The 72,089-nt window shown below is 40.1% G+C and overlaps 1 protein-coding gene across 2 annotated transcripts; it reads right to left on the reverse strand.

The window, feature by feature from the left end:
* Window positions 1–1,268: 1,268 nt before the first annotated feature.
* Window positions 1,269–34,664, reverse strand: MYB (MYB proto-oncogene, transcription factor). Of its 2 annotated transcripts, none has more exons than XM_060114716.1 (15): window positions 34,509–34,664; window positions 29,955–30,072; window positions 28,069–28,140; window positions 26,473–26,565; window positions 26,006–26,226; window positions 24,052–24,286; window positions 22,634–22,714; window positions 22,089–22,193; window positions 20,543–20,797; window positions 17,624–17,766; window positions 16,529–16,643; window positions 16,311–16,436; window positions 15,092–15,202; window positions 12,602–12,709; window positions 1,269–1,595 (listed from the first exon to the last, which is right to left on the reverse strand). In XM_060114716.1, exons 1-15 carry the CDS (start codon window positions 34,529–34,531, stop codon window positions 1,479–1,481), a joined length of 1,923 nt encoding a protein of 640 aa, XP_059970699.1. In that variant the 5' UTR covers window positions 34,532–34,664; the 3' UTR covers window positions 1,269–1,478. The 2 variants fall into 2 exon arrangements, with proteins under 2 accessions (XP_059970699.1, XP_059970698.1); XM_060114715.1 differs by lacking the exon at window positions 34,509–34,664 and adding an exon at window positions 33,373–33,461.
* Between the last annotated feature and the right edge of the window lie 37,425 nt (window positions 34,665–72,089).

Consider the following 72,089-nt stretch of genomic DNA (forward strand, 5'->3'; position numbering starts at 1 on the left):
CTACCCCCTGCCCACATCCGTGGTATCAGTACCCTTGTAAATGACCTCTCCTTGCATTATCCCAATTCAAATGCTGCTGGAATCCTGAATGATAGATTCTGGAAGATTCTTCCCAGCTGTCATTCTGCACATGATTATTTTGTGAACTATTGAACTTGGTTTGCTTGTCCTTCTTTCTCCAAAGTTATAATTCTTGGCTTCTTCAAGTGAAGTTCAGATGGTGTGCAAATTATGAACAGAGGAAAGTGCTCGGCTTTCACTCCATTTTCTTAAAATTGTAACTGTTGTCCACAGTCGAAAGTAAGAAAGAAGTCAAAAGTAAGTAAAATAAGGGCACAGCTTTATTTCACTACAAGGCAGTAAGTACACTGTCATATCAAAAGTTCAGTGCTGGCCATCTTGCAATAAATGTTCTTAAGGCAGGAACTGGCTATCAACCCCAACTGCAAACACAGGTTCTGTGTGGAAGTTCTGAGACTATACACTTAGAAACCATGGGGACTGCTGATTAAACACATAACCCCTGAATTAAACAACAGTCAGGCTGGACTCAAAACAAAACATAGGACATCAACAACACAGATCTCCCAAAAAAGAAGTGCAATGCATGCTCTTATAAACCGACAATAACAAAAGACAAAAAACAACCACAAATGCAAAATCTCCCAAACAAGTTTTCCAATGTATTACAAAAGGAAAAAAAGTATATATATATATAAAATAAAAAAGTTTGAAATACTAGTGCATAGTCAATTACCTAACACCAAGTTTCTTTTCTCTCCGTCCCAAGCTCTACTGCCCCTCTGATACTAGCAGCATGTCTACAGGCTAAGACCATAGCAGCAAAACACATTTTTTTTCATTTGGCATGTACAAAATTAAATTACTGAATAAAAATATAATTTTTTATAAAACTATTTCATACAGTAATAATTTTTAAAGCAAGCTAACAAAAAACCCTCATAAAATGGTTTAGTACAGTAAATGTACCTCCAATGTTATTAACCATAAATGAGCATTTACAATATTGATTACTTATTCCATGGTGTTAAGCCAACACTTATAGTAATGCATTGTGTTTAGTGATTGAGAAAAGTGAAATATTGGAGTACCTTTTTGTGTAAAATTTCAAAAACCCCATCACAGAAAAAATACTGGTCCTCTTAAAATACAGATAAATCATTTTATGTTTTTTTAAAAAAAAATATCTGCAGTAAGATACTAACAACTGACTACAATTCATGACCTAATAATTTAGGTAAGACTGTTATTTATTAATTTTTTAAAAAAAATTCGTTTAGTTGGGTGAAATCTGATACGATTTCATCCACCTAAATGCACTTGGTGCTGCTCTCAACTGTTGTACCACAACAAAAATAGGCTCTTCTCCCATTCATGAAAAGTTTCATGTAGAGGAATGCTATATCCCAAATGAAATTGAAGTGTTCTGAAAACCATAATGCTTGTCTGCAAACGTCTCACATGACCAGAGTCCGGGTTGAGAAGGCATTCACGTATTTACGAGCCTGACCGGAAGCCGTCATCTGATCGTCTGTCTTCCCACAGGATGTAGTTTCCCAGGCACCGCTACAAGGCTAACGGGGAGAGAGAAGGCAACAGCAAGGTCAGACCGGGAAGCACACACTTTAGCCCACAAATGGATTCCCAGTCCCAGCAGGGCCAGCAGAAAAAAATGTTGACCTCCAGACAGCAAGTAGCAGACACCAGGGAGCCTTTGTCAGATAAAATCTTCCCTCTGACAACCAGGAATCCAGCATTCTTAAGTGATATTAATTATCAGAAATTGTTTATCGCGAGGAGAGAAAACCCACTCCAAGCAGTATGATAAGATACAGCTGTTTCTTCACACTTGAGTGTCTTTTGTCTATTAGGAGATTTTACAGAGTTGGAGACAGGAATGAGTCTAATCCCACAGATACCTAAGGTGAGCTGTGGGCATTTACTCATTAAGCAAACTGGTGAGTACTTGATCCACCCAGCAAAGAAGCTCCTGTAGGTGCTGGAATGGATCAACACCTACTAAACATAGTATATCTTTTTAAACAATTAAATTGATTAAGATGAGTTATGAAAATTTAAATTTATCAATTAAAATGGATATTTATCAATTAAATAACAACTAATTAAGAAATATCGGTTTACTTGGATGGCTTACTTTTTAAAGATACATTGGAAGATACAGGATGGAACTAATATCTCATGGGCAGCATCTGGATCCTTCACACACATGATCTCATTTACACAGCACAACTACCCTGAGTGGGAGGTTCATTCTCTCTTAAACTGGGCAGGAAATGGAGACTCAAAAAGTAAGTATAACTTGCCCAAGGCCACTCTATGGGTAACTAGTGTAATGGTTTTGAACCTGTGTCTGTCTTCTGCAAGCCCTGGCTCCTGCCTTCCCTCCATGTTGCTTCAAACCAAAATATGTACTATTTGTGCCCCACTTAGTTCCCAAAAGGATTTAAGATGCTTACAAAATAAATATAAGCAAAGAGAGTTTAAAAAGTGGACAAGGCAGGGTCACAGAGAAATGTGGAAAAAATAAATAATATGAAGATGAGGTGAGATTTGTATTCAAAACACTTGCCATGAACTATAATGTACAGCAAGATGTAAACTCCAAACATGGCTCTGAGCTCTCTAGCAGTCAATGCAAAGAAGGAAACTGAAACACAGGCAGATATAAGATTTGCTGTCTGTAAGCGCAAAACTAAATCAGTGGTTTTAAAAAGCACAACTATTCCTAGTACTGATATCTAAGAGGGATGTTTTTCATGGACAAAAGAAGAATAAGAAATAAAAGGCCTCTGCTGTCCTTTAAGAGAAAAAATGAACACATGTGAAACCGGTGGAGTGATGACAGGCAGATGAAAGGTTTGTGGTCCCACGGCCAGATGAGGAGGAGACGGGACACCAACGAGCAGCCAGGGCAATGCTCTAGGCAAAGGGCATGAATAGGCAGGGTTTAGATAGACAAGTGGTAAAGAGGGTAACCCAGGTGGGAAAGTAACATGAAAGAGTCAGGAAGCTGCAGTTTGTACATTGCTTGTGGGAGGGACTGGGAGACAGAGAGGAAGGGACACAGTGGATTAAATGACAACATTTAACAAGTGCTTACTACGCACCACTCATGCTTCTAAGTATTTTACATGTATCATCTCATTTAATTCTCACACAAAACACCAGTGGCATAAGTATGGCTCATTACACCTGTTTTACAGAGCAGGCAATTTTAAAGGAAGAGAGAGCTGAGGCAACATCCTTGAAGTCACCCAGCTAAGAAGTGATGAAGTAGAAATGTGAATCCAGGCTCTAACTCGCTGCTTCCATTAGAGTTCTTATCAGTGGGAAATTGTAGGGACTGGTCAGCAGGGCCTTGGAATGCAGGAAGAAGTGCTTAGATGAGGTGTCAAAGTCATCAGACTTAGCAAATAGGTAAGATAATTCCGAATGAACGTGGTATTTGTATGGTGTTGGGGCTTCCTTGCCTAGGGTCTGGAATAAATTTTCAGTGACATAAGGTTTACAGTGCCATGTTTCTAACTTGTAAACTTTCACAGGACACTAAGTAGATTACCCAGTTTCTGCCCAATCTGTCATGCCATCTCACTGCCAATGTAAAGGCACCATCCAAGTTTACACATATTTACTCTCAAGGCTCAGAGGCTCAATACATAACTTGAAATACTACATAGGCAAGATTGATTATCATAATATTTTCCCGGAACTGTGAATCACAAAAGCAACAGGACAAAGATGACAAGGCGTTCTGGGCTGACTTCTGCCATTGAGTCACATTTAATGTTTTCCTAAGTAAAATCACCAGAGTAGTTTAAGCATTCTTTGATACAGTTCTGAATAAATGATGTTTCTCTAGTTTGAAGGAAGTGGATTACATATACATATTTCTTTGGTGTGTTATCTGCCCATCCAAATCTCATATTTTAGTTTAGTTGACTGCTTACATGTTGTTGCTAACATTTTTCAGTGCAGCACTGAAACACCTAACTGACACAAGGAATCCAATTAACAAAATAAAATTTAATGTTATCATTGTAATTTTGAGCTTGTATTTGTAGTGACACTCATAGAACATATATGACAATGTGACATATAATAACACTGTGACATCCTAACATATGACAATGTGACATACAATAACAATATGACATATACTAACTACCATTTGAGAGTGAAAAGTTAAAGATGATGGCTGTCCATCATGAGTACTATGCAGGGTTTAGAATCAGTGATGTACACAGAACAAAGTATATGGATCTTAAAAGCAAGTGACTAAAGAAGATGCAGAGGGCTTCCCTGGTGGCGCAGTGGTTGAGGGTCTGCCTGCCGATGCAGGGGACACGGGTTCGTGCCCCGGTCCGGGAAGATCCCACATGCCGCAGAGTGGCTGGGTCTGTGAGCCATGGCAGCTGAGCCTGCGCGTCCGGAGCCTGTGCTCCGCAACGGGAGAGGCTGCAGCAGTGAGACGCCCGCATACCGCAAAAAAAAAAAAAAAAAAAAAAAAAAAAAAAGAAGATACAGAATAAAAAATCTTAATATGCTAATATCTTATATGTAAGCAAAAAATAACATAAAGATACACACAAAACCCAAAAATACATATTTCGAAAGAATACATGCAAACAAATGAAGGGGAAGGGAGAATGTAGGTGAAAACGGAGATAAAAGTGAGGAGCAAGGAAGAGAGGAAGGGACACAGTGGATTAAATGACAACATTTAACAAGTGCTTACTACGCACCACTCACGCTTGGTAAAATTCAAGTCCTGATCCTTGACAACATAGTACTTAATTTAGGATTCCCAGTGTCTGTTCAAGAGAATCTAACACAGTTATCGGCTTAGTATATTTTCAGCTTGGACTTTGACTGTGTTCTTGTTGGATCTCCCAGATGGCTCATCACTTTATTCATGTTTGGCTCTTCCTCCAGGACCAGATATTTAAAACAAGATCAATATAAAGAAGGTACCATATATTTTTAGTTAGTACTTTGAAAACACCTTTCAAACAGTCAGCTTCCCCCAAGTCAAGATGAAATTTATGAAGAAAGAAATCAAATTGACTGAACTATCCGAATTTCAGAAAGCAGAGCATTTCAGGGGCACCTAAGCCCTGAAGCTCAGAGTTGAGGGAGGGCAAGACGACTTGGAGCACCTGAACCTCCCAGTGTAGACAGACACCAAGACACAGTAGCCACTGTGTGCAAGAACCACTGAGCGCAGAAAAAAAGGCGAACGTGAGTGGGCAGCTCCTTTTCCACACCGTGAGAGTACAAAGCAAGCACTTCTTACAACCATGAATGGAAATACTGGTCAGAGCAGACACATACCTACTTTGTGAAGGTAAGGGAAGAGCAGAAGGTCGAATACTTGGGTAAGAAAGGAAATGCTGAAGTCCACCAGCCAAAAGGGCAGCCGCCTCCTCCTGCTATTTCTTTCTCCCTCCTTACCTTGAAGCCCTGGGGCCCTGGGGCAACTTTTCAAGCTGATGGAATAGTTCTGACAAAGGAGGATTCAATGTCTTCATGCTAGAAGGATGTTTTTTAATACTGTCATATAGATCCTTGTGCAACCTCCTCATTCCCTCTCCTTAAATGTTAGTTTCATTTACACTAAAGAATTAGTAAGAATTACAGATTTCTGCACATGAACTCTTGTTAACTGACTAACCCATGGTGCTGTTGCAGACATGTCACTCTACCCTAATTCATTACAACATTAATAATCCTACTGCACATCCTCCTCCTCTTGCCCGCGAGTTATCTTACTTATCCCATAATTTACCTTTAATTGCCCCTGGGCAGAAGTGAACTGAAAACGGACTGTCAGAGGTCTAACTGGGATATCCTGCTGAAGCACTTTAAATAAATACTCAGATCCTTTATATAAAACAGAAGAAAAAAAATGAGACACGACCATGTCCACAGGTGGTTTTCTGTCAGAATTAAATTATCTCCACATTTTCACTTAGAATATGAATGGTTTTTTCATCATGCTGAACAAGAACTGCCATTGTTGCTATATTCATAGAGCAGCTTCATACAGTAGCTGCTACTGTCAATAGCCTTGGCAGGGTATGTGCTTTACAGTTCACAGACCTCATAAGAAACTTGCGTTAAGTCATAAAAAAAGATTTTGCAAAACCAAAACAACTTATAAGATGGTATTACGTTTTTCTGTTTCATTTTTAAAAATAATAGGCAGATATAAATGGTGTCCAAAATCCTAAGAATTATTTGATAATTCCATTTAACCTATCTGAAGAAAAGAATTACTCTGGACTAAAATTCTAAAAGTCAGAATTCCTTCCCAGTGGGGCATCTTTTAAAATGTATTAGTTATCGGGCCTCCCTGGTGGCGCAGTGGTTAAGAGTCCGCCTGCCGATGCAGGGGATACGGGTTCGTGCCCCGGTCCGGGAGGATCCCACATGCCGCGGAGCGGCTGGGCCCGTGAGCCATGGCCGCTGGGCCTGCACATCCGGAGCCTGTGCTCCGCAACGGGAGAGGCCACAACAGTGAGAGGCTCGCATACCGCAAAAAAAAGAAAAAAAAAAAAAAAGTATTAGTTATCTAAGAGATAATGTTGAAATCTTTAGCTGTATCTTGAAAGTCAAGAATAAACCTGAGATGAAGTGTGGCTAAGGTAAGGTTAATGGTTATCAAACTTTTCCCACGCATAAATGCTTCCTTATGTCTGCACAAAACAATTAAATGCTCCCAACTTCAGAGCTGCTAACTTTTCATAGAAAAGAGACCTAAAAGTTCGCGAGTCAAAGGTCCAGATGGTGATGGAGGGTGTGCCATCCACCAGTGCCTCCACATCCCACCCACGTCTAAGTTAACAATCGCTAATAGGGATGGACTTTTCCCAAATCTGGAGTTTGTCCCCAGTGTCTCTAGGGTTCTTTTCATCTTACATGTGGATAGACTTCCCAACAGTTGTAATCCCATAGCCTCAGATGTCACAACTTTTTGGAAGAATAGCTCTTTCCTTAGTCACATATTGGTTTTCAACGACTGAGATTAAGATAAGTGCCAAATTGCTCTAAAGCAATTCTATCTTTGTTGGCCCAGGGAAGATTCAATATCACAGTGTTTACCAAACCCAACCAAACAAACAAAAAATCCAGGTCATGCACTCTCTGGGGTAGAGGACTCTGAATTTGAGCCCAACTTGCCTTCCTCACTCATTTAGCCTTTCTCAGTTCACCCCAAAAACAGTACATGGTAAACTTGCTTATTATATAAGATATATTGAAAGCAGGTCACTGAAATATTACTGACAGCTATGTGAAATCTTGCCAGGGCAAGTGGAAAAAAGTGACCCAAGGGAGAACCAAATGGATACAGAGGTATCCAGGGGAGTAGGTCAACAACAGCACACTAACACTAAGAAATGCCTGGAAAGATCTATGTCACACAGAGACGGACTGTTTCTATGTCAGTTGACATGCCAACACAAGCAGCAGAAAAATAAAGAAGACCAGTAAATCAGTTGTTTCATCTCCATAACACCAAAGAGATCTGACTACCTTTATTTCAGGAATCAGTTGAATCAGCAATCTCTTTTGGTGACCCACTGACACAGTTCTGCCAGAGTGGAACAGGAATGAGAAAGAACATGTGAGAGGAAATAATACACCAGAGTGCAAATGGACCTGCCTGTTGGTGAGGCCTCCTTGCCTATGTTTCTAAGGACAGGGACAGTGCATACCCTTTGCCCGAAAATAGGTACCACCAATGTACATTGGCAAGTGTGCTGCCATTTTTTTTTTTTTTTTTTTTTTTTTTTTTGCGATACGCGGGCCTCTCACTGCTGTGGCCTCTCCCGTTGCAGAGCACAGGCTCCGGACGCGCAGGCTCAGCGGCCACGGCTCACGGGCCCAGCCGCTCCGCGGCATGTGGGATCTTCCCGGACCGTGGCACGAACCCGTGTCCCCTGCATCGGCAGGCGGACTCTCAACCACTGCGCCACCAGGGAAGCCCTGTGCTGCTATTTTGAAAGTAATATTATATCCATTTGATCTTCATAGAAACCTTGCATGATAAGTGGAGGAAATACTATAGTCCCCAATTAAAAATGAAAGCATTTTCATCTGAAGAAGTTAATGGATTAAAAACATGCAGTTAGAAACTGGTGATGTCTACACTAGAACCCAGGTGCCTGTTGCCTGCATGCTAGCTTATTACACTCCTTAGCAATGCCGATCATGCAAAAAGCAATCCAAAGCACATGGAACTGAAGAAGTGAGCTTCAACTGCTTTGCAATAATATCGTGAGATTCTTTGATGCTGTGCAAATGTGTTTAAGTATTAATGGCTTGAGAAATTTACTTAAATTAAACTCACTGTTTTTAAAAAGTAAGGCTAGGACAAGCCAAGTCAGGAAATTAAAATTTAAGGCTGTCATTCTGTGGTTACAAAAAAGAGGAAAGTGAGTGAGTAAAAAGCATATGAACACATCTTTTACATTTGGGTTTTAAACAGGAATAAAAGGAAATTATAATTTAAGAGAAAAATACAGAAGTTCAGAGGCTTATAACTTAAGTACAGTTTCAGATCCACCAATGAAAATGTCTACCTTAGGAAATGTTTATTGGCATAATGTATTTATTTCAAAATGTAAAGCAAATTGAAAGCACATTGAGAAAAACAGGCAGTTCTTTTCTCCTTGCTGAGGAAGCTGTGTGTGTGTGTATGTGTGTGTGTCTGCCTTGGGCTATTTCAGGGTAACTTTCGAACAGCAGAATCCAGTAGTGTTCCACAGTGAATCTGCCTTTCCTGCCCCAAACTGCAAGCTTTCTAGGCTGAATGTCTATTTCCTCATTTGTGTATAAGCTTCTAGACTCCATTCTCTACTACCATACAGCATGAGGAAAACAGCACAATGGTCCGAAAATCTCACATATTCTGAGCTATATGAAAGACACAAATATCAAAAATGTCTCAGAACATTTTTATTATAAGAGATCCTGTTTGTTTTTACAATTAAAGTTAAGGCGACTAAAAAAAAGAAGAAGAAATCCAACTATTATACTATTATGCAGTTGCTGCAAATTCCTTTTAAAAAAAGATCAAGTATAAATAATTTCAAAACCAAATATAACATTGTGCATAATGGTTTATAATAGCCTCTTAACATTATAGCTTATGGACTAGGGGTTATATGGAAAGCTCTGAGTTATTAAAATTCTTTGCTTCTCAATGACAACCCGCATAAAAAATGGGCATACTTAGCACCCTGAGTTTGGTCTCCACATACCATTTCCCACTAAAAGGATCACAGCACCTTAGGGAAATGGCTGGTTCCAAGAAGAGAGGAAGGAAATGTAACTATTACACGTATTCGTGTATAAGCACATGCATTTATATGTGCATTAGAAGCTGAACTATAAAGCTGCAATATTTGGGGCCTCAAAACAATAACTACTCTGTCTAAAGTGTTACAGCTATAATTAAGCCAAGGATCATTACCACTGAAATGACAGAACACAGAATTGCACAGTTAGTGTAGTCTTCAGTAAACTTTTCTTGTACCTAAGTAAATTTATTTAGTCAACTAGATGGATAGACAATCAACTACACTATACAAATGACATTTTACATTTTAGAAGTATTGGAAATTTAAAATATTTTAGGAGTCATATTTAGTTGTTTTAATTAAATGCACTCTAACAAAAATGTCTAGATTGTTTGGTTAAAATCCCATTTAACATTTCATTTATTATAAGTACAAATGACAAAATTTCTAGGTTATATAAAGTACTCAAGTTGAATAGCCAGATCATTTAACAAATGCACAATATGTTCAACAATACTGTTCATGAGAAATCTGCCTAATTAGGTCAAATTGAATTATCAATGGAAATATGATAAAGCATAATGGTTTTAATAAAAAATTACCAAATTGCTTAAAAACCTACATAACTATTGTTGAGTCAGGGTTATATGAAATATAGGCAACCTATGCTTAAATATTTAGAATCACCTGATGCATTTTCTGATATTTATCACAAAAGTTTGAAACATTTTAGGAATCACATATTTCTATGGTACGAGAAGCTAGGTTTCCATGACACAAAATGAAGGAGATACATGGTGCATGCCATTCACTCATTCATTCTTAAAATGAATTAGTTATCTATTATAGCAGGTTATTAAAATATATTTGAGTGGTGTAAATCACTAAAACCATATAATGTAGATAGAAGCATTGACTCCACAATCAACTTATAGGTCTCAATTATTTAGTTTAGTGGAGCCGACAAATGTTACCTTCACCATGTGATGTACGTAGGTGGCTTAATCTCAACATACAATACCAGAATCTGTAGAGTGCCACATACGACTCACCGATATACTAGAAAATACTGATTAATAAAAACAGAGCTAGACTTCCCTGGTGGTGCAGTGGTTAAGAATCTGCCTGCCAATGCAGGGGACACGGGTTCAAGCCCTGGTCTGGGAAGATCCCACATGCTGCGGAGCAACTAGGCTCTTGTGCCACAACTACTGAGCCTGTGCTCTAGAGCCCGCGAGCCACAACAAGTGAGCTCGCATGGCACAACTACTGAAGCCCGTGGGCCTAGAGCCCACGCTCCACAACAAGAGAAGCCACCACAATGAGAAGCCCGCGCACCGCAACAAAGAGTAGCCCCCGTTCACCGCAACTAGAGAAAGCCTGCGCGCAGCAACGAAGACCCAGTGCAGCCAAAAATAAATAAATTTTAAAAAATAGAGCTACTCCTTAATACTGAGTTTCAAAGATAAGTAATATCTCCATCAAATAAAATATAAATATGCTGATAATAAAGTTCCATACTGATTATTTTTTAATTAGTATTAAAATCTTCAAGGTAAAAATTAGACAACCTATTTTTTAGAAATCTGACACTCTTGCCAAATTTTATGTAATATATATATTTTATATCTGTACCATGTTTAGCTGGATATATTTTATTTATATCTGCATAAAGGTTTAGACTTAGGTTTTGCTAAACACTATTTGGTTTGGCCAAAATCTTTAGGATTTAGTTTTAGGGAAAGAACCAGGGGTTTTCAACCTACATAATGATAACTGTCCCTAAATATATATATATGTTGCACTTTGCCACTTAGAATGCACTTTTTTTATACTATTATAAATATCGGTCAGATCCTAGCCTAGGTTACAAAATATACATAAAACTCAACCTAGTTTAATTAATGCACTGATAGCACTAGTCAAATTCTATGCTCTGGAAACCTAGGGCCAAATAATTCAAGGAGGAAGAAGGAAAGAAAAACCAAAAAAAAAACATTTTCATTCTGGATCTAGGATCAGCTCTAGGTAAAATTTTGAAGTGGCTGACCTTTGCCCTAACATCCTTCTAACCCCCTTTCTTTGTCCCCCGTATGTCCCCCTTCTGTTCTTTTCCTCATCTTCCAGTTCTTTGTCATATTCTGAGTCTTCTTCACATGGCTACCCAAGCCTGATTGACTCAGGAAGTACTCCAGATTCCCCGCAAGGACAGAATTTCCCTAGCCCACACTCCAGTCAACAGTCACCTTTCATCAAAGCAGTTGGATCAGATAGAAGCCACAAGGAGAGCAATCTGATGGAATTAAGACACAAAGTGTGCCTACAGCCCTTCCAGCTGTATTTGTATTTCTTAAAAATAATGCTAAATATCACAAATGCTTTAAAGAGGGTAGTCTTAAGAGTCTCACAATTTGGAGAGAGAAGGCCTACTGCAGTGACGGGAAAGGCCTTCCAGGAACAGGACAGTCTTTCAAATCACAGTGCCTTTCCCTCACAGGACAACTGTGACTTTCCACTTCCTAATCCAGGTTCTCTGCATGCTGCAGGGGCTATGGCTTTTCCCTCGGTGTAGCACAGAAGGATGGAGGGGAGGGCTCAGCAGGTGGCTGGGTATTGGGCTATTGAATGTTGGGAACTGCTTTAAATAATTTAAGGGAACAAATTTGCATCCTTATTTACATTTGGCTCGGGATTAATTTGGAATTTGTTGTATTTCATCATCCTTCAAAAAAGGGAAATTTCTTTTGATATTAAAACCCGGGAGCAGATGTTCAACTACAGATTAGCCACATAACACTGACAGTTGAGTTTGTCATTCTGATAGTCAAATATGTTGTAATTCTTTTCTAGCTATCTAATTTCAAACTTCATTGAAAATCTAAACAGGGTCTGAGTTTTGATGGCTTAGTGAGGGAGCAGAAAACATAAAAAATTTTGAAACTAAAATTAAACTATACCAATTTTTTATAAAACCTTTAAAAGTAGAAGAAGGAGGTATTGACACATGTGTAATTAACAATCTTAGTCTCAGTCACAGTAAGAAATGTTTCACTTCATCAGGCTTTGGGAGCCTGTTCTAATAAAAAATTTCCAGTGAGTCTCATATGAGCGGCAACAAGGAATTTTAGGAGTTTTTTAGACATTGGGAGTTGTTTAAAAGCATCACTCCTCTATGTCTAAAATGTTTTTCTTTTTTTTAAAAAAAAAAGTTTTTTAGTGAATGACTTTTTAGATACCAATGTTGGAATAATAATTACCTGCAAGGGACTCGCCAGGGACCTGTTTTTAGGTACTGTAAATGCTTTGAGAACATTGTCTTCATCTTCCGATACTGGTGTCATTAAAATGGAACTTGTAAGAATATTCTAAAGGGAAAGAGAATAATTTGAAATTTAAATGAGGTTGGATAATAGGAGAGCCGACACAATTCTAACACTTTAGAGAGTAGATTGCTATGAGTTGACACACACTGGCAGGAAAAAAATGCAGGTATCTGCCAGAAATTCTCTTCCCAATGAGCTAAACTGAGAACTCAGCTATGTACTAACCCTAATCCCACTGCGGCAAACATCACTAAAGCAAAAATCTTCAGGGTCCCACACAGTTCTAGGCATGAGGCAGGCACTCAAAATACATCTGCTAAATGGATTAATAAATTTGTGCTTTTAAAAATTTACTAAACTCTGGTGAGAGAACTGTTTATTTCATATATTGGTAAAGAAATATTTTTGACTTACAGATTAATGGCAGTATAGTATAATGGTGAAAATTATGGAATTTAGAACTAAACTAAAATTCTAACCCAGAACTGCCACTTAGAAGCTATACAATCTTGAGTAAGTGACTAAGCTTCCCTGTGCCTCAGTTTCCCCCCTGGTGTAATGGAAATGATAATGTTGCCAACCTTGTGAGGATTAGGCGAGTTAATGTATCTAAAGCTCTTAGACTATTACTCACCACTTAGTACACACTGAATAAATATTAGCAATTGCTATTAGCTTTGATTCTTCATAAGAGGAAAGGGCAATCATTCACAAGTTACAAACTTTAAGATGATGGTTAACCAAGGGCAAAACAAAACAAAACAAAACTACCAAGCCACGAAAAGACACAGAAGAAATTTAAGAGCATGTTACTAAGTGAAAGAAGCTAGCTGGAAAAAGCTACACACTGTATGATTCCAACTATATAATATTCCGGAAGAGGCAAAACTAGAGACAGTGAAAAGATCAGTGGTTGCCAGAAGTTGGAGGGATGGATAGTAGCAAAACACAGAGGACTTTTAGGGCACTGAAACTACTCTGCACGATACTATAATGGTGGATAAATGTCAGTACAAATTTGTCCAAATCCATGGAAGGAATAACACCAAGAGTGAGCCCTAACATAAACTCTGGGCTTAGGGTGATGATGTATCAATGTAGGCTCACTAGTTGTAACAAATATACCCCTCTGGTGGGGTATGTTGATGATCGGGAGGCTGTGCGTATGTGAGGCCAGGGGATATATGGGAAATCTCTGCACCTTTTGCTCAACTTTGCTGTTAACCTAAGACTGCTCTGAAAAATAGTCTATTAAAAAAATGGTGGTAACCAAAGCAATGCAATATCGGGTACAATAAAGGGAATTTACTATAGACACTATGACTCACACTATGCTAGATGCTACATAAAACCAAACAGGAGACAACTTAGCAAGGAGGAAATACAGGCTTCCCCTGCTATTCAACAGTTCACTTCACACCACTTTGCTTTTACGAAAGTCCTACGTTAGTACCTAATATTTTTGCTAACTGCTAACCAAAAGAAATCTGAAGAGAATTTTTGCTTTTCTTTTGCAGCCAACTGTTACAGAGGCAGCACACACCCTGAGCAGTCAGAGTGGCACCACCAAGCTCCTTCCCCAGGCACTACACTCAGCATCTCAGCATCAAGCCCCATAGTTTTGAATTGTGTGAGTATCTGTGCTTTATCTCAATTTCATTATTTTTATTCACTTTTTATTGAAGTATAGTTGACTTAAAATATTATATTAGTTTCAGATGTACACCATGGTGAGTTGATATTTTTATAGATTACACATCATACACAGTTATTAAAAAATACTATCTTATCTGTGCTATACATTACACCCCTGTGACATTTACTTTATAACTGGAGTCCGTACCTCTTAATCCGGTTCACCTATTTCGTCCCTCTCCCCACCCCTCTCCCCTCTGGCAGCAACTAGTTTGTTCTCTGTATCTGTGAGTCTGCTTCTATGTTATATTTGTTTCTTTTTTTAAATTTTATTTATTTATTGCACCTGTTAGCAAGATATGTCCGAAGGTAAACGGCTTCTTTGCTTTATGTCATTTTGGCCTACTAAAGGTATCATAGGAATGCTCTACTTTCAGATAGAAGGGGAAACCTATACTACATTTAGAAGACAAATAAGTAACTTAAAAGAAGATGTAAAACTTAATATTCTGTTTTCATGGAAATGTGTATATACATGCAGCAGATTTTTTAAGTGGCAAGGACTCTCAGATCACAAGAAAATAAACAAGTCTGCAATGGAACACAGCCTATTTCCAACACATGTAGAAAATCTCACTTTATATTCAACATTAATAATCATAAGAAAATAAGCATGTGAGAGAATATTTAGAAGTATGATGCACTAAATGCCAAAACCACAGTGGTCCCACATGCCACACACAGAATTCTGTGAGCCACCAACATCTCATAACATGGGCGTGTACTTACTGGCACATCTGCCACAGGCGATGCCTGTGTGAACAGCTGAGTGTTCAGACTCTCCCCTTCCCAGTGGTCTGAACAGAAGAAGTTTCCTGCTTTATCAGTTGGAGATTCCACCTAAAAGCAAACAGGAAGTGCTTTGTTGTTTCTAGAGCTAGAACTTCCCATGAAACTGTTAAACTCAAGAGTAAACTTCTGTAAGATGAATAAGGTCTGGGGACCTAATGTATAATACGGTGACTATAGTTGATAACACTGTATTGTATAACTGAAATTTGCTAAAAGAGTAGAACTTAAATGTTCTCACTGGAAAAAAAGGTAAATATGTGAGGAGATGGATGTGTTAATTAACTCAATGGGGGAGAATCCTTTCATAAGGTACACATATATCAAAACATCACATTGTACACTTTAAAAACTTTATAATTTTGTTTGTCAATTATATCTCAGTAAGGCTGAAGAAAAAGTAAATCTATGGCCAATCTCTCAACCACTTATCCTTATATGAAAATAAATTCAAGAGGCACTGTATCGAACCTGTTGGAAATGCTTCTTGACACCAATGTAAAACAGTTAGCTAGTGGGAAGCAACAGCACAGCACAGGGAGATTATCTCAGTGCTTTGACATGACCTAGAGGGGTGGGATAGGGAGGGTGGAAGGGAGGCTCAAGAGGGAGGGGATGTGGGGACATACATATGCATATGGCTGATTCACTTTGCTGTACAACAGAAACTAACACAGTATTGTGAAGCAATTATACTCCAATAAAGATCTATTAAAAAAAAACTACAATGAGATACAATGTCACACTCATTAGAATGAATAAAATCAAAAAGACTTACCAAAAAATAGATACTATTAATTTAATTAGTTTCAATTTTCCATGATGTCCAAAAATTAAATATCTATGTATCAACCAGTCATCCATCCATCTATATATCAGTGATTTTAAAAAGTACAATACAAAACTGCTTCCTTCTCTTTCCTTTATACTCTTTCACATGTTTTCTGTTCAAACAGGAAGGAAATAGAAGTGGCTCGGCTTCCCAAATGCAGTTGCATGCCTACAGCTTGGCAGTACCTCGTAACTGCATCTTATATGAAAATCTTTTATGAAAAGTGGTGTTGTTACACAGTGCCTCCCCCCCTCCCCCAGACACATCAAGCTGCCCATAAGGGACAAAAACAGCAAGGTTGTTCCTTCCAAAGGATCTCATGTTTACCTCTTGTTTGATCTTCTTCAGTAAAGGTGGTCCATTTTCTTGAAACTCAGCAACAATTCCAGATTCATCAGATTCCTGTTTAATCACATCTTGTAGGTCTTCTACTAGATGAGATGGTGTCTGAGGCTGAAGGGATGATTGGGTACATTTGCATCAGAGGAAAACTTCTGTCTGTGCTAATAAACCAATTAAACCCCAAGAACTTTGTGAGAACTTACTAGCATCTTCAGGGGACCATATTTAATTTCTTGAGCTGCCAGTGCATGTTTGAATGGTGTAGGAGTTCTCGGAGAGCTTTCTAGGATTGACCTTTTGATAGCTGGAGTTCTGAAACTTTAAAAGGAAAACAAGTTTTGGTTAAATATAAAAGAACATATGTCCCTTACATTTCTCTACCTATTAAATTCAATATTTTTCTACTGAATACAGTAAACTCATTGATATGGAATAGCGTATGCTGATGAGTATTGTTAGGGAAAAGATAATATGTACATTACATATTTCAAAATACCATACCCCAAAACTAAGAGCATTAAAATATTTCTCATCTTTCTTTAATCATTCTGAAAACACATGTAGTACCCCTAAGCCTTTATAATGACCATAAGTATTGTCAAGATCTGATGTCATTTAAAAATCAATTTTATCTATTCATTATCTCTTATCTACCCACAGAAAACATATGTTAACCTTTTAAAGTGTGTTTTATATTGGAAACAATAAGATTGCTTTTGTAAAAGGTTTCTTATAATTCTTATTGATGTTCTCTCCCATTTCTTTGAATTGGTTAAGGCTTTATTGACTATAAATGACTACTTAATCACTCCTTGGCTTCTAATCATATAATTTTCCTGGGGATGGCAAATTATCTATAGATAAATTTCAGAAAGAAAAAAATAAGATTAAAAAAATATGAACTAAGTAAAGAACCATACTCATTCTTATTCTGAAGTTTATAATCAAAGAGGAAAGGAGGCTGAAAAAGCTTGTTTTTGGTGAAGAAGAAAAGGACTTATTGAACAAACAGAAAAACTGAATGGAAAAGTTATTTTAAAATTACCTTTGCATATATAGGAAAATTTGAAATGAACTACAAAAGGTAATTTAGTTTATTCTCCCACCTTCTACCTTTAGGCAGTTCTAACATGCCCAGGACAGACATATTCAACGTGGAAATACACATGACTATGTATATACAAGTGGATCAGTAAAATTACATACATATAAATAGATCAGACATTCGGGCACTATATTCTATTAATTAAATATAGGTAAATAAAATAAATAATTTTTTTCTTGAAACAAAGACTTACATAGTATTTTCCTTTTGGGTTTTCACAGTCTGGTCTCTATGAAATGGTGTTGTAACAGTCAATTTGTGACCATTGAGAGGGGTGGAAGTTAAAGAAGGCATTTCCAAGTCTAAGTTTTCATGGTTATTGGAAGTGTTTAAGAACTAAATATGGGAAGAAAGAAAAAATACTTAAACAGTGATTCTTTACTCAGCCCAATTTAAAAATCACATGTTGTTAACAAGTAGGTATGTTTTACTGACCCACTATATGAGATAACAATGATGCTAACAAGAACATAGTGTTTTATTTCAATTCAGCACCCGGGATTTGGAGTATGATTCCCAAGAAATAAAATCTAGAGTCAATGCTGAAAAACTTGCAAAAGCCTAAGAAAACATTCTCAATAAGTGACACTTGTCATTAAAGAGAATGAGATGCGCTTCTTATTAACATTAAAGGTGTTAAAGTGATTTTTTTGGAAAGTAATCATTTTTTTCTTTCATACTTTGTTTTTTCTCTTTAATGATCTATGAACCATTATTATATAAAGTTGACATTATGTGGAAAATTCTTGAATAATTTAAGCTGTATCTCTCAGAACACTGATGTTCTGGGAAAGTAATAGGTGTTCCTCAAATGGTTCCAAGGTAGAACAAATTTGGGAAACACACATATTGTAATCTCCTCCTGGAAATTCACAATGCACATCTGTATATTAAAAACTCTGAGAGGTCCTGCAGTAAAGAAGCCATTTTAATTTTGTTTGATTCAGTGTTTCCCAAACTTATATACCTATATATTTAGATGTTTTTCTGGAACATCATTAAAGTCTTGTGGAACTAATATACTTCAGAACAGGGTTTGGAAAATAAAAGCAAATAAATAAGATCTTTTTTTAGTGGGCATATCATTTGCTCATACCTAAGTTGTTCTTAAAACAGACTCAACAGGCATAATTGGAAAAATGTTTTAAAGTGCCAAATTATCCTTTAGCTTCAATTATTTTCATAATTAAGGAACACAAGTCTTTGATAAAAATTATAATTTCCATGCCTTAAGAAAGCTGTAGGAAATAAGAACATTCATTGGCAAAAACTGTCAATAAAATATTATGGCACGACTCAGAAAAGCCCATGTTGAGAAATTGAAATTAAAACATACGTTATTTTTCTTAAGCATTTGTTCCTCATTTTCTCCCAAAACTTTTTCATTCAAAGATGGACTGGAACCTTTCAATTTTCTAGTTGCAGCTCAAATGTTATCTAAACATAATTTGGTTCCCTCCTCCCCTGGGTCAGTGAATCACATAACAATAACTGAACAAAGAGACAGAAAATCTGTTAAAGTTTTTAAAGGGATGGGAGAAGAGGAAGAAATAGAAATGTTAAACTCTAGTGTTGAAGGAAATAAAAGCACATCCCAGGCAACTAACTCTCTTTAGAATCACCAAAAAGTCAGAGAGAGAATTATGACAAAATCATCAGTCAGTCTACAGACAGCCTACACTCTGGGAGGCGGTATGACTTAGCAACAGCCAGAGGCAACAACGGAATGAAATCAGTGAAGACAACAGTAATGAGTCATTTGTTCCAAAGGATTAGTTTCTAGATTATTAAGGTTCAGGTGTCTGTTGAAAATTAGTAACAGCTGTGCAGAAATTGTGCTCTACCTGCGAGGGGGAGAAAGGTAGGCTTTTGACAAGGGAACGCTTGGGAGTTGAACTGCTGACGTCAGCAAATATCAAGGAACTAGAGTGTCCAGTGGCTATGGGGCTGGCCTGGCCCCGCTTTTTTCGAAGGATGACCCGTGGAATTGTGCTGGACCTCGCAGGAGGGAAGGGCTTAGGCAGGTCAAGTGAACCCTCACTCAACTTGCGTTTGTTCACCCTCGTGCTAGGCTCTCCTGCAGGTCTATTCGCATTGCCCTCTCTTTGCTGAAGCTGGAGGGCTTTGCCTGCGTGGTGTTGGCTAGGTGAAAAAGCTGCTTCTTCAAAGAATTCAAAACTGCTGAGATCACCCCGCGATGAAGGATCCTGAAACAATGTGGGAGGCACAGAACTTTGAGACAGTGTGTGCATGATGTGTGCCATCACCTGAAACACAGCACTGAGAGAGAGATGCTGAATGCAAAGAAAACACCTGGCCTGCTTGCTTGACCTCCTTAGAAATAGCTTCAGGATGAACAGTTGTTCTGGTACACTGCATGGTGCGTCTCCCATGCTGCCTCAAGGCTGGCCCTACACTGGTGCTGCAGGGACCTCCTGGCACTCTATCACTTACATGCAGTTCAAAGCAAAAAGAAGACCTTTTTGATAGCACATTTTGGCAATGTTCATCTTCTATCTGATGGGAGATGCAGTAAATGCTTTTTAACCAACTGGGAAACAAAGGAAATGAATTGAGTGTCTGCTTTTGTGATACTGAATTCAAGTTTGTTTCACCAGAGATGGTTTGTCTCAGTGAACCAGTTGGGACTGGTAATCAACATTTTGTGGAGAAAGCCATGTGCCAACAAATGAACATATTACGACTTCAAATATATTGAAAGATGGCTTTAAGCTCTGAGTGAACATAATTCTTAATGTGCTATCCAAAAGCAAAGCACAATTTTAGGGAAACACAAAGGAGTAAACAAAGTACAAAAAAAAGTTTAAAATAATCCAAATATCATTCCTATTACCCAGGCTCTACTTATAGGTTATTAACTTTACTATTTTAAAAAATATGCATTTGGAAGGAAATATGTGAAAAGCTACCTTTTTATCTGGGTAGCCTAAGAAATCAGATATTGAAAAAATATACACACAGAAACTAAAGTCATGCGTTTACATTAACATATGCTAGTAACATGATATTCGCCATAGAAAATGGCAACAATTTGAGGCGTTTCCTAATTCCCCTTCCAAAAACATTAACTTGCCTTAAAAATTCTACTTACAGAATCTATAAATTGAAGTGTTTCTGCAAATTCTAAGAGGTTCTTAACATTGTCCAGAATGGTGCCTTGGTGGACGATCATGCACCTGGCTGGAGAGGCGCTTTCTTCAGGTAGGGAACCAGGATCCACCGGCAGAGATGGAGTGGAGTGGTGGTCTTCCAAACAGGAAACAGGTGCACTGTCTCCATGAGGTCTGGTGTGGTCAGCAATGGTGGTGCTGTGCCACCCAGGGTAGCTGCATGTGTGGTTCTGTGTCTAAGGAGGGGGTGGGGGAATAAAGAAAAAGCAGGGAGGAAAAAGGGAGAAGGAACTTAGCAATGAAGTTGCACAAGGTATCAGATGCTGTTAGAGGAAAGATAAAAGTCGTTGCATCATCCAAAACTTGCGCCTATGAAACAGTTGTCAAGATGTTTCCTTCTATCAATGCAAGACCCTGCTTTTTAATAATGGTATAGCCTGTCATCTATAGGATTACCTTCACTGTCATCATTTTGTTAAAACTACATAGAGAGGGATTATGTTACAAAGTACAACTCTCACATGGAATGTCTTAAAAATCGACTTTAACATAATTTCCAATAGGATCATAAATGTTTGCTGCAAATTAAGAAGTGGGCTATTCTCATTCTAACCTACAAAAAGGCTGGAGGATTCAAGAGTTAGAATTGCTTTTATTTTCATATACTCTTGTGGCTTCTACTCCTTTTTTAATGCTACAGATTGCGCTGATGCAGTGAAGGGCTGCCAAATCAACGTGGTTAGGAAAGCAGAAGAGCAAATTAACAGAAGTCTCCTTTCAGCATGACCACGCAACAGGAGAAATTGCAAAACATTAACTAAAGTTAAAAAGTGGTCGAACTATCATATGCACATAATCATTTTATTATTTAACCAAAAAGAAATCTACTCCTCAGAATACCTACTGGGTATCACATCCTTTATTCTCTTTGTTGGTTAATTACATACGTTACAAAGTGCAAGCTGCTTTCCCAGTTTGCTGCCCAATCACTAGAAAAGATGTCAAAATTCGGTAATGGTCCACACAGCTTTTGTGCGTGCAAACAAAAGAGAGTCATTTATGTTGCTTATGGAGAGATTTAATATATATCTTTTTTACATGTATATACTGGACATACATCAAATCATGTTTGAAATGATAAAGTATGAAAATCTAGCTTAAAAGAATAATAGAAAAAGAAAAAATCGACTGAATAGGCACCCGACAGATACACAGATTTGTAAAAAAAAAAAAAAAAATGCGAATTTTCATTTTTTCTCTGCTAGTCTTTGAATTGATTACAGTCCTTCTGAAGAAAAAAAAATCAAGAATGAGAATCACAAATGGATATTGAGTTTCTATGGCAACACAAAAGGACTACTTCCAACTTAGTCAACACACATCGTGATACCAACTGCATTTTATTACAAGCAACCCCTAGTGTTTAAACATTATTAATGGATATACGGAGTCTTGATTAGTGTGATATTTAGAAGATAAGGGAAAGCGTTATCCCCCGCCCAGATCAAGTAGGCGGCGACATCTTACTGGGAGTGCCTGCTGTCCTTTGAGTTCATTCTCAGTCGACATTAGAAGCAACTCTAGCTCCTTTATTCGCTTTTCTTTCTCAGGGTCTTCATCGTTATAGTGTCTCTGAAATTAAAAGTTAAGGGAGAAGAAAAGACAAAGATCTGGTGGGAAAGTGTAAATACAATGATCGTGGCCCGAGGTTCACGAGGGACCACACAGAACCCAAACAGCCCTGGCGTGGAATAAACGCCAACGGAATCTGGCCACTGTAGAAATCTCTGAATGTTATCCCAGACATAAGGGAGGGATGTGAAACTTGAGGCTAGAGGAGATGCTGACGGAGGGATTGTTTCAACTTCTAACATCAGAGAACCTGAGAATTCTGGCACTAATTCACTCCGGAAGTGTAGCTTGCTGGCCAGAACTCTGCCCACCTCCCCACAGCCCCCTTTTCTTTTAACTTCAGTAGATCAGGTGCAAATAAGCGTTTGGATGAAAGAAACAGAACTGTGCCTTGAGTAGCTAATGAGTTTCTTCACGAAATGATCTTCAAATGGGCTTACCTGAATGGCTGCAGCAGCTGGCTGAGGGACATTGACTATATTTACATGTAACGCTACAGGATATGGGACGTGACTGGAGACCTACGTCAAAAAGGCAAAAACACATATACACTAATATGTATAAAATAGATAACTAATAAGAGCCTGCTGTATAAAAAATAAATAAAATTAAATTTAAAAAAAAGGCAAAACAAACAAAGGCTGAGTCATTCGTGGTTACACGTGCTTCAGGGGACTTGTTGGCTTCCTGAAGATTTGCTCTAGGACTAAGGAAAACAAACAAACAAACAAACACTTTTCTGATAAAATTCACAAAGCAAAATAAAACCCAACTCCAATTTGAAATTTTAGCCAAGCCTTTAATAATGGTTAAAGAGCTAAAGCAACAGAGTGAAAGAAATTTAAGGTGCTCATCGATCCTGATAGGAAGTATTCCTTAGAGTAAAACAGAAAGAAAATTATAATTTAAAATACATTCACGAGTGTATGAAAGAAGTTTTGATGGTAAAAACGGATGGCACTGGCTGTTTATAAATAAAAAGATTTTTCTGTGAATTATTATGAGCTTTAGGAAAGAGTATAGCACCTCTTAAGATAGTTCATTCATCTGAGACCAGTCAGGAGGGTCTGTAGTCAAATATATGGAACAGACAGAGAAGAGTAAAAACTACTAATATGTTTTGCATAGAACTTGCTTATGAGCTCTGAATTCTTGGATAAGTTTCACCATTTATTATTGTTGATTTTAAGATTCAAGTTTCTTGATTTTTTTCTCTTCATTCTTCTTTTCCCACCCATTTTGAAGATTTTTTTCCCATAAATATAAATATCAAGAAATGAAGAAAGAATCACACCGATTCAAAGGAAGATAAAAGATGTCAGATGTCAGTCACAAAACTGCCCCTGATTCACAGTAAGAAGGTAAACACTTACTGAATGAATAAATTAAGATACTTCAGCTAGATCACTACCAGAATTGAACTTACAATCATCTGTTAAATTTCAGCATCAAACTATTTCCTCTTTAAATGTAATATTACATTCACTTTTCATTTGGGCAGAGAAAAGTATTAGATACGACTGCACCTCCATACTCCCATTCTTCTTCAGCACTACCTTGTTAAGTAAATTTACATTCAAAAGCTAACTTCCCAAATTAGATTCCAAGCAGCAAGATAGAATCAAACAACTTGGATTTTAGTCTGTACTATCTCTATGAGCTGTGTAACCCTGGACAAATCACTTAACATCCTCATTTCTGGATCCATATCAGGGATAACAACACCTACCCCTCTCGACTGATCGTGATCATGGTCATGTTCATGAAAGCTGAGAAGTATGCACCTGAAAGGTATCATTATTACCTGGAGCTAAAATAGCATCTCTCTCATTCAACTAAATTCTGAGGAATGGCTTACGTTTTGTGCTTCAGAAACGTGGTAATAAGAATAGTCATTGTTAACTGAGGGCTGGCCAGTTGGAGGCAGTTGAGCTGAAGGTAGAGCATGGGCAAAACCCATCAAATGGCTGTTCTTCTGAAAACTTGTGGACACTGGTGGCTGGCTGGCTTTAGAAGACTCCTGCAGATAACCTTCCTGCTCGACCTTGCGACGCATGGTAGAATTCCAGTGGTTCTTGATAGCATTATCAGTTCTGCACAGAAATATATCACATACACATTTTACAAACAAAAATTTCAATTCAGATTACAGATAATTGACAGAAAACTGTTTCTAACAGAGACCCTTTCTTTTGGTCCACTACAAGTGTTTTTTTTTTTCCTTTTAATTGTTTCTGTCTTCTCTGCCTCCTAAAAATCACGCTTCCACTATCGCCTAATTAAAAATTGATAGGTTTCTCTAAATTACATAATAGGGAACTTACATAGTTTTCTATACATGCTGAAATCTTTTAGCCATTTTGTTTCCTTGTTAAGAATATTTCCAATACAACACCCTTCATGTTTATACTGATTGTGATACAAGACTCTAATACAACTTAAAGTTCTGGCTATTCTAGAAAATTACTCCTTTGAGTGTGGCTTAGCAGGGCCTACACATCACAACAGGCACTCAGTAAAGTCCAGTGAGCAATAATGATGTTGCTGCTGTCTCAGCGTCTACTCTTTATCTAGAAGAGCACTAGCCAGAGATTTTGAGTAAAAAAAATTCCCACCTTTTGAAAACCACCTCAAATTGTTCCATAACCAGGCAAACGGAACCATAACCAGAGGCGAAAATGCAAAATGGGATCCAGAAGGAAAAGAGGCTAACTCCCCAATATATTTTCAAACTGCAAAACACTTTTACTAAAGTTTTTCAATTCTCAGGAAAACAGTTTCTCAATTCAAAAAAACCGTTTTAAGCCTCCCTTTTACTATTTCGATGGGGGTGGGGGAATGTATGCTAAAGAAAGAGGAAGTTCAATTGCCCCTTAAATTTTTGGAAGAATCAACAGCATATCCTTTCAGACCATATGGGAGAAAAGGCCTCCTTTTATCAACCTCTTGAATTCTCTAAGCTTATACTGAACCAGGAGGGAGGAAATGTTTTAGAACATCACAAGAGAACACTGCATATACCATGAGAGCCATAGCCTTCTTTGAAATGACCCTTTCTCCACTTTGGGGTTATGAAGCTCAAGAATAAAAATATTTAAAATATTTCCTATCTTACAATATTTTTATGTAAGATTTATAATTAGTATCTCTCAAACTAAATGACATCCGTTATAAACTGTTTAAATGGGGAAAGTGGGATAAAAATGAGCTTCCATAGATATCCCTCATAATGAGGTCATTTTCGTGCTTTGTTCATTAAAAAGAAAGCTTAACAACCTGGAAGCAGCTTAAAAACCTGGAAGTAGTATGATAATTCTAGAAATACAATCTTTCTTTATTCAAAAGAAAAAAATTAAGCCAAGTGGTATAATGAAATGAACATGGTATCAGGAAAATGGTAGCCAAATTCCTTCTGGTCACTTAACCAGCTGTGTGAACTCAGACCAAAGACAAACTGTCTATCCTTGGTTTCCTTCTATGTGTTTAGAGTTTCGTAGTTTACAAAGTGCTCTGACATTTCTTTTACTTGATACTAGCATTGGCCCTACGAAGTAGGTTATACCCCGTTTTGCAAATGGGGCAACTGAGGCTGAGGAAAGTTGGCCCAAGCTCACTGCTGGGTGGATTCTGCAAGTCCTCAACCAGGTAAACTCTAAGATCTCTTCCAGTTGTAAAAGCTATGGATCTAGTTTATCTTGTGAAACATTTACCATCGATAAAATGTAATTCACTCACCATACACTTTAAAGCAGAATGTTCAATACCCACTCCCTCATTCTTCCCAATCAATATATTTTTTGACATATTATTACCGTCCAGGCAGTAGCTTTGCGATTTCTGCCCATCTGTTCCCCAGTCTCTTGTGTGCCTGGTAAATAATTCTGTCTTCCTCTTCTGTCCAGGAGGTTTTCTTAACTTCTGGATTCAAGTGGTTATGCCACCTCTCCCTACATTGTTTTCCAATTCTCCCCTTTAAGTGCTTGGCAATAACAGACCAACGTTTCGGACCGTATTTCTGTACAAGCTCTATCACCTTCAGATAAACACACAAAAATAACCTATGTTTTAATGTTATGTAATGAGTCAGTGTAATCATTCTTCATGTTACAAGATCTTTAGAAAATTTCTAAAAATCCTCTTTCATTCATGGGAAATATGGGAATGGAGTCCTCTGCTTCCTGTTTGCACACTTTACCTGTTTCTTCAAGTTGGGAAACAGTCAACAACGTTGGGGAATATTCATAATTGTGATTCACACACCAACGGAGAAAGAACTTACTCTCTGATCTTCTTCTTTGGTCCAAGGACCCTTGATAAGCTCAGGGTTTAGTACTTTCTGCCATCGGTGCTGGCACTGCACATCTGTTCGATTCTAGGCAAATAAGATAAAGTATGCACTGTCATACAGATACGATGTGATAAGCACATGAAGACTGTTGTAATATAAATCACACATGGACAATATGCAGTGAAAACATTCAAGAACATATTTTAGGGCATATGTGGAGAGCCCATTACTTACAGCTAAAGAACATACAAAGAATATATCAAAGTTGCATCTAAAATTAGAAGCTCGGCATCCTGAGGGAAATAGTCCTGCCATGTGAACTAAAGGATCATCGTACTGCATACCTGGTTGTCAATTTAACTTAACCTTAACCTCAGTGTATTGCATTTGGAAGTACCCACATGGATTAGGACTTCTTAGAGATTCCATATTGATGTTGGACTTTTATGGAAACCCACTCTAAATGACTCAAGTTTGATTCCCATTCAAACTAAGAGATGTGCTTCAATTTAGGACCACAAGTTTTAATATTGCACAATGAACAAAGATGAATAAAGATAGGCCTTGTTTTATAAGAGTTTATAGTCTTGTAAGAAGTAAAAGACAAATAAGTAATTAACTAATAGAGGGCAGAATTTGATTCATATGCAAGAAGAGACCAAAGTAAAATGATATTGGGGTGGAAAAAGGAGCATCTTCTGAGGAGGAAAAATTATGTTTCCTTAGAAGGAGTACAGAAAAGCTCTTGGCATGGACTTTGAAGGATGGCTAGAACATTTTAGGAGGTGGCATCACCAGGGCCAAAAGCCCTCAGGAGGGAAAGCAGAAATGAATTCAACCAAACCTGCTTACAGAGGGGAAGTAGGAAACAGAACTGGGGCTGTAAGTTGAGGCATATGGGAAGGCCCTCATGGGCCAGGCAGTTTACCTGATGTGTGAGACTCGAAGTTACTGTTGCTAGTTTTGAAAAGTAAAGTACAGCTGCATTTTATGAAGCTCCATCTGTCAGTGGTGTCTGGAATGTATGGGAAAGTAGAAAGCTACAAGTAGGAAAGCCAGTTATGAAGGCAATGCAGTCGGCCAGAGAAGAGGGAAAGGGGCCGAACAAACGGAACAGTGAGAAGAATAAACAAAGGAATCCCAGATTCCTTAATCCTTGCTTGGTTGTAGGGGATGGGGGAGTATGATAAGTCTAAAAGAACGCCAAAATTTTTAAACCAGGGTACCAGAATTATGGCTATTGAAAAAATAGGAAATTTAAAAGAAGCTGACTTGGGGGAAATACCATGAGTTTAGTCATCTACCATACAACAAATCATCAAAATGCTAATTTATAATATCTTAAAAAATTAAAAGATAAAATAAGAAGCAAACATTTAAAATACATTGTAAAAATCCTTTAAAAATATATTTAGAAATTTTAATTATATGCATTACAATAGAAATATAAGTTATAGATAAGGCATTTCTCCCTTACTTCTTATATACAAGCAAATATGTAATGTCTTAATATCATCTCCTACAATATCTTATTTAAATCTTTGGGAGAAGATTTCCTTTTACAGAAATAAAAAATTACTAACTTACCGGGAGATAATTGGCAATAACTTTCCAGTCATCTGTTCCATTCTGTTCCACCAGCTTCTTTAGTTTTTCATCCTAAGACATTTAAAGGTAATCCTAGGATATCAGTCATTTACTGTACAACTCTATTCAAGTTAGAGTTAAAGGGGAACCAACCCCCCCAAAAAAACTCTCAAAAATAACCAAATTCAACAAATATTAAGGTGATATACTGGTTTACAGCATAGATTTATTTAGAGTCAGACAGACCAGTGTTTGAATCTTAAGTCAGCTACTGATTAGTTGTATAAACTTGGGTATATCATTTTGCTTTTCTGGACATTAGTATTGTCATCTGTACAATGGAAATGATGACGTCAACAGGGTTATTTGGGGATTATATGAGTTAATTATGCAAAACATTTAGCATAATGCCTGGCACATTGAATGTTTAACATATGGTAACTTTTAAAATTTTACTTTGTGGGAAAAAAGTAATGAACTCCAGTGTTTGACTTAAGAGACATTGAACTATGGCAATAGATAGACTCTCAGTAAGAAATAGTTCAAGCTCTAGTGTAACGTTTAGTAAGTTCAACCTCTTTCATATAAAAAAATGTAAGATCACTTTTCTTAATTATACTCGAAGGCATGTATGATGTAAGAAAATCATTTAGCTTTTGTATCAATGTGTTGACAATTTAAATGAGACCAAACTTATTAGAACACAGAAGACGCTAAACGTCAGGGTGAAATCTTTCAGTTCACAAGTGTCTTTCTAAACATGTTCAAGCAAAAGAGAATCCTCATGTTTCTGCAAAGGTAACTTTCACACACAATGTGGGTCCCCGCTATGACACAGTCACAGGAATTAGGAAACCAGTGTTACAAACAGAACTTCTAAATCGCTGAGAATCACCCAAGTGCACAATTTCCATAGGTAAATTATGGATTTCCTATGGACCTCACTGGAAATCCCGTCTGCCTGTCAATGAGAGCTCTGGTTTAAGTGAAGGAGGACAGGATGAAACCGAAGAAGAGTCAATACCATTTATTCTAACATGAAATCTTCTACAATTGGTAGCAAATTTTTTTAGAGAACTTTGAAGAAACAAGCAACTTTTCTCTTGCATTAATAATTTTGCCTCCTAAGCATTTTTCCACTCCCATAGAGATCAAGATATGATAAGCTAGCAGAAAAAGAGAGGTGAGAAGGAGACACATCTCCATCCATTTTTTAATGCTTTCAGAACAGACATCCACATATATTTCTCTGTGTAATATTATATACCAAGAATGTTAAATGAACCCATTATAAAAAGACAAGTTCTGTGAGTGTTTTGCTTTATTCTTTTGTTTTGTTTTTGGAAATAGCAATTCATTCATTTGTTCAGGGAACATCTGTTAATATCCCACTTTGTGGCAATCGATTCTGGTTTCAGGGAACACAAAAATGAATAGACGTTTAGCTCTGCCCTCAGCAGACTTACAGTCTACTGAGCGGGGGGGGGGGGGCATATACATTACAGCAACAATAAATAAGAACATGTATCCATTGGTTGGAGGATGAATCCAACCTGTCTGGGGAAGCCAAGGATGGCTTCACAGAAGAAGTGATGTCTTCACAAGTGATGAAGAAGTAGTAAGAATTTGTGAGGCAAAGGGACAAGAACAGAATAGGCAAAAGGAAACACAGATAAAGCAAAGTGAGGAGGGGACCTTCAAACAACTGCAAAAAGTTTGGAAAAGGATGGTATAGTGTCCGTGTGGGGGAGTGGTGAGGCAGGCTAGGATAAGAGTCAAAGAGCCCACTAATGAGTTTGAACATCTGTAGTTTAGCTGAAATTTTGTTTTTTATAAATGGATGCACTCTAGGTTTTTCCCCATGTTTTGATTATGTGATTGGTTACCTCTTCCCTGGTCCACCTAGTTTTCCCCAAGTGACGCTTTCCAGACTTGGGAAGCAGCCCATCGTAATCATGGTCACACATCTCAATGTCTTCATCATCCTCGTCACTACTGTAGATGCTGCAGAAATAAAAATGGGCAGATGTGGACTGAAACAAGAGTATTCAAACTACTGGATTACAAAACTTACACCAAAACTCCTCAACAATCTTTTCAAAGGTTATGAAGATAAAACTTTGAAAACCTGCATAACGAGACTGTTTTTGGCACTCTGTTGCTCTAGGATTGTAAACTGGTTCTGCTGTTATTGGTATCCACAGATACGGCAAAGGACCTGGCACTTTCTATTGCTCTGCATGTTTAAACCTGCTGTTAATGTTAGACCAGTGACAAGTTACACAATTGGCAACCTTCCAACCAATGAAGGTTTAAGTTTAAAACTTAATGTTAAGGACAATAAAAGGAACGAGAGCCCATGTCCTTTACATAAGTACACTCGCAAAACCTTTGGTATAAGTCCCATCATTTAAGTAATATTTCCCAAATACAATTTAAAAAAACCTCAATTATGTTATCCTAATGGGACTGGTGTTTTATTAAGAGAAAAAAATTCAAGAAGTAATGCACCCAACAATATAATTATAGTCATCCCTTAAAGATTAGAAGATTAAGAGAATCTAAAAGGAAAGGATTTAAAAACCTGAGAAAGGATAAATGATCAAGTGATCAAACTGCTTTGTAAATAACATTAATACCAAACAGTCCAAAACTCCAGACCAGGTTGATCCAACTTGAGGCCACGTTTACAATCCTCAGTTTCCAGAGTAACCAAGTGAATAATTAGGCCACATGGTAGTCAGAATCTTACTCATGTTTTTTCTACCTCAGACTGAATGGTATTTGAAAGATCTTAAAATGTACCTAATTCAAAACTGAGGGATTCCCCCAGGTGGGTTTAAAAGGAACCCATTACTGTTTTCAAAAGAGCTTTTTCTTTTACCTACTTGACCAAAAGTATAAATTTTGATGACTTTTGAAGTAACTCTATACTTAATGTTTATTAATCATATAATGGATAGGTGAGAGTCATTTTACAGCCAGTTTACTTTTAGTTATAATTTTACTTATAAAACTTAAGATATGAGGAAAAATTATACTATCTTTAAAAATTTACTAAAATTTATCATTGTAATATTGAGAATTCCATCAAACTAAGAACAATAAAAATAATGATATAAAGCAATACCATAATGCAGATCATTATTCTAAAAGGAATAATGTATGTTCATATCAGGTTTTGTCTTCCAAAAGTAACTTACAAGTATATATTACCCATCCCTTACAAGCAAGCAAAAATACTTACTTAAAATCCTGAATTTGAGGTTCTTATAATTTAAAACTATTATTTTGGGAAACAATCTGAAGGTCCAGGATGCATAGTGACAAGTAGGATGTGATCCAAACTTAAAATGCTACCACATAAAAGACCACTAAACAGTGTTTATAATCTATAACCATCTTTCATTTAGTGTCTATCCGTTTAAACAAGAGCCTGATCCTGTTTCACATTGTCAACAAGGGGCTCTAAACCAACTTCGGATTAAAAATTACAGTAGTTTCCCTTTAATAAAAAGCACAAGCATCATAAGGTGAAAAAAATGTTATAATCCTAGATCTTTTGAAAGGTTCATAGGGAACTCCTTGGAAAGCCCCCCAAATGAGGTGGCACCCTTGTGAAATATCAGGGATACCAAGAAAACCAGAGTAATCTGAAAGTGGAGTCATAGATTCAACTGAATTTAACTTTGGGGGTTTGGGTGGATCTGGAGACCACGTTTTCAGAACTGAGGACTATATTTTTTTTCAGGTTTTTATTAGTTATCTATTTTATACATACTAGTGTATATATGTCAGTCTCAATCTCCCAATTCAACCCGCCACTACCTCACCCTTTCCCCCCGCTTGGTGCGAGGACTATGTTTTCCAAATCAGTAATTGGACACCACTGCCTGGGCAACAGATCAACACTCAGGAATAAGCAACAAATTCAGCCGCCCATAGGGGGCAGCCTACACCAGGTGAGAGAGAATAGACATCCAACAGGACTAGGGTTCTGGAGGCAAAGGTGCTAGTTCTGCCTCCACCTAGCTGCGTGACTTGGACAAATCACTTCCTCTCTCTCACGACCTCAGTTCCTCGCCTATACAGAGGGCTTGGATTTTACTTCTAAGGTATTTTTCAGGGCTAATAAGGGATAATTCCACATCTTCCATGACTCTTAAAAATGAAGCAGAAATGTGCAAAATCAGAGATGTGCAAAAGCAAAGTCTTGGGGAAAACTTGGTGTGTAACTTCCGCAGGTCCTGAAGAGGCCATGAGGGGAGCAGGGCGAGCCCAGGGCTGCTCACACTGTCAGCTCCTGGGTCCATCAGCAGGTTAGGCGCGGGGCACGCCTTTGAGCTTTGCATGAGATTTCCTCGTTCTAAATGGTCCGGGTCGTCTAAGCAGCATGATTAATTTCTACTAAGGACCTGAAATAACTTTTCCTTTATCTGCTCTGAGAAGATCTCAGACCCAACAGTCAGAAGACTCTCAAAGGCTGATTTCAAGCTTGATGCACCCGACTCCCCACCTGCTAGACCTGGTGTGGTTACAAGAGTACGACTATGAATATTACATTCTGTCAAGGAAACAAACCGTGCAAAGAAACGAAAAAGAAAAGAAGTGTTGGGGGTTGGGAAAAGGGAGGGGAGCGGGAGGAAGTGCCTTGTGGCCGCTACTGTGATTCTAGAAACAGGGTTCAGACTCATTTCGCTGACCTGGTTAACAATCCCTGCCGAGTTGACGTTCGCCTTGCAAGAAACGGCTTCAAGCCCGCAGCCGGGTTTCTCTTCCCCCTGAAGCAGGTTCAAGGCTCCCGCCCCTCCTGGCCGCCTCCCCTCTCCGCTACCTGGGAGCCACAGGGAACCTGCGCGGCCCCGCCCCGCGGGGACAGTCGAGATCTCGGGGCGCGGAGCCTCCCCCGCGCCTCCTCCCAGCACCCCTTCCCAGCTCCCTCCTTCTCCTCTTCCTCCTAATTTCCGCTCTCGAAAAAAGAGGTGACCTCCGCTGCTCTACTGTTAAGTCCCAAGGGCGAAGGTGAAACCACTTAAGGGACAGCACCCCTGCCCCGCGCGGCCGGGCCCTGGACGAGGCTTAGGGAGCCAGCGGCCCCCCAAGTCGCCTCCCTTTTTCTCCGGCACCCGGCCTTGCCTTGGCGCCGCTCCCCGCCCGGCCAGGCCCGGCCAAGGGTGCTGCAGCGGGGCCCACACCCACGCTCTTTGCAACTTCCTAGCTCTGCAAGAGGACCCGTAATCGCTGATTCGAAAACAAATAAGTAAAAGAAAATCAAAAAACCCGAGGAAAAGAGGGTGGGTTTACTTTGCCTCCAGGGACTTTTTCCCAGAACCTCCTGGCGAGGGTCCGTCCCGTCTCCCCTCCTCCGACAGGGCGACCTGAGGCTACAGAGCTGGGCGCGGGTAGGAACGGCGACCTCGGCCGGGTCCACGTGCGCGCGCCGCGCCGGGACCTCTTGCACAGGGGAAGAGCTCCGGGGGATTGCGTCCCGGTTGCGCGGCAGCGGCCTTGGGTGCTGCCCGCCTCAGTCCCTTTCCGTTGAGTGGCAACCTTGACGGCCGCCGAGCGAGCCCCTACACCCGGCCACCCGCAGGGAGCTCCGGCGCGTCCAGTCCGGGAAGTCCAGAGACTGGTGGAAGCGGGAGCTTCAGCAAGTGACAGTTCGGACCAGTCTTTACCTCCTCCGCTCCCTATTCCCCTCCTTCCGGCCGAAATGTAAGGGCACTTCATTCAAGATACCCGGCGAGCCTCCCCAAGTGCGGTTGACATGTGCGTCGCGGGTGCGTGGGAGTGGGTGTGCAATGTTTGCTTCAGAACTAAAAGCCTCGCAGAGAATAATGATGAGAACCTTCAAAACCAGGGCTTAAAACAATTTGCAAATGTAGAGATCCTTTCCTCCCCTACAATCTTCTTTCCAGCCGCCTGTCAGCTGACACTCTTCTTCGCCTCCATAAAGAATGAATGAAATTTACACGAACTACCTGCAGCTACTACACAATCCGGCATTTTCCCTATATCTGCCATATGCTCTGCACTTCCAAGTCCAAACATATCGCAATGCATCCAGCAATTACGCTGCGACTCCCTCGCCGACACCCGCGGCATCAAGCCAGGGACCTAGTGGGCTCCCCGGGAATGGTGGGCACCGCTCTGCCCCCGGCTGGAACGTGCTGCTTTTTTCCCCCTAGAGAGAACGTACCCCCGTGCAACTTGCAAAATGAACCGCAGGGCGTGCTTCCCAACGTCCTAATGCATTTCTCGCATCGGCTCTTCCATTCATCAGTCCCTCGAGCGGCTTCTGCTGCCAAGGCAGGGGCTCTAGGTCCTCGCAGGATCTGACAGCCCCGCAGAAGATCCGGGAACAATTTCCCACCTGCTCTCCCGGCGCCTGGCTCCCAGCGCGCCCCCGCCCGCGGCCGCCCGCCCGGGATCCCCGTTACCTGTGCCGGGGTCTCCGGGCCATGGCGCGGCGGGCGCGGGGCTCCGCTGGGAGCCGCGGGAACCGCACTGGGCTGCCGCCTCCCGCTGCCCGCCGCCTGCCTGCGTCCCTCCCCGGCTGCGCAGTGGCGCTCCGCACCGCCGGGGCGAAGTTTCTCAGGAGAAAGAGGAGGAGGAGGAGGAGGAGGTCGCGGAGGAGGAGAAGGAGGAGGAGGAAACAGGTTGATATTAAAGTGTAAACTCTGTAAACAGAGATGCCATCAAACAAAGAGCTTTGGACACTCCCCCTCCCGCCAAATCTGGCGCCCCTGCAGTGCGCACGCGCCCTGTCCACCGCCTCCGCGGTAGCCTTGTCTGCCGCCCGCCGGGCTGCCCGGCCGGCGGGGCCGCCGCTCCCCTTCGGATCTCGCGCCGCCGCGCTGCTCCTGGCGCGCTGCGAGGCCCAGGCGGCGCGCGGGCGGATAGCCCGGGGCCAGGGAGGGGCGGCCGGGGGCCGCGGCGGCGTCCTTTCCTGAGCAAACCCCGCTCCGCGGCATGGGCCGCGCGGGGCCGCGCCACGTCCCACCGATGCCTCCTCCCCTCCTTTTCGGTGGCCGCACCGCCGTCGCCCCACTCGGCTTGCTCCTGGGCACCCGAACCGAGCTCGCCGGGCTCTGCCTCACTGTCGCAGGGGCGGCAAGGGGGGCGGGGGGATGTGGGGGGGACTCCGGCATTTGAGATTGGATTTTCTGCAGGGTTTAAAACTCAGCTCCCTGGCGATAGGGTAATGTTGGGTTGGGGGATAGGCAGTAGGGGATGGGAGCATACGTTTGCATAGGATGTTTGGCTATGTTTTTTGTATTTGTTTTTTTAAATAAAGCTCATGTCTAATTTAACTTGATGACCAAAGACACCTAAGTACGAGTGGGGCTGGAGCTATCGCCGCTCACACATGGCTCACCCCGGCGGAGCTTTCACTCTCCACCCAGATCCTGGAGCCAACACGCCACCTTCGCATTGTCACATGCCTTCATTCTCACCGGGGCACACGCCCGGCCCCACCCACCCTGCCCGGCCCAGGCGGCGCCCACCACACACCTCTGCCCATGCAGAATGCAGCGCGCGCCCTGGATTACACACCTGCAAAATCCACAGGGTTCCAAACAGCCCGCCCCCAGCAGAACTCAGGAAACCCCACGTGTGTTTGCATGGTTTTAAAAGTTCAACAGTTTGTGATACGGAGGTCGGTATCCACGTTGAGCATAGTTTACGACTCTTTGTTTTACGAGATAAAAATCACGAAGACCTTCGTGTTCATCTAAGTAGGGGCTCCCGAAGAAGTAAAGGGAGAATATAAGTGCTGAATTTATAAGGATTGATGATTGGGGGATTTTAGGGGAGTTTTAGTTTTACTTCCGTTTATACACTTGTACCATTGGGGATTTTTTTTTCATTCTCTGTACACACTAATTTATTTTTCCTTTAATCTTATAGGAGTTTGAGACTTCTGCTGACTGGGTTTGTGAGTGTCCCATGTGCCCCGGCAGTTCAAACTTAGCTCAGAAAGCATTTTTCTTACTAAAAAAGCATTTTCTTACTGAAATGAGTCACAATTTTATTAAATGGTGAAGCATGCTTGGTTTCAAGATTTTATCTGGTGTTTTAAACTTTGTTTCTTAACACTGTAGTATAGTTTAAATCCTTATCAAAAAGTGTTAGTTTCTAGTTAGGTTTTAATATTCCTTTCTTCCTGAGGAAAAAAAAATAACACTGAAACAAAATTATTGTGAGATAATTCAGTTCACGGTCTTGAAAGACAAGTCGCTTGCAAGTTAATATATTTTAAAAGCCAATGTTTATTTCTAGTTTCTATAATAAAGTTTCTTTCTCCATATCAAAAATAAACAAATTTAAAAAAAAATACCTAGAACAAACATCTAGAACCCACCCTTAAAGTAATTGCATCTGTCTTTGGGATTATTATGAATCTAACTGGCATGATTCCCAAATGCTGAGCCTCTTTGGCACAGTAAGAGTGTTTGAACCCTTCCCAAAGTGAATTCACCGCCTCTTTCCCAGGATTTTTAGGAGATGGAAGTGGTCTATGATTCTTAAACTCCTTTTAAGTAGAAAATACCAAATTCAATTTTATTTCCTTTATTCCCTTAGTGCATCATTTTCATACATGTTGTTTTGAGAATTTATAATATTGTCATTCCCCAGACACGTTGGAGTTTAGGTTTACATTGTTTTCCCTCATATGTGTGACAAAAATATGGATGGGGACAAATATAGTCTGATAAAGAGTATGCATGCAATGATTTTACTAGGCTAATTTGGGATATATTGCCACCTGATAAGTACGTAGAAGGATAGAATCAAATGGAATTATAAATTCTTGTATGGATGAAAATGTATTTTCAAAGACATTGCAGAATATTAACTGTAACTATATTTATACATTTCCTTCCTCCACTTATAATTATTGCAAATGCGTTTTTAGATGACATTATATATTTCATTAGTATCAAAATCTTTTTTTTTTTTTTTAAAGATCTGCTGCATCAGTTATTTTAGTGTGGCAGGCCTGGGTTAGATCTAAATTCAGATACAGCCTTTTATTTGCAATGTGCTAGATAGGGGTCAGCAAACTTTTCTGTAAAGGGCCAGATAACAAATGTTTTAGACTTTTTGGGCTGTGTTGCATATCCTTCTACTTTTCTTTTTGTTTTCTTTACAACCCTTTAAAAATGTAAAAACCATTTTAGCTTGAAGGCCATATCCAGCCTGCAGGCCATAGTTGGACAACATTAAACCAGCAATCCTCAGTCTTTAGAATAAGAATCATTAAGTGTATCCATGAAAAATGCACAGTCCCAGGCCATCCCCCTAGAGACTAGATGATTCCGTAGGTTTGAGGCAGGGCCCAGGAAACTCTGCATTTTTAACAAGTATCCAAACAGTTTTCATGGAAGCTGTCTCTGGATCAGTCATTGACTATCTCGGTATTAGAGTGAAGTCAGGCTGCTTCAAAACACTTTTCCCTCTGCCTGTTGCCTTTCACCACCTTCCCCTACCTCATTCTCTTTCACCTCTCCTGGACTAAGGAATCAGGCTCTCAAAAACCCAAGACAACTTAGGTCCGTTGGAAAGCTGGTGCCAGTGGCCGCTGCTGGGCTGTGGCATCCTATTTCTTCTTCCTTTACTACTAAACTTCAGCTTCATATTTGAAACTTGAAAGAAAAGGAATCACTTAATCACATGCTGGTCGTCATTATGATCATCTCCTCCTCCAGAAAGTAAGCACTTAAAGCATTTTATTTTACTCTAAACACTGAGGGGAAGGGCCGACAGAAGAAAGATGTATATTCCAGCTTTTTTGCTTCTGACTGCTGAGAAATTCTGGGCACATGGTGGATCTTTAATACCTGTGAGCAGTGTCCCAAAGATGAATGAGGATTATCAATGGTGGTGACAGACCAGGCCCCAGGGGCCCCATGTCTCTAACCACCCACCTTTTCCCACCCCCTCAACCCAATTTGGCTCAGAGCATTAAGAGGGAAATAATTACAGTAAACACCAAATGGTTAAAGTACAGACAATTCTTGATCATTTCAGTTAATGAATGACAGCTGTAGCATGTATAATTGAAATCCATAGGTTTGAGATAAACCTCATGTTGGCTCACAGCAAACCTTTTAGTAATAACAATGGGGAAGTGCTTAGTGCAATATGTTTCACAGAGCCTCCATACAGGACAGTGACCAAAAAAGTTTTATCCTTAAAGGATTACTCGGTTTGGCATTTCCTGTTTGTTTTCAACCTCCAGACCTTCATAAACTTATATATGTATTCCTGTGACAACCAAACTGCATATTTTCATTGCCATTTGAACTTTGTCTTAAATAAAAGGTATGAGGGTTTTTTGTGTGTGTGTGATGTGGGAAGGACATTCCAGAGGAAGGGAAAAGTGTGAGCAAAAGCACATGATCAGGAACCACAAGGTGTATTCCAAGCACAGGGAATAAGGAGGTGGCCACATTTCCTGGAGCAAGCAGAGTTTTGAAGGCCAAGTCAGAGTGTATGTGTTTTGAATGGAAGATCTACATTATCAGAGCGGTGCATTTGGAAGGTTAATCTAACAGTATCACAAATAGATTGGAGTGAGAAAAAGGGGTAGGAGAAGAGATCCGTCAGTTAATTGGGCTGGACTGGGACAGTAACCCTATTTAGAATGGAAAGGAGGGGGCAGATCCTGAGAACACTGCAGAGGCAGAACCTTCAAGACTTTACCAATGGCTATTTGGAGGCACCATTAATAGAAATAGGGAAGTCAAGAGGGGAAGAGAAGTGAGTGCTAAGGAGATTCAAAGAGGAAAGTGAGTTTAGATTTCGGTATGTTAACTTTGTGGTTTCTTCTGGAAGAGATCCGGGTAGAGCTGTTGAGCAGGTGGTAGAGAGTGTGGGATCAGAGCCTGTGGGAGAGGTCGAGCTGGGACAGCGGTGTCCTGGGGCAAAGATTTGGGAGCCAGTCCTTAGACACGGACATTATTAAATACTAAATTACATAAACCTACAATTAAATAGATTTTAAAAGGTAATAAATATTGAAAACTCATCATTTCCTAATTATTTTACTACATTTCACTGTTAAATCTGCTTTTGTGTTTATCTCTATTACATCTGCGTGATGGAAATACTATGTAATGTATGCGAATGTGCATTTCTTTCCAATTTTATGTTCAGTGAAGTCATGTGAGTTGCTTGAAATTGGCTCTGGTTGGAGTATTTGCCCCATAAAAAGTGGCAAATGCTACAATAGTTAAGAGTTATCTGCAAGAAGGCAGTAATTGTGCTATAGCCTGGCTTTGCTAATAGGCATTGTATAGAGAGATGGCCAAGGGAAAGGCTTTGGAGAATCTTTAAGAGGTTGAAAGATGAGGTTGAGACTGAGTGTATGAGCTAGGAGGAGAGACCTGTTGGGAAGTAAAGAAAGTTTCTAGATATATATAAATAAATGTTATTACCTTTTCTTCTTTTGATAGGATTTTGTATTTTATCAACTGACTTTGAAGGGTTTTCCTTTATTTTTTTTAAAGAATGCTTTTAAAAAAATATTTATTGTATGTATGTATGTATGTATGTATGTATGTATGTATGTATGTATTTTGGCTGTGCCAGGTCTTAGTTACGGCACTTGGGATCTTCGTTGCATCATGCAGACTTCTTAGTTGTGGTGTGCATGCAGGATCTAGTTCCCCAACCAGGGATCGAACCTGGGTCCCCTGCATTGGGAGCATGGAGTCTTACCCACTGGACCACCAGAGAAGTCCCAGTTTTCCTTTACTTTGAAAAAAAGTATTTATTGGGCAGTGGCTTTCAAACATTTTGGGTCATGACTCACATTATTCTACTCCATTCCATTCCATTCCTACCCATTCCATTCTATTGTTAATACATCCTGGTTAGGACCCCTATGTTGTTTTTGTACCCTGCTTACCGGTAGTGAAGGACAGTTTGAAAATCGCTTCTGAGAGGATGAAGGCCTCACTTCTTTCTGCTTTAGACATTAACTTTTCCCCAAGTGGCAGTCCTGTCTTTTCAAAGCTTTGGGAGAAAGTCCTCAAAACCAGTTTACAGAAGTAATTTTTCTCCCCTCTCTTCTCACAACTGTTCGTGGCCAATTCCTCCTGCCTCTCCATACTTCCTCCACATGTGTAGTAAATGTAAACTAGCAGCTTTCAGAGTCAGTAAACAAACTAACGAGCTTTTTTAAAAAAATTTTTTTTGGCATTTTAAATCTTTTTTTTAAAATTAATTTATTTTGTTTTATTTATTTTATTTTTGGCTGCATTGGGTCTTCGTTGCTGCAAGTGGGCTTTTCTCTGGTTGTGGCAAGCAGGGGCTACTCTTTGTTGTGGTGTGCGGGCTTCTCATTGCAGTGGTTTCTCTTGTTGGGAGCATGGGCTCTAGGCGCACAGGCTTCAGTAGTTGTGGCTCGTGGGCTCCAGAGCTCAGGTTCAGTAGTTGTGGCGCACAGGCTTAGTTGCTCGGCGGCATGTGGGATCTTCCCGGACGAGGGCTCGAACCCGTGTCCCCTGCATTGACAGGTGAATTCCTAACCACTGTGGCACCAGGGAAGCCCAAGAGCTTTTATTAATAGAAATTGTAACAGAAACAGCAAAAGTCACACTTAGGGGCTTATCGGAGTAACGAAATGACAAGGTGTGCAAGGCAGGTCATCAAACATACAGCAGACGGCAATTTCTCTGAGCCTCGTATTCCAAACCTTCAAAATGTGGAGATTGTAGGAGAGAGCTTGAAAGGTGCTTCCAGTCTTTAATATTCTGTTTTCCCCCCAAATACCTAGGTCTCCCATTTTACCTCTATATACCTGATGATGTTTCCATAGTTGGTTTTTTTTTTTTTTGTGATACGCAGGCCTCTCACTGTTGTGGCCTCTCCCGTTGCGGACCACAGGCTCTGGACACGCAGGCCCAGCGGCCATGGCTCACGGGCCCAGCCGCTCCACGGCATGTGGAATCCTCCTGGACCGGGGCACGAACCTGCGTCCCCTGCACCAGCAGGCGGACTCTCAACCACTGTGCCACCAGGGAAGCCCCCACAGTTTGTTTTTATTGCACTGTGTGAAGCACGAGCTTGCAGAAGGAACGGGGCATTTTGCTAGATGATTCTTGCTCATTCAAGGCCTCTGATCCACTCCTATTGTCACCACCTTCTCCTAGATTATCATTACTTCACCATGAACTATCAAAACAGCCCCCCATCAACGAATTTCCCCTCTATGATCTCTTTCTCCCCCATCCATTCTCAACTCACCGCAAGCGAGTCAATCTCACTCTAACCACTTTTGGCAGTTCAGTCATATGTTAAAATCCCATAACTGACTCCCTAATGTTGAGAAGGTAAGACCTGAACTCCTCCACTTGGCATTCCCTGTCTTGAGCTTGCTCTGGCCTCTGTGCCTACTCGGCCTACCCCTGGGGGGTTATGGCATTTAATAACAGGGATGGCTCATGTACTGACCAATCAGAAGGCCTGGCTAAGTACAACCTGTATAGTTCCAGTTGGACGCACTGGCTGAGTTTCGTTCTGCTTTACAACACACCTCCCTTCTAACCTTATCTCCTGCCACACTCTGTTCACTCTGCTTCCTCCCCAAAAAACCATTGGCAATCTCAGGGCCTTTGCTTACACCATGCCTCCTGCCTGCAATGCTTTCCTTCCTCCTCTCTGCTTACATAAGTGCCCCCCCCCCATCCCTCAGGCCCCGCTGAAGCCCAACCTTTCTTCTGAAATCCTCTTAGACTTCCCTAATCCACAATCAGGTGAGTTGTGTTCATGCCTCTATCCCCTGCCTTTTATTGAGCATGTGGCCTGCATTACCTTCCTTTGATATTTACTTAATTATCTCTTTTCTCTGTCTTTATTTTTTATAATGTGCCTTATCTCTTGTTGAGTTTTTATTATAAACTAGAGGAGAGGGGTGTATCTTCTGACTTTCTATATACTCAGTTCTTGGAGCAGAATCTTGAGCACAGGTACGCACATAAATGTTTGTGGTGCTGTTGACAATTAATGAGGAATTAGCTGGAGCTGTCGTGTGTGTGTGCTGCTTTTTTAAAAAATACATTAAATGGGGACTTCCCTGGTGGTCCAGTGGTTAAGAATCCACCTTCCAATGCAGGGGACGCGAGTTTGATCTCTGGTCGGGGAACAAAGATCCCATGTGCCGCGGGGCAACTAAGCCCAAGTGCCACAACTAGAGAGCCGTGCACCACAACTACTGATCCTGCACACTTTGGAGCCTGCGCTTTGGAGCCCATGCCACAACTAGAGAGAAGCCCTTGTGCCTGCTGCAACAAAATATCCCTCATGCCACAACTAAGACCCTACACAGCCAAAAATAAATAAATAAATATTTTAAAAATACATTTAATGCCTGGTATTTGGGTGTTAGAGTTTACAACAGGCTTTGTCATACATTATCTTTAATCCCAGTAGCAGTTCTTATCTTTCTGCCTATGGTTTTTCCCCTCTTATATATTTCCCTAGTTTTGGGTGGGGGTAACTGAGGTTGAGAGAGGTGAAGTGATTTGCCCAGGGTCACACAGGTAATAAATTGAAGAGCTGAGATTGTTTAAACCCAGGTTTTTTATTCCAAACCCTGAGTTCACTACTCTATGGTAGCCTCCAACTTTTTTTTTTTCTTTTTTTTTTCTTTTTTTTTTAGTGTACGCGGGCCTTTCACTGTTGTGGCCTCTCCCGTTGCGGAGCACAGGCTCCGGACGCACAGGCTCAGCGGCCATGGCTCACGGGCCCAGCCTCTCCGCGGCATGTGGGATCTTCCCGGACTAGGGCACGAACCCATGTCCCCTGCATCGGCAGGTGGACTCTCAACCACTGCGCCACCAGGGAAGCCCCAAGCCTCCAACTTTTAATTCCTCCCCCTTTATGTTCTTGTAATTCTTCTCAAATTGGATTCCCCCACATGGATTCAATTCTGCCCTCAGGTAAAGGTTGATAACCTTACAAATTATGTCAATACCATTATTTTAATCTTAGAAGTAGTGCTTTATTTCTAGTATTTATATAGATCCTTATCCTTTTGGCAACTTGACTCTGGAGCTGTCTTCTTTCAAAGCATGTTTTTTTCACATGTTGTTTTTCTGAATTTTATTTCTTCCATTTCTATCCTATCATTATATATTTATCTTTATTTATTTACTTTAATATATCTTCATGTAATATTGAATGCCATTCCTTTACCTTAAGGAGCCATCCATTTTGAAACTAGTCATAAACTCAGTGAGTGAATGAGTGCTTATGTCCAGCAAATATGAAAAGCTTTCTTAGTCTTTGTGAAAACCATTTGGTAAGAACTGGCACCTTTTCTAATCACTAGTATGTCTTTCCTGCTTCCTTCTTTTGTTTCCTTTCCTTTCCTTTCCTTTTTCCCTCCTTCTTTCCTTCCTTCCAACTGAACCCACAGTCTAAGAAGAAGAAGTTCTTTCCTCCACCAGAAAGAGGACAGGGGAATAGCTTTAAGGTAGTTTTTATTTTCTTTGGCCCTTCAAATCAAGTGGGCTACATAATTTAAAATGTGAATGAACCCTGTTGGGATAAAGTATACCATCTCTCTACTTTTTCCATTTAAATTTATTGCTAGAAATATAAAAAATCTGTGGAAGTGTAAAACCAATACTACAAAAGTTGTGACATCTATAGAAATTATTTATTCTTTTTTTTTTTTTTTTTTGCGGTATGCGGACCTCTCACTGTTGTGGCCTCCCCCGTTGCGGAGCACAGGCTCCGGACACGCAGGCTCCGGACGCGCAGGCTCAGCGGCTATGGCTCACGGGCCTAGCCACTCCGCGGCATATGGGATCCTCCCAGACCGGGGCACGAACCCGTATCCCCTGCATCGGCAGGCGGACTCTCAACCACTTGCGCCACCAGGGAGGCCCAGAAATTATTTATTCTAATTTACTTTTTGGTGTTAGTAGTGGGTCTAAGGAAATAAATAAAAAGTCAGTTAGCTTTTGAAAAATATCAGTTCCCAGAATTATCTTAATTTGGTTTAAATACTTGTGTTAAGCAAACATTTTACTTTTCATAAAGAAAATAGCCTCTAAAGAAAAATAGCCTCTAAAGAAACTATATCAAATTGTTTACAATCTTTTTTTTTTTTTTTTGCGGTACGCGGGCCTCTCACTGTTGTGGCCTCTCCCGTTGTGGAGCACAGGCTCCGGACGCGCAGGCTCAGCGGCCATGGCTCACGGGCCCAGCCGCTCCGCGGCACGTGGGATCTTCCCGGACCGGGGCACGAACCCGCGTCCCTTGCATCGGCAGGCGGACCCTCAACCACTGCGCCCCCAGGGAAGCCCTGTTTACAATCTTTTGTACTACAATTATGAAAAAAAAGTTCCAAAGTGCTAGTCCTGCTGGGAGCTTGGGGAGGGTTATCTGATCCTATTTTAGATTAAAGCGTAACCAAGAGCACTTTTGCAACTGAAAGGCAATGTTTTATTTGAAAAATGTTAGGTACACAAAAGTTCTCCTATAACAATTCTAATTTATGTTTTAGTTTAGATTACATGTAGTTTATTTTCTGAAAGCCCTATTGGTGCTTTTTCTTTCTTTTAAATAACTGGGAGTTAACGATACCCTCACAGGTCAATTAAAGAGCAATACATATGCAAAATGCTTTTTTAGAAAGAAAATACCGTTGTTGTTTTTGTTTTTGTTTTTGGTTTTTGGTTTTTTTTGCTGTACGCGGGCCTCTCACTGTTGTGGCCTCTCCCGTTGCGGAGCACAGGCTCCGGACGCGCAGGCTCAGCGGCCATGGCTCACCGGCCAAGCCGCTCTGCGCCGCATCCCCTGCGTTGGCAGGTGGTGCGCCACCAGGGAAGCCCGAAAGAAGATACTTTTTATCTTCAGTCTATCACTTTTTAAAATTCACAGTTTTCTATATATCCATATATGAAGTTGGTGTTACTAACGTTTAAAAGTTTTAAAATATCTCACTGCAGGGCTTCCCTGGTGGCGCAGTGGCTGAGAGTCCGTCTGCCAGTGCAGACGACAGGGGTTCGTGTCCCGGTCCGAGAAGATCCCACATGCTGCAGAGCGGCTGGGCCCGTGAGCCATGGCCGCTGACCCTGCGCGTCTGGAGCCTGTGCTCCGCAATGGGAGAGGCCACAACGGTGAGAGGCCCGGGTACAGCAAAAAAAAAAAAAAAAAAAAAAAAAATCTCACTGCAATGTATTTAAAGATAGCTTTCAGTATGTAAATATTAGAATTTTCATGATGATAATGTCGTTTCAAATTCTAAAAGCATTTCACAGTAAATAGGTTTCTTTGAAAATGTAATGTGGGAACAGATTTTATCAATGCAAAACCTGATGTGTTTCCAGTGTAGTGGTATACAATCTTGTGCCATGTTATGGATTTATTGGTTTCTTTTGAAGACTGTCAACAGGTTTTGCATAGAATGACTCATTCCAAAGAACAGGCCAAGCAAAGTTTTGAAATCAGAATAGGCTGAGTTGTTGGTGTTCTCTCTCAGTGAAAGGCATCACCTCCCTTTCAGTTAGTCAAACCAGGCACTTGGAAGTCACCCTAGACTCTCTCTGCCCCAACCTTCAATCAAGCACAAATTCCTGCTAAACTTATTTCTTTAACATTTATCCAGTTTCCCTCCTTTTTATCCCTTCTACCACCACTTCAGTTTAGACACTTGCCAGCCCCCTGATGCTGTGCTAGCATCCTTAAAAGCCATTTAAGGATGGCTTAGATCTCATTTAGTTTCATTTGCTTAAAATCCTGCTTATAGCAGTGGCTCTGGACCAGAATATCAGGGTCATCTGGAAACTGTTTTCAGACTACACATGCCTCCCCTACCACCTCCACCAATGTCCCCTTCACCCTAAAAAGCAACCTACCTACAGGGTAGAGATCAAAATCCTTAGCATTACATCTAAGACTCTTAATAGCCTCATATCATTCTTATGCCCTCATAACAGTCCACTGCTCATATGTCACCACAGGGCACACTGTGAATCAATGCCTCTAGCAGAGTGCTTACTTTAGTTTAACCTTTGTTTCATTCTGTCTGGTCCTCTGGAACAGTGGGTCTCATTTTTAGTGACTTAAGAATTACCATTCAATATGCAAGATTCCTAAGTAACCATGTCTGTTCAATAGATCCTAGATTCAATAGAGTCAATAGACTCCAATTCAATAAACCTCCCTGGAATCGAGGAATCTGTGTTTTTAGTAGGCAGAATTTGGTGATGCTGATTTGATGGTTTATGATAAGCACCTCGGAGACCAGCATTTTGGGTTCTATTAACCTGCAGGTAACAAGTCACTTTCACTTTGTAGATATTTCATAAATATTTGAGGCACTGAATTAGACTGAACATAGCTTTTAATTCAAGAGTTATGTCCACTTCAGGATTTTTTTAGGTCTTTCGCCTGTCTCTCCATTCCTACCACTCACACACACACACACACACACACAAACCCCAAAACCAAACTAACAATAAACAAACAAAAAAACCCACATTCTTGGCTTCTGTCTGGCTGTCTCAGAGAAAGTAGCATCCCTGAAAGATCTTAGTAATGAAGAATCTGAGACTCAGTCTGGTCAAAAATTAAAATTTATCAATAAAATGAAAAGTGATATTATCTGTAATTTTCCCCAGATACATAGATAATTGAGTTTTCTGTAGACTAGTGTTGACAAATAAAATTTAACGCCAGCCACATATATCTACCTCAAAAAATTTTTTGTGACTGCGTTTTAAAAAAGTAAAAAGAAACCGACAACCCTAATTGTAACAATATTTTTATTTAACCTAATATATCTAAAATATTATCACTTCAATGCACCATCAGTATTAAAAATTATTAAGAAAATACTCTGCATTCTTTTTTTGGTACTTACAGCGCATCTCAACTCACATGCTAAATTTTTATCAGAAATATTTGATCTGTTATGAGAATTCACAAAATGTACAGTTGAAAAAGTAAATTTACAGAACCAGAGTGTTTCAAACATACTTAAAAGTTTTCTAGTAACTGAAGCAAGTGTCAGGTTTTAAATATAATATTAATTTAAAAATAACTAAAATTTAAAATTCAGTTCCTGAGTCACGCAAGCCACAGTTCAACTAATCAATGGTCATATGTACCTAGTGGCTACTATATTAGACAGTGTAGCTATAAAACATGGAATTATTCAAGATCAGATACTTATTAATAAACTATCTTCCTAGAAACCTTATAACTATCCCCCCTAAAAAACGGTAAAATTCCTCAATTTCTTTTTGGTTACTGGAGTAAGATAATCTAATTATGATTTTTGGAAATAATGAGTGAGCTGAGAATATCACTCATTTTGAGAGCGATTGTGGAATTCTAGGCCTAGAAGAGGGTTAACCCATTGCAGCAAGTAGAATGGAGAATAACTCCACAGAGATTTTTGAATAAGGATTTACTCCACATAATTTCCCAAAGGAGTATGTCACCTTCTGAGGTCAGTAATTGTTTTGCATTTCTGGCTTTGAGTCATGACTGGAGCCATGGAAGTAGTTGTCAATGATTAGGCATATCCTCTTTAAAGAAAACAACTGGGCTTCAGTAGAGTTGCGATCAGGTTTCATGTACATCTAAGAGCTTTCCTTTTATGGAATATATGACTTGATGTTCAGAGAAGAAAGGGAATCAACCACAAATACTCAAACCATCAGAAGTAACCAATGCTGAAGTCAGCTACTTCCAAAAGTCAAAAAGGCAGGGCTTGAATTATACTTACTTATTTAGATATCCTCTTGATCCCCCATTTGTACCAAAAAGGATGTAAAAGAGCTCCAGCAAAGTGGCTTACAAAATTTATGTTGCTTTGGTATAGTAAGAAAGATTTGTATTTGTCTTTTATTTCTGCTTCTGGGATTTAGAAAATAATTTCCAGGATTCACAGCAGTGTCATGTTGGCCGTATTTACATAAGTAGAGCATCTTATCACTTCTTTGGAGGCCAGCAAACATTCCATCAGGGTTCACACTGTGATCACCACAGTAGACTGGTATACCCCATCCATCTCCCCCTCAGAAGAGAGGCTCTCCGCTGCCGTGGTCACTAGCCCCATCTCCTGGGTGCTGGGCAGACCATGGCCCGCTTCAGTGTGTTCCCCAGGCAGCCCAGAGGGCAGCTCCGATGGAAGGCCTTGAGCACGTTCCTCAGGGTCAGCAGGAACAGGGTCAGCAGCAGAGTGACAAAGCTGCAGGCCAGCACAGCCACCAGCAAGTCCTTCAGCGCTGCGGACAAAGATGAACATGGCAAGTCCCTACCTTGAAGGAGCTCAGTGTAGGGAGACTAGCATGTGGTAATTATCGTACAAGGTGCATAAAGTTCTGTGGGAGAGAGCTTAGGTTGTCCATAATTATCCACCAACCAGAGTAGATGTTGGTGAGGACTTGGCCTGTATTGCCTAGTCTAATGTGTTCTCAGTAGACTGTCCTGTCCAAAGATACTTTCCCTGTCTACCTGACACTTAGTCACCCTAGGGTGTGATCGGATTACTGTTCAAACGATTGTTTTGAATTGAAAGACCATATGGATCCATTTATAACTATTACCTCTAAGGGTACATTCATTTTTGAGTTGGGGGTTTGGTCGAGAATAGGCCCAGATTAGATACTGGAGTGAAAAACCTCATTCAGTAGGAGATAAATCCTAGTGAGAGTACCCCATTTGGTGGACTTGAGAAGCAGCCTAGAATTAACCTGGGTTTTTTAGTTTTGTCTAATTCTTCCTCTGCCTCTTATAAATACAGTACCCCTAATGTGCACATTCTAGTCAACGTTTTAAAAAACATTTTCTTCAAAGACATGAAGTCTTTAAGATTACATATTAGTTTCTTATTTTCCTTTTTTTTTTTTAACAACCCTTATTTAAATCCATTCGTACTTGTATTTGAAACTTTTTTTTTTTTTTTTTTGCGGTACGCCGGCCCCTCACTGTTGTGGCCTCTCCCGTTGCGGAGCACAGGCTCCGGACGCGCCGGCTCAGCGGCCATGACTCACGGGCCCAGCTGCTCCGCGGCATGTGGGACCCTCCCGGACCGGGGCATGAACCTGCATCCCCTGAATCGGCAGGCGGACTCTCAACCACTGCACCACCAGGGAAGCCCTGAAACTTCTTTTAAAAATTAATTTATTTCTTTTTGGCTGCATTGGGTCTTCATTGCTGCAGGACGGCTTTCTCTAGCTGCGGTGAGCATGGGCTGCTCTTCGTTGCGGTGCACGTGTTTCTCAGTGCAGTGGCTTCTCTTCTTGCGGAGCACGGGCTCTAGGCGCGCAGGCTCAGTAGTTGTGACTTGTGGGCTCTACAGCGCAGGCTCAGTAGCTGTGGCGCATGGGCTTAGTTGCTCCAAAGCATGGGGGATCTTCCCGGACCAGGGCTTGAGTCCGTGTCCCCTGCATTAGCAGGTAGATTCTTAACCACTGCGCCACCAGGGAAGTCCCAGATTCTTATTTTCCTTAAGTAAACGGTCATGCTGAGGCCACTTGAACTACTGTGTGAGAACAACTACCTACCTAAGTGAGGTGAGTTAATCCACTGATGGTATCAGAGACTCCATTTGTTGTCCAATATCCTAGGATAAACTCTGTGGCCAAGCATGTGATCCTAAAGTCTTATTTACTGTGGTTGATCAAGAGATTAGCTCCTGCAATTACTTGGCAGAAGGCATAAAACTTCAGGTCAGTGTGAAAGATGCAGTTTTCACATCGCTTTTCCATCTCACGACAGATCTAAAAGAACCTTGATTTGGAAGGTAGCATTGCACAGCTTAACTAAGGGCTTTCAAATGAGATCACGGCTTGGCTGTCACCAAGTAGAAGAGAAGCAGCAGGTAATTTCCAGGAGACTCAAATGCCTTCTCTGAGGCTGGTGCAATATCTTGTACCCAGATGCTCTGTTTATTGAGTTACAACTTTGGGGATGACGCTCCTAGGGATTCAGAAAATGAGTAAGGGGCTTCCCTGGTGGCGCAGTGGTTGAGGGTCCGCCTGCCGATGCAGGGGACGCGAGTTCGTGCTCCGGTCCAGGAAGATCCGACATGTTGCGGAGCGGCTGGGCCCGTGAGCCATGGCCTCTGAGCCTGCGCGTCCGGAGCCTGTGCTCCGCAGCGGGAGAGGCCACAACAGTGAGAGGCCCGCGTACCGCAAAAAAAAAAAATACAGAAAATGAGTAAGATCGCTCCCATTTTGTTTTCTCCTCACAGGCAGGCCCTCCAGCCTTTACTGGGTTTATTTGGAAAGGAACCTGTCTTCAGAGACACGCTTTGCCTTGAGAAGACCAGATTGCTCTTAAGGTAGGTGAATCTTGATGTGAACACAGAAGCCGACAACCTGGAGCCTATGGAGAGATCTCCTGAGGCTGCCTCACTCGGGGCGGGGTGGCGAGTTGGGGGAGATAGGACAACACTGATAGATCAGAGAGACAATGTTACCTCAGGAGTATGTTGAAAAATAGTTTATATATATAAACTCTTCTGAGCCTTATGGAAATTCATTGAAAGAAGGAAGGGTGGGGGAGTGGAACAAGCAGTATTTGTAGTATTTGTGTACTAAAAGTTGGTCTGATTTCCTGACCAGTGTTTGCACTGAAATATTGCCAGTATTCTGTATTACACATTATTATCAGCCATGATTTTCTTTCATTAAAGACTTTTGGTTAAAAAAAAAAAAAACAAGAAACTTTCAGTTGATTTTTCACTTCAGTCCAGAGGTCCTAACAGAGAACAGTCACAATCCGATAAATATTAAAAATTCAAAGTGTATTTTGTGGGTTCTCAACCTGGGTCCGTGAGTAGACTTTAGAGGACACTTTAAATTGCATGTAAATTGTAATAAATATATTCATTTCATTTTTAAAGGGGAGAATTTTGTAGTAATCATTAGATTCATGAAGTCATTGGTGGACCCGAAAAGTGAGGTATGTTATTATGTGTCATTTTGTAGCATGAGTTTAATTCTGCCTCAGGAAATGAAGTTGAAAGAAGGCAGAAATCATAATAATTCAAATCTAGTTTTTAAATATCTGGTTAGTCCATAAATGTGAATTTGATGGAAACTTAGTCAAGTATGTTATCTGCTGCCTACAAAGATTAGAGACAAATGGAGGTATTATATTTTATAATTATTGAAGATAAAGTCATGTGCTTTCTTCCAAAACTTAGACATTTCTACTTCAAAGAATTAGAACTTTTAGAATGTAGATGTTTGTTTCCAAAAAAGATGAAAACTTCTGTAAGATTTTGATATAAGAACAAAGTTAACCTTTTCCTCTCCCCAGAAATAAACATTAAACTAAAGAGAATCAGAATTCTAGTCATAAGCTCTTATTTTTTGCACTTGAAGAACTGAAAGCTTTCTCTGTTTGTTATTTTCTGAGGGAGGGGGTTTCCTGTGTGTCTTTCTGAAGCTCTGGGGATCCCCTCATCTTTTTAGTCCTAGTTACCTCTTCCTATATAGCAAGCATCATTGGAACCAATAAGGGCTTTTGAGGCCATCATTTGCCATCCCCAGGCTGAGCTGTCTGCATTTTCTCTTGACTGAATCAAGATACTATTTCCTGGAATAAGGCTTGAAGTACCTCCAGGCAGTAAGGCCTGCCTCAGGGGAAGACAGAAGCTGTCTGATTTGAAAGGATAAGAGACTGGATTCTTAGCCTCACAAATCATGCTCACAATGTCTGAAATTCTATCTTTAGAAATGTAGTACTTTGAGATTTTCACTCTTCTGATGTTTGTATCCTTTAAAATGCAGTCTTTCCTAGGAATCCTACTTATTAATCCAATATTTTGGCTAGGGCCATTGGGGCAGCTACACATAAACGCTGAGAAAAGAGGTTAATGGTTAGGTACACGAGAAAACAGGAGTGAACAGTGGGGGCCCGTCCAGCCTGGGAGGCAGACATGTCCTCCTGGATGGGCCTTGGCTGTGTCTTTACCAGGGGAAGAGCTCAGAGCTTAGGCCCTGCCCACTTTCTCTGCAATTCCAGGAATGACCGCTAGGTCATTGGGCCCACTTGTCAATTTGCCTTCTACCCAAGTTGGTAATAAAGGAAGTCTAAAACCTGATCAGTTTTTCAAACCATTATGGGTATGAAAGATAAAATTTTCTTTTATGCCTGGGATCTTGACCTCTAAAAATCACAAGTGGTGTTTTAAATGGATTATTAGAGCACAGCGCTTTATTGTAATTCAATAAAAAATTCTGTGTCTCCATTACACAGACTAATGACACCTCCAGACATAGTTACAGTAATTTTCCCAGCTGATATAATTTAATTAATGATATAAGGACATAATTACATGTTTCAGTGATCTCTTGCATATTTACAGGAACTGCTGTAACTAGTTTAATTAGAGTAATTATGTAAATAGCTGATAATGCACAACAAATTACAGAAAAAAAAAATCTCCTAGTCTAGTATGTTCAGTTTCTAAGCAAGCTTATAAAAGGAAAACATTTACATCTGAGGATTAAAGTTAAGACTCTATGACCTCTACATTTTGTTGTTCCTAAACCAGGCAGAACATAACTGTTGGAGGTTTAACAGTTAACTTTCTTCCTTTTGTAGTTCTGTTGAAGACCTCATGTCCGTTGTTGTTCTATGAAATTGCTCATTCTGCTTTGCCACTGGCTCCAGTTTCGCGATGAGTTTTCTGTCATATTGGGTAGTCTATTGCACTCACTGAGAATTGGAGAGGCTGATTAGGGAAACAAACCTCACACCTCTCTTTCATTTCCTTTCTTGGCCTTTCTTTAACTAATGTAGTCTGTTTCCATCACATGCACAAAGATGTTTCTTTGGATCAGGCTCCAAGTCCTCTTTCTGTAGTTAAACACACATTTCTAGAGTCTATAACTGAAGTTCTCCTGTGAAGTTCTAACTCTGGTTTGCCCATCACTCAGTTCCTTTTGATGTTGCCTTTCCTATTGAAGTGATCAGTCTCAGAGTCCCTAGGAGGAAGCAAGAGCCTCCTTTTAAAGTGAAATAATGTCCCTCCTTAATCAGCTGGTGTGTTTCTGATGACTGATGTCAGGCACACCCTCTCTCTTCCTTTACTTTCGAAGACGGCTGGATCCATGTCATCATGCTTCTTATGTAAGAAGACCTCAGGAAATTCAATAGAGCCCGTAGAAATATCAACCTTAAGGAGAGTAGAAGGGGACTTCCCTGGTGGTGCAGTGGTTAAGGATTCTCCTGCCAATGCAGGGGACCTGGGTTCTACTCCTGGTCCGGGAAGATCCCACATGCCGTGGAGCAACTAAGCCTGCACGCCACAACGAAGAGTGGCCCCGCTCACTGCAACTAGAGGAAGCCTGCATGCAGCAACAAAGGCTCAACGCGGCCAAAAATAAATAAATAAAATAAATAGATTTTTAAAAAAGTAGAGTAGAGGGTCAAATTTAAATTATAATTTGCTCAAATTAATGACTTTTGCAGGCTTTGCACCATCCTCCTCTGCCTAGATTTTCAGTCTTTCCGCTGCCCTGCCTTACTTCCCATTGTCCCACAACAGGAAGCCTTGTCTCTTGACCGTCCTGTGAACACATTCCAGAACCTATGTGTTCATTTCCTTTTCATAGTCTCCTTTCCCACTGGATTTTACCCATTTTTACTCCCTTCTCAAGTTCATCTCCTGCACGAAGGTTTTCATTAGAATGTTTTTTTTCCTCTTCCAAGACGCAGTCTCCATTAAGTAAATCAGTGAATTCTGTACTGTTGTGCATTGTGCTCTTGGTGGAAAGAGGACTGTGTCTGATACTTCTTTATTCCCCACCAGCACCTACCATGGTGTTGGTTTCACAGTAGGCATTCAGCAAATTCTCACTCATGGATTCAAGTGTATTTAATCAGGACTTCTGTAGGTGGCTGTACAGGCTGTGTATGCAGAACTCTAGGGGGTGCCTTCCAAGATCAACTTTGCAATGCTATTTACTGTTACAAGATGTCAGCCCCTTTCTTCTTGGTGCCACTCACTACAGTCACCTCTGTCTTTAGCTCCAAGCCCTTACCAGTTAGTCTCACTCTGTTGAAATCTGGAATCAGTCCCTTCACCTCCACAAGAAGATCCAGTGTCCTCCCTTAAGAAATTCACAGGCTAACAGGGAACACAGACATAGAAATACATAATTGCTAAATCTTTTGATATATGTAAGGATAAAAGTATGCAGGAATTATAGAAGTGGTATAGGGGAGGAAGTCATATTTAACTGTAGAATTAACAAGACTAACTGATGTCGAGTTGAGAAAGAGGTCAATAAAGCAGTTTAGGTCACTCCTAGGTTTCTGGCTCTAGAGACTTCATAAATAATGATGCATCTTGTAGGAAATGTAATTCTGGGTAAGGAGGAGAGGGTTTGAAGAGAAAATAATAGTTTGGACATGTGTGACCTTTGAGATGCCTATGAGAGATGGAAGATGCCCAGTGAAGTATTATTTTTGTTGGATTAATATGGAGAAATGGAAAAATGAGGAGCATCAACTTCATCAGTATATGGTTGGTGGTTGTGTGGGGTGTTGGAACTCCCAAAGAGAGAGTTAGGATGAGAAAGGGAATGGCCCAAGAAGAGAGTTCCCAGGAGTTCCTGATGGGGAGGAAAATCTAGCCAAGAGCAGAGTCAGGGCAGAAAAGCTCCAGGAGCTCAAGGTGTCATATGCCAAGTTATGATAACTGAGGATCCTGCTTTAATCAATCTGTAGGGATGATTCCTAATAAACACATTCAAATGTCAATATTTTCTTTGCACATGAAGCAAATGGATAAACGTTTCCTTTCTAAATTTTTTTTACATTATTTATTTGTATAGTAAGTCCTTTAGTGAGCTGTTATCTGTTCAAAAGAAAAATTAAGTTAGAATTAAACAATGAAGTAGGTGTCCCTCAAATGAGTATGGAGGGTAGGTTGAGGTGTAAGAGCTGACAGTAAGATGAGATCATCAAGGCCCATTGGTGTGTAAGGAGGCAGAATTGCTCATCTTTGTTCACAGCCCTGCCCCCATGGCCAATTTCCTGTTACAGTGAGCTGTGCTTGGTGCCCTTGACCTTGAAGCCCCTTGCAGCAAACTATTGTAACCCATCCCCTTCCATTTCCTGTTCTTTTTCTCTGCTATCTTCTACTCTGCTTGTTCCAAGTTTGTTTTAGGTGTTTATCCCATTGTTGCTTTAGAGTTTGTTACAAATGGTTTTAAATACCTTCTATGTACTCCTATATATCTCTGATTCTGAAATGTTATCTCCAGTTTGGATCTGTCTCTTGATATTCAGATGCATGTAGCGAAGTGCCTGGTTCTCATCTTTGGATCCTTCCAAATCCTTCCTTCCTCAGTAAAGGGCAACTTCATTCTTCCATTTATAAAACTTGGAGATTATCCATCAAGAAATCTTGTTGGCTTTACCTTTAAAAAATATCCAGAGTATGACCACATCTCACCACCTCCATTGCTACCACCCTGTGAGTAGCTGCCTTCATCTCTCACCTACAAATTATACTTTTCTAACGGACTGCCTTCAGTCTACTCTCAACACAGTAGCCAGACCCTTTCAGAAGATGAATCAGGCCATGTCACTTTTCTGCTCAAAACCTGATGGTTTTCCAATTTAGAGTAAAAAACTAAGTCCCAGTGATGATATATGTGTGATTCACCACTGCTTTGCCTCCTGCACTGACTTTGTACCTTGTATCATCCTACTGTTCTTGCTCAGGCCACTCCAGTCACCGTGACCTCTTAGCTGGTCCTGGAACATGATAGGCGTGCTCCTACTTCAGGGCCTGCTTTTCTTCTGCCTGGATGTTCTTCTTCTGTCCACATGACTTGTTTCCTCTCTTGCTTTAGGTCTTCACTCAAATTTCCCTTTTCAGGGAGATCTTCTGATGTATTCTATCTAATATTTCTGCTCCCCATCCCCAAATTCCCAATACCCCTTTCTTGCTGAATTTTTCTCTCTAGCACTTAACCACTTTCTGATGTACAGTATATTTGGACTCACCCTTGTAATTGTCTTTTCCTCCACTAGAATATAAGTTCAAGAAGGAAAGAGGCCTTGTTTCTTCACAGCTGTATCTCCTTTGCCTAGAAGAGTGCCTAGCATACATTGGGCACTCAGTAAATATTTCATGAATGAATGAGGGAATTAAAAAAAAAAGGACATCGTTACTTTGACACAGCCTGTCAATGAACCCCACTTTCTTCCCTACATTTCCTGGACTGAGTGGAGAATTCCTGAATTCTGTCTAGGATAAAGGGCCTGGGTAGGGAATAACCAAAAACCATTCTCTTCTCTTTTCCTATCCTCATCATCATATCATCTTTTCTGTCAGTATCATTTATTGATCATGTTTTCATGTTCCAGGGACTAGACCAACAGCTTGACATACATTATCCCGTTGAATCTTTACAGCAACACTAGAATTTAAGTATTGTCCTCCTTTTTTTTTTTTTTTTTTTTTTGTGGTACGTGGGCCTCTCACTGTTGTGGCCTCTCCCGTTGCGGAGCACAGGCTCCCGATGCGCAGGCTCAGCGGCCATGGCTCACGGGCCCAGCCACTCCGCGGCATGTGGGATCTTCCCGGACCAGGGCACGAACCTGTGTCCCCTGCATCGGCAGGCGGACTCTCAACCACTGCGCCACCAGGGAAGCCCTGTCCTTCTTTTTGAGATGAAGAGACTAAGAGTTAAATCTTCCCAAGGTCACACAGCTAGTAAGTGGCAAAGTCAAAAGGTCTCAGACTGCTCCCCACCCCAATTTCCCTAGATTCATATTTGCATATTTGATATATACATGTAAAAACAGGGCTTGTGGCAAATGGCTTGGACTGCATGTTAACAGGCAAAGTCCTGAGCCCAAACACAAAATAAAGCTACAGCAACAAAACAAAACATTCTTTTAAAAGTATATGCTCAGTTAAGTAAGTTGAATTATGGTAGGCACTGCTATATTTGGGGTCATTTATTTCAGTGGAAAATGATAGACAAGAGCTCATGCTGACTTTTATTTAAAAAGAGATAATGAACTTTGTATTCCGAAAAGTCAAAGGTTAATTTCTCCTATGGTAAAGAACAGAAACAGAAGAAAATAAGACTGTAACTAGTGTCATTTTGTCTTAAATATCCTGGTGAAATTTTAGTCAGTTTTCCAAAGGAAGCAATTTAGCTTCCTAGGATCACGAAAATAGATTCAAGAAACCAGTTTTTAAAATATATTTATAGGCTGTGAAGCCTATACATTTTGCTATTCATTCAAGTAAAATAAAACATTTAATTCTAAAAACTGGTGACAGGAAAGGATTTGATCATGATAATAGATGTTTTAGAATGATAATGTGGAGACTTACTTTCTTCCCCTCAGAATAAGCCATTTCAGTTCTTCCTCTTAACATATCTACCTCTTATTTGTTTATAGAGCAAAAGTTTAAGGGGCACGGGATTGAGAACGAACGTTCTGATGCCAGGGATCTTCTAACGGCATAAACTGAAGTCAGAGATATTGAACACAGTGCTTAAAGAGGCTGTTATTTCATCATGAGTTTTGTAACTTCATAGAAGATACTTGACGAAATTAGTATCTTATACTTAGATGTGTATGTTTTATTTCTTCAACAGGATTTTGTAAGAGAGAGAACACTTAAAAAAAAAATAAGAGCACACCATTAACTTGACGTTATACAAGAAGAATATGAGGGTTCCTTGAAGTCATTGAAAATAACACTCCCACATAAACTTGTCACCTTACAAACACTACATTTCTTTTCTTTCATTTAAAAACTTGGCAATTTGTCTTTCTAAGTCAATTACTACATGTGCCTTCTTTTTAAGCAGCTAATGGGAAAGAAGTAGGAGTAAATTAATAGTAGGTAATAAAAAAGATAAATTTAAATGTATGCAAGCACACATTTGTCAGAGTACTTTAGTTAGAAGCTTTAAAGGAAGTGATCTAGAATTATACAAGAGAATGTGTGTACCCCTTAGAGTGATAAAGAAGAATCCATTACACAAACCAGACTATTGTTGTTTATTAGCGCAGACTATTAGTTTTGTTGTTGTGATGTGTGCAATCATTTTTACTTTTCATATACCTCATTCAGTAAACAACTGTTCAACTGTTTTCCCATATTTTTATTGTTTACTGGACTTAATTTAAGATGCAAGCATAAAAGATCTAAAGACCATGTAGTGGTAAATGTTGCTTTGGAAATATACAGCTGAGCTCTGGTCTACCTACCAGTCAAACCTTAAGATGTTAATGAATTCAGTAATTTCCTCCCCTTCTCCTTCCTTCTTTAGTGAAAGGTTCAGAAAAATGAGAGTTACTTTCTTCTTATTTTTGTTTTTTCTCCCACAACACACATTTGGGCGTTTGAACCTCTTACCTCTATAATGTAGAAGAATAGGTTTATAAACAACTCCAGAAATTGGCCTTCCTTAATTGTAAGAGCAATATGTTTACATTTGAAAATGTTCTCAGCTGGAAGCTATAAATATTAATACAAATACTTTTGTATCCATATGTTTTCTTCACAGTTTTCCTCATGTGTACTTATTTTTTACCTATCTGCAGGGTATGTAAAATTATGTGTCCTATTTTCTGAATTTGTTCTTAAGCGAAAATTCTGCTTATATTCTTAACTTTCTTACTACCCTACTTTTTCGCTCCACTTTCAACCACTGTTCACACATCCAATGCCCGTCTCAGAAAAAACCCACTCCTCCTTCAGTGTTGTGGGAATTAGTTCACCCTTTTCTATATTATATCATGACTCTCTTGGAAACGTATCCATTCACTGGCACCTGTGCTACATATTGGCAACGAAGAAGTAAATAGATCCAGATTCTTGAATTTGAGGGAACAGGTAGTCAGGGGGTTAATGCTTATAATGAACTCTAATATATTATATTATTATGATAACAATATATGTAAGGGATCACAGATGAAACAGACAAATGAAGGACTTCACAGTGGAGGAGATGTTGAATTGGGACTGGTAGAGGTCTACCAGAAAGAAACTCAGAAAAGCATTTCCCAAAGAGGAGCAAGTATGAGGGAATAATATGGAATTGAAAGGTGCGTGGCCCTATAGGGGACAGGCAGATAAAGAAAATGAATGACTAGGCTAGGAATGATGCAATGGAAAGGGGGTGGGGATTGTGGAGAATTTGAGACTGCAGGCCACATCTAAAGCAGAAAGTCACTTTTTAGCTTTGGCTGGTTGCCATATAGGAATGTAGGCCCAATGTTGACAAATTTTCTATTTTTCACAAGAAGATAGAAGTCCTGTGAAATGTTCAAACAAAAATCTTTTTAAACACTGTAAGACCTGAACAAAGCATGTCTGTAGGATGATTGGGTCCACAGACCTCTAGCTGGCAATCTTGGCCAATAACACACTCCAAAAATGGTTAGTTCTGGGTCAAAACAGGGCATATGCTCTGGGGGATGGGAGAGGTGGTAAAGAGTGGCAAGAGATAAAGATCGAGAGATGGGTTGGAGATAGTGTTTCAAAGACTTCTATTCCTTATCTTGGCAGTTTGGGTTTCATTCTAGAGGTAATAGAGAACAATAAAATAATTTTATGTGGAAAAATGCCAGGATAATTGGATTTATTGTAACTTCCTGAAAATGTTCACAATAATTTACATTAAAAAAATTTTTAAACACATTTGGAAAGTAGGTTTACATGGTCTGTTCACAGAGTTAGTGTGCATAGTAGTAGATCCAGTACTTGTATGTAGTTCCAACTGGGATTAATCAAGTACTCAGGAATTAAATGAACCATAGGACAACTCTATTACCACCAACACCACTTCTGTTTGCAGATGCAATTGTGGAAACTGGGTGCTTGGCTGGAACTTTCTGCACTGTTAAAAAGGGTTGTCAGCACCCTCCCATTCTGAACATTAAATAGGAATCCATCTCGCTAAAAATAACTTGACATGCACAGGTAGAATAAACAGGTAGACATTTACTTATTTGTATGCAGAGCTGGGCCAAGGTTTGGGTTATTCATGCCAGAGGATGTGGTTAAGCTGTATTCCACTGTTCACCTGCCCTCATGGCCATGGCTACTGGCATTGCTTTAGCCACAGCTGTCTACCCTAGGCCACCTCCACGACTCCCCTCTCTTTGCTCACTGAGGCCTGTTAATGAATGGGCTTGAAGGAAAGACATCTGTGTTTTCTAGCAGAGCTTCAGGGCAAGGTGAATGCATTGCCATTCCTGAACACACTGCCAGATTGTAGGTCTAAATTAAAGCTCAGTACTTTTTTAGGCATACTGAAACGGGTCTCTGATGATGTAGTCACATGTATGGAGAAATCTGACTATGACTGTGAGTTAGTGTTCTTGACACCTAGTCCTGGGTTGGGTTATAAGCACTGTGGGAAAGATGTGTTCTCTTGGCTGCCCCCCTACAGCTCTAAGTAGGGTCTCTGGGTTTACATGGGTCCAGAGTGAGTGTGGGCTCACAAGCGGAAACTAATGGCTAAAGTTGGGCTCTGAGCTCTTAGTCATGATAGGCCCCAGAACTAGGACACTAGTGTCCTTAACAGTGAAAATGTAACCTCAAACCTCTATCAACCCAGAGGTAATTAAGTGAGAAAAGTCATTTAAGAGTAGAACTCTGGATTGGGAGTGATGAGATTAGTCCCATTTGGAGGTCTGTGTCAAATCATTGTTTTCTCCATTTCTCAGTTGGTCCAGTTGTAAAATAGAAATAATATTGGTCCTACTTGATGGAAATGAGTATCCCTTGAGTATGTATTGAGATGTGCAAAAGTTCTTGAAAGAATATATTATTTTTTTTAGTTAAAAATTACACTTGTATAAAAAAAGAAAAGACAATTCCCTTACACTCTATCTTAATGGTGACAAATACTTCATATTAGGAGACTTACCATATAGAGGTTAGTCTTACCATATAGAGGTTAGTAAAAGAAAAACTTTTACTTTCATTAATTTCTAACAAGTGGTATCATTACTTCGTGTCTCTGAAGTACAGTATAATTGGCAAAAGTGAAAATGAAAACAATTTTAAGAACAGATGATGCAAGAGAAAATTCCTGGCCTTTTGGGCCCCTCTGTATGGTATGTATTGACAGTCAGGGGAAAGACAGACCAAGTTTCCTCACAGATGTTGTCCATATAAAACCCAAATCTTCCATTCTCACTTTCACTGAAAAAGGGGAAAAAAAGATATCCATGATTAGAGGGAACTTTGGGACTCACTTTTATGGTTTGTCAACTTCCTTGTTCAAACTTTCACTACTTTCATTATCAGTTTCAAAGACAGTATATACTCTGGAATCACTTTTTGCTCATTTCCATTCCTAGTATTTTTTGTGTGTGTGTGACTCTTTTAACCTAGTCTTCAATTATTCTAGGAAAGACTCTGAATTCTTATTTTCCCCAACACTTTTTTTATATTCTTACCTACCCCCTACCTCAAGCTAATTTACAAGGAGAGTTTTGGTTCTTCCATTCAGTATCCAGTGCTGGTTCTTGGATCTTTCTGAGAGAAGTGAGCCATCTACTGTTGCCTTTTGGTATGACTTTTGAAACTAGAAAATTCTAGTGGCAGAGCTTAGATAATCTTATAAACAACAATTATAAGCAGTCACATAAATTTACAAATTAGGCCTATTAACAAAAAAAATTTTAAACATTGATATTTTTTGCCGTTACCTTAGTTATACAATAACCATTTTTTTCACCTGCATGGTCAGGGTGGAGTGGGTAGAGAAGGCAGATGACGGGCTTAGGAAGTATTTAAAAATCACCAAGGCCCAGGCTCCATCCCTAAGAAATTCTGATTTAATTGGCCTGGGATGGGGCCCAAATATCAGTATTTTTTTCAAAACTTCCCAGATAATTTGAATATGTCAGAGTTAAAAACTACTGCTATGATTTTGTTGCTTCTTATTTCTTGGAGCTGGGTTTTTTTCCAGTGAGCAAAGTGACTGTGTGACAAAACGTCAGGCTTCTTACAAAGCAGAAGCTCCCTCATGGAATATGTTTCTGAAAAGTTTCCAAAAAGAAGCTCATGCATTGACATGGCCAAATGATCAAATCCTATGAATTGCTAGTCAGAGTTTTCAAGTGAAAATTTCCTCTTTAACATTTTGTATTTTTTGACAGTATGTGTAGAGTGAATAAGATAGAATTTTGTTGAAAATTCTGCTCTGTCTTTCACTGAATGTATCAACTTGAGCTAATTACTTCACTTTTCTAACTCTAAGATGAGGATAGTAATAGTAGGTAGATCACAGGGGTGTGTAAAGATTAAATGAAATAATGCATGGTCTACCCTAACACTGAGCCTAGTGCCTGGCACATAGAAACTTCTCAGTGAAAGTTAGAATTATTGGTAAAGGGAATTGTACTGAGAAGCAACTTGTAGTGAACGATGTATCTTGTTCTCTAAAAGTGTCTTTTAAATTCTTGCTTAAGTCTGGCTTTAGACCCTAATGGATTCTTTACAGAAAGTAATATTAAACTGCATATAGGCAACTCTTGACTTCTGATGCATAGCTAAGCAGTTCAACTAAATTTATCTATGATTTTACTGCCAAAATATGTTCCTACTACAATGACTAGGCAAGGGCACAGCTCATATGGCTGTAGAGGAATAAACTGAAGTCTACTTTTCCTCTTAGAATCCTTAGCAAGACGCCAATGACAGTGTGTGGGTATGCTCTATAGGTCAAAAGATGTAAGTAGGGTTTTTAGCCTGTAAAAAAAATGCTTTACAACTATCTTAAATGAAGTTTTAAAAGTAAAAAAAAAGTCTACCTCTTACCCTATCCCCTTATTACCCCAGCATGGCTGTTTAAATGTCTTACCTTCTTCCAATTCTATTTACATGTCTGCACCTATATCATGTCTTCCTTGACTGAAGGTTACTCTATCACTTTTGCACTTGATCTTTTCCCCACAGGCCACAGAGCTTAGTCATTAGAAGTATGGGCTCCAGTGTCAGAGTCCTTACCTTCCCAGTCTCCACCACTGGCCGTATGACATTGAGCACTTGAAGGTCTCTGAGTCTCAGAGAGTTGCTATGAGGAGTTAGCACACAGCTACTCCATACATTTCAACTGTTATTTAATAGTTTTTTTGTAAAACCTTTCAACTTGCTAACTATTTCCATTATTTAAATACCAATGTCATTTTTCACTGATGAAATGTTAGTATTTTGAGGAGTGGAAATTACATATACCCTTAAACATTCCAGTTTCTCCTTACTATTTTCCACATTAAATTTATTTTAACTGAATATATCCAAGTGTATTGAGCAAGTATGTATAGATAGAAAAGAACAAAAAAATATGGTTATTTGTTGAAGGTTCTATCAGGCAACCACATAAGACATTGTTGTGTAGCTCCAGATTACACAAAATGATTTCTAAACCTCTGCTGGTTTGCCATGTGGTTCCTCAGAGATGAAGAAGTCAGTGTAGGTGCACGCTCAAGTGAGTCTGATCTAGTGAGGTCTTCTTGGTCCGAAGCAACTCCAGGTATGGTGCTGATAAGAAGAGAGATGACCTCTTTGTGCTCTACACTTTCCACCTTCAAATGAAAAGTGACCAGCTGCTGACTTAGTAAGATTGGGGGATGATGTGTGATGCTCGGTCATTCGACAAATTGCCATCGCACACCTGTTACTCAGTAGGCCATGCAATGTGAACAAAAGCAGATGAGGCCTGACTCCTGGAGTTTACCATCAAGGAGGGGGGATAAATATAAATCAAATAATCAATTGAACAAGTATAAAGTTATACCTGTGGGACTTCCCTGGCGGTCCAGTGGTTAAGACTCCACGCTTCCAATGCAGGGGGCGCGGGTTCGATCCCTGGCCGGGGAACTAAGATCCCACATGCTGGGTGGTGCAGCCAAAAAAAAAACATTATACCTGTAATATATTTTAGGCAGGAAAGGTGCATGGCACAATGAGAGTCTAAACTTAAGATACTTGACCTGGCAGGGAGGTCAGAGAAAGTTTGCCTGAAGAAGTCACAGTTGTGCTGAGAACAGATGGATGAGTAAACATTGACTAGGTGAAAAGGAAGGAAAGTGCATCCTAGGCAGAGGAACAGAAAGCACAGAAGTCCTGAGGCAGGAGGAAGCAGAGCAAGTAAAGGGAATTGAAAGAAGGCCAGGTGGCTGGTCCTGTGACAGAGTGGAATGAATTGCTGTCACACGGATGGAGCTATCATTGTGCTAGAGCTCGTTTACACCAGCAAATGTGAGCTGATTCCACACACCTCTTCCCAACTTCACATTCAGTGACGTAAAGTATGTAGCTTGAAATCGGCCATGGTGGGTGTATCTACACATAAAAACTGCCAACTCTTTTTTGCCCCCAGAGAGCTGGGTTACCAGCACACCACTGGACTGAATCATGTGGAGCTATGCCCAGATTCAGAATCCAACCATTCCAGATGGTTCTTAATCTGAGAACCGAAGCAGCCAAGAGACATGTCTTGGGAAAGAGAAAGAGATTGTGACTTCCAATGATTATCACGCCTCATGCAGCAAAAGCAGACTAATTGGTACAAGGAATGTCCTCTAGCATTCTGGCTTTAACTTTTCCTTTCCTTGTTCTTTTCTTTTCATTTTTCTCTTCTGTTCTGTTCTTTCTGAGCGTACAAATAAAATGGCTCAAACATCCATTCCAAATACTGAGGAAAGCCTAGTACTCTCCCTGAGATTCTTAAGGATTCCCAGAATGGGTGCCTTCTTCCTTCCAGCCACCTCTCACCTTGACCTCTTGCAGGGTCCACTATGTGCTCTCTTCATCCCTCTGTCTGCTAGTGGCTCTCAGGACTGCTTTACTTTCACAAAGTCATCACTCATCACAAGGCCATCACCCATCTGCTTTCATTGCCCAAAGTAGCACCAACACAAGATGCAAACAAGAAATCCCCTTGAACTTCAGGATTAGATCTTCCTGCCCTAAAGTGCCTGCCTTGAGTGGCCTCCCCCTGGGCTCCCAAAGCTCTACTGTATCTCCTTCACTCCTCACTCCCCCACTCCCAGCGCCTCCTTCTTGTAATATTATTTGGAAAATTTTAATTTGCAATCTCTATCCCAGACTAGGCTCAATATCTTTACACATCCAGAAAGCTCATCATACTCTTTGCTACACCAAAGAACAATCAACCAGACTCACCCTCAGTACAAGAAAGAGCTAACAATACGTGCGAAACGATTTTTTTTTCTTTCCTTTTAAGCAGAGTTCACTTCTTCACCAATCAAGGGTCTTGGGTTTTTATTCTTCATTTTACAGGAACATTAGTTTTCCTTTACCTTCGAAAATTTGTTAGAGCTGGAAACACCATGTCCTCTTTGAATCTTAGTAGCCTCAATTCACTTTAGACTGCAATGAAAAATCTTCCCGGGGCTTCCCTGGTGCCGCAGTGGTTGAGAGTCCGCCTGCCGAAGCAGGGGACACGGGTTGGTGCCCCGGTCCGGGAAGATCCCACATGCCGCGGAGCGGCTGGGCCCGTGAGCCATGGCCACTGAGCCTGCGCGTCCGGAGCCTGTGCTCCGCAATGGGAGAGGCCACAACAGTGAGAGGCCCGCGTACCGCAAAAAACAACAACAACAACAACAACAATCTTCCCGTGTTATTGAGGTTTGATGTGATTTTCAGTTCAGACCCTGGCATGATTAGAATGCAATGGTCTGCACTCCTCCTCTTCTTCCCTCAGTCTGGAGCCCTGGACGCCGGCTTGCTGCTGCAGGTCCTCAAGGCCACCTCAGGCAGCCTGCCTGCTCTCAGCAGCCGCCCTCCTGGGGGCAGAGCGGGGCGTGACCCTCATGGTCTGTCTCCTCCGCTTCCTCACCTTCTTACTCTCCTAACACAGAATTCCTAGGTAGACTTTAAAGAAAAGATTCTATGTGCCATTTCAGCCCAAGAAGAAAGAAGCTGTCACAGGAGAATAGAATGGAACCTGCATTATTATTAAGAAAATACCTGGCCAGGAAAAATTGAGCAAATTTTGTCCCTCAGGAATAAAGACGCAGACATAGAGAACGGACTTGAGGACACTTGAGGGGAGGGGGAAGGGTAAGCTGGGACAAAGCAAAAGAGAGGCAGGGACATATATACACTACCAAAGGTAAAATAGATGGCTAGTGGGAAGCAGCCGCACAGCACAGGGAGATCAGCTCGGTGCTTTGTGACCACCTGGAGGGGTGGGATAGGGAGGGTGGGAGGGAGGGAGACGCAAGAGGAAAGGGATGTGGGAACAGATGTATATGTATGACTGATTCACTTTGTTATAAAGCAGAAACTAACACACCATTGTAAAGCAATTACACTCCAATAAAGATGTTAAAAAACAAAAACAAAAGGTTTGTCCCTTCTCCTCAGACTTCCTTTAAGTTTTCCTTTCCAGGCCTTTCCCACACACATAGAATCCGTCCAATTCCTTCACACTAAGGTATAAATGACTGATAAGACTTGATATATTATTGCTTTTAGAGTTATTTGCATTTCATCAGGAGAAAAACGTGTAGCCAAAGGAAAAACACTGTTTACAGGATGGAGAAAACTATTTTGCGAAAGGGCACCTTTGTGACACCTTCAAAATTATTTGTTCCAGTTTAAGAGTTATTCCTTGAGACCAACGTGAGGAGAAATAGAACGTTTATGTTTTTTGGATGGGGAGGTCCTGTTATAATCAATTCAGCACTGATATGTGAAGTTAGTCCTCCCTTTTTAGAATTAGATTGAATAGGTCTTTTTTTTTTTTTTTTTGAGGCAAAAATCTTGGGGAGGTTGAGAGAAAGGAGTTAGTAGCTTCTATTTAATCTCTTATAAGTGCCCGTCAACACTGGCCCCAGTGCTCATCTCAGTAAACTGTAGAATAGGTCTAGAAAGGAAAGTAAACATTTAAAGCTTATGTCAGCCTTACTCTGAGAATAAGGGGTCTTCTCTGTGCTTTTAACTCTTGTCTTTCAGCAGATCTAAATCAAACAAGAAATATTATAAAAGCTGAAACCTTTTTCAATGCCAGGTCCTTGCTCACACTGGTAATGTACATTTTAAGGCTTCCACAGCATATTGAGGCAAAGTCAAATGAACGTCACGAGGTCATGACTGGGTTGGATTTGGCAATTTGATCTACTAATTCCAGAAATGAAGACTAGAGATCTGTGCAGATGGAAATGAAGGACAATTAGACATATTAACATGTAGATTCACAAATAAGATAGCACAGCATTTTACTCTGAGTCTTTGCCAGTAGAGTTTAATAAATTAAAATGAAATGCAGTCAAGTTGAGACATCAGAAAACGAGGTCAGGCAATATTATGCAAACATCTCAAGACTTGGTTAATGGATCCTGGCACTTTGGGAAGATGAATTCCTTAAAGCTGACCAGTGGGTTCTTTCATGGTTTGAGCGCCTTATCCACTTTCTGACGGAAAGGACCTGCACAATGAACTGGAGAGAAGACAATACTTTTGGTTCAGGCAAATATGAAAACCAGGAATTCATATAAAGTTTTAGAGTTGCCCAAAGTTTTTAAAGTTACTAATATTTAGGAATAGTTGTTTCCCTTTATTTTTGCATAAGGTCTCCTACCACGAGGTCTGCTTGTAACGGCACTGACTAGCTGCTATGAAAGGAAAGCTAAAGAGTTAAATAAAAATTATATTTTGTGGATAGAGAGAGTAAGGGATTAGAAAATAGACATATGGATCGTAATTCCTGGATTATATTTTTAAGCACTGCCTTTGCTCCTCTTAAGATTTTGTTTTCATAAAGCTTTAGGCTCTTATAGTGCAAATTGCACCTTGTTTAAGGGCAGCAAGATTTACTTAATGACTATCTGCAAATCATTTAGAATCTTAAGGAAGGAATGTTATTAGAGTGGAGAACAGTAAATGCTGTCTGTGCAGGGGAAAGCTTCCCTAGCTCATGGCAACAGGCTTTGATCTCATCAGCCCCCATAATGAATTTCTGCCTTGAGTTTTTACAAGGACTTTCTTCTAAGGAGAGCAAAGCTCTGTGCAGACATTATCTAATTCTTCCTTGTAACATTCATGTAAGTTTGGGTAGGGCAGGTGTTATTGTTACCCAACCCATTCTGCAGATGGAGAAATAAAACAGAAAGTTAAATGACCTTCCCAAGGTCAAAGAGAAGTTGAACAAGAGCCAGGAAGATTCCATTTGGGGTTTCCCAATTTTCGGCCCAGAGCTTTCACCTGCTGACTCTGGGACCACCAGGTAGCTGTTGGGGGAACTGGCAGGTCATGCAGGGCTATGACAAGAGTGCAGTGGATAAGGATTCTGAATCAGAGGCCCCGAGTCTGCCCCTTTCTACACTAAATGTGAGATGTTGGACAAGTTATTGGTCTTTCTGGAATGAGTTTTTCTTCTTTAAAACAGGGTTATATTAGAAGTGTGTTCCCCACAAGTCTGCTGGATTAGATGAAATAATGCATTTTCAAGTTATGGCATATGATGAAATAGTCTAATCAAATTAATATCCTAAAGTGTAAAGACTATAACCATGAGGTTGAAATTCATAAATACAAATGCAAAAGTTGATAAATCAATCAACTTTATTATCTAGATTCATTTCAAAATATGCAATCAAAATAGTCCACCATTATATTTACAGTAGATTTTATATGATTTTAATGCAGTAAATTTGTGTCTTTGATTCTTCCATCCATTATGTCATGATCCTCCCTCAGACAGACTCAACTGTGCTCCTAGTGAAGCAAATCCTACTAGTGACTACGGAACTGTCTTTTTCTTCCTTTCCAAGCTTTTCTCCTCACCTCTCTGTGTCCCCCTACCTCCTGATAGTGCCCACGAGAAGTCATTGCCACAAAGCCCAGGCAACATGCATTGGGCATGGCCACCACTGCAGTCGGTGCTCTGGGTTTCTCATGGAGCCTGAGGGGCACTGAGTCCTCTGGAATTTTCAAACTGCCACAGCCAAGCTGTGCCCTGCACAAGAGTGGGGGGCTCTGTCCACCTTGGCTGGGTTATACCTTTCCCCATGGCTTTCCCTCCTGTGTCCTTTTAGAATAACAGCTTCCAGGAGAATACAGCACTTGGGGTCTGGATCAGGGTAATCTGGATCAGGGTAAAATTGAAGGACAGTTACTGTTCTGTACTTAGAATCCCTTTTCCTCTGACCACTAAGGTTTCATTTTCTCAAACTGGATCGTAACTACCACGCTTGTCTGAATCTCTCTGTCTGTCTGTCTGTCTCTCTTTTTTAAGGAAGGGTTTCTCCTAGGAGGACCTCCAATTTCATGTAAATGATTTGTGGCAGGCAAACAATCTAGAATAATAGACATGTCTAAATAGTTGGTTGAACACAGACCTCATTCTCTTTTTCCCACAGAGATATAACTGTGAAGTAAATATATATGTAAAGTTATAGTTAATAAATATAAACATAATTTTAAGGGTAGCTGTTTACTCAATATTTTTTTATAAATCCTATGAACCCTTGGGCTTAACTGACTTTATTTAGTATATGAATGGTCTTCAAACTTATAGTAGCTAATTCTTACCCTTCAAACAAATGAGAATGAAAATAAAAAAGAAATATTCACTGACCACACATACTTAAAGTTTCAGAGATTATAGCATTTATTAGGCCAAATAATGTCCCTATTCATAGCTGAGAAGTCTGTTTTCCAATGATTTATACTGTCCTCTTTTTCTGAGGGGGTAAATTATCCTAAATATTTTGTTCCTTTGCCTTCTTCATCCACTCCGTTTGTTCTATATCTAATCCCACATCTGGAGACATAAAATTTATAGGTTCTAAAATGAGATTAACTGACAATTTGTTGTTCTTGTTTTTAGAGCATGAAGAAATTTTCCCCTGGCTGGGGGGAATGACTAATGACAGTATTCAAAACTGAACTGGTCAATTTCTGCCAGGTATTTGACACCTGAAAAATGATATCACTTTTTTTTTTTTTTAGTTTGGAATATCTACAGGATTTCCTACTTACTATACAGGTATTATTGTTTGGGGGGTTTTGTTAAATTGTATCTGAGACTGAACAGAGCAGAACTTTCATGGCACTTGAACACATGAGGGAACACACACCACTGCCCTCGCCCTCTGCGTGGAAGCTTGGCTCAAATATAAATTCCTCTGTGTCCAAATCAGAAGTATGAAGAATTAGACTTTATATCTAGACTAGGCTTTTAAACATATCCTCATTAGAGTATTAAGATTTATGATGTTGTTTTTTTGTAACATTCTGTTTCAAGACACTAAAAGTACTGGAACAAAAGCATTGAAATTTTGTGTCCCAGGGTTTTTCGAGGACTATATTTATATGACTGGAGCAGGGGAACAAATCTAAAAGTTTACAACTAAATCAATGCTTGTGAAATTTCCAGGTTGTTCTCCTTGGACGAATAATGTTAGACTAAATATTAGAATGTTACACTGAATTGAATCTGGAGGTTTTCTTGAACCCTGAAAAATGTATGTGTGTGTGTGTGTGTGTGCTGTGTGTGTAAAATCGCATACTGGTGATTACCTAAGGAAATCATTACATTGACTAAACTCCTAATTGAAGACCTAATAGCTAAAAAGACCAAAGGTCTTTTATTTTATTGTTTTTTTTGTGTGCTATGAGTTTTTGACTAGCAAACCTTTATAATATGTATACACAGGAACCATAATAGAAATTTTACTGCTTAACTCATTTTAAATGATCATTAGGAAGTACTTTCCCCCCAACCATTATTTATTATGAGAGGAGAGTTTATCTCTTTGGTGATTTCAAGACTTGTATTAGTTACATGGCATATAAATAAAGGGGTTAAGAAGAAAAGCCAAAGGACTTCAGAATGACTGCAGGCTACAGGAGTAATAAGAAAGTACTAACAATGTGACATATTTATAAAAATTGGCAAATCCCAGACTGAGGCTGGGGATGGAAAGGAGAGTTGCCTTCTCTTCGTTTGTTCCAGTGCAAAAGCAGTTAAATCAAGTTACAGCCTGACCTGCTGGGAAAGTACGGTGAGCAGTCTCACAATTATCACTGTTGTTCAGCTGTAAAAGGAAGAAGGGTTTTTTGTTGTTGTTATATTTTGTTTTGATTTGAAGAAGTGTTTCAGCAAGTTTAGGAAGAGGAAGTTAAGTCCATGCCAAGGTATCTCTGATTTTTGTGGGTATTCCCTTCTGCTCTCCTCCAGAGCTGGGAATTTCCCTCGCTTTCTCCATGTGTGTTCCCACCCCCAGCTCATCAGTGGAGCAGCTTGCAAATAGGCCTTTTCTGCCCCCTTTTAGGGAATCCAGGCCTAAACAGAAAGGTTTTTGATCTATTTGAATACAGTACAACAATTCAGGTAGAGTTTTATCCTTCAAAGAGCCTTTTTTTTCCCACCCCAGAAGACAATTCTTCATAGGCACCATAGGCACAGAAGAACATTTTCTCACCCGATTATCTCAAAGTTAGCACATATAAAGGGATATAATTTTGTAATTTTCAGTTAGGAGTTTCTAGTTTTGTAAATGTAAATTAGTTTTGTAATTTGAAAGTTTAAATGATTGCATATTAACTATTATCATTCATTATAATAGAATAGAATAAAAATATAAAGATAATAAACTAGTGCTTATAATCTATTTTCAATTTCCTCATTTATGGCACATTACTGAATAGTTATTGAACATTGGTATTTTCCGTCACCTGCAATCATATTTCTTATTTAACTCTAAGATTTAAAAAAATGTTCAATAAGAAAACAGTGGGCTTTTTTCCCATTTTCAAAGATAGGAATAATTAAAAATAATTTTAATTCTAAATAATATTATTTAAGGTCCCTAAGTTGGCTGTAGGAGAGTGCAATACTGGGCAAGATTTGTTATTGTTCATCTTAGTCCTTGTATAAAACATTCAAGTGTGTGTATTAGTTAGGTCTGTACACTGAAGTTATTAAAAAAGAGCCCTGGGGCTTCCCTGGTGGCGCAGTGGTTGAGAGTCCGCCTGCCGATGCCGGGGGCACGGG

This window comes from Mesoplodon densirostris, chromosome 12 (genome assembly GCF_025265405.1).
Source record: "Mesoplodon densirostris isolate mMesDen1 chromosome 12, mMesDen1 primary haplotype, whole genome shotgun sequence".
NCBI classification, from domain to species: domain Eukaryota; kingdom Metazoa; phylum Chordata; class Mammalia; order Artiodactyla; family Ziphiidae; genus Mesoplodon; species Mesoplodon densirostris.

What these genes read in the sequence shown, in the direction of transcription:
- MYB (XM_060114716.1), bottom strand. Translation starts at nt 34,531, where the DNA reads ATGGCCCGGAGACCCCGGCACAG. An exon ending in CAGCTGCTGCAGCCATTCAG is followed by an intron (nt 22,194 to 22,633) that starts GTAAGCCCATTT and finishes TTTTAATTTCAG; the next exon opens with AGACACTATAACGATGAAGA. An exon ending in CACTTCAATTTATAGATTCT is followed by an intron (nt 17,767 to 20,542) that starts GTAAGTAGAATT and finishes TCCCATATTTAG; the next exon opens with TTCTTAAACACTTCCAATAA.